Source organism: Schistocerca serialis, chromosome 9 (genome assembly GCF_023864345.2).
Source record: "Schistocerca serialis cubense isolate TAMUIC-IGC-003099 chromosome 9, iqSchSeri2.2, whole genome shotgun sequence".
Lineage (NCBI taxonomy): Eukaryota > Metazoa > Arthropoda > Insecta > Orthoptera > Acrididae > Schistocerca > Schistocerca serialis.
The window spans coordinates 391393921-391466009 of NC_064646.1; positions in this window are offsets into that span (position 1 = coordinate 391393921).

Consider the following 72089-nt stretch of genomic DNA (forward strand, 5'->3'; position numbering starts at 1 on the left):
AGACCAGTGGTCTTCAACGCTGTCAACTGCAGCGTCCGTGTCTATAACTAACAATCAAAACATTTGTGCGCATAAATGGAGGCTCTCTATATTTGACCTCCCTATTACACTCTGATGTAAGAGAAACTTGAAATTATTTACGCAGATTTCACAAATAATCACTAGTGCTTTTGTCCATATTTTCACTACTTGATGCTAGTCAGTAATACGTCATTGTATAGGTGAATGAACACATTTTAGTAGTAGTTTAATATGCCTCTTATTCTACGTAGCGAATAGTAGCTGAAGGCTGACATACCGTGAAACTATTTGTATATTCACTCGGTGGGAACAAGGCTGGTGTAGCCTGGAGTCCCGACACAACAGACGGATTACATATGCGCTAAATCGTTATGCACTGAAAAATGTGAAATATAATACGGAATAGAGACTAATATGTTGTGTCGACTGTGACGCGAAATTTATTCCAGTGGCCAGAGTTATTGATACAGCCCTAACGACATGGACACAGCAGTTTCCTGAGTTGAACTTCTCTAATGACTGGTCGATATTCACAACATCACTATAGCTTCGTTTTCATATCTAAGAGGGAAGTAGTAAAAAAACGGTTTTCGAAAGTAGATGAATTACTAGTTATGAATAACAAAATCAATAAGTCACATTTCGGTACCACACCATTCGGTGTTCAATGATCTTGTATTAGTATCCTGAATCACTATATTCGCTAGACACATTTGTCTGTAGACCTGACATGCAGCGCCTTATCACCCAACAATTCTTGTAATACAATATGAAAGTAAAGAGTCTTATCCAGATACTGAACCCCAAAAAATATACAAAAATTGATAAAACGAGGATTTCAGTAAAATGTCTACCTCGTGTTAACGCTCCACATCACAACGTGGTTCTAGTGGGTAGCAAACCAGTACCTGCATGACGTGTACTCTCACTGAATCGGAGGCACATGGCACCCACGTTACTTCATGGTGCACGCAACAATTGAAGACAGTTGACGATCGGTAAATTCATTTCCGGGGAAACGATCCCTGTCAGTTGGCTGAAGATAGCCGATGCCATGGAGCTCGACGAGAGTGCGTTGCGATTGCAAACGCTGGAAAAATACTTCCTCCTTTGGAGGAAGTACGCTAAGGTAAGTCAAATTTCCGTTTCACCTAGACTTACATGTGTAAAAGCTACTTATTTCCTGCACGTTGTGTTATCCGACTATGACATTTGACATTGTAACGAATGGCATGGCACAACATCGCTAGAGTAGGTGTCCAGCAGTGGACAGCATTTAGCACATCGAGATAATATGCGGCGAACGTTTTTCGCGTATCGCCCAACGATGTTACACTTTTACCAGAGACATTAAGCGATTCATCACCTTTATTTATTTTTTTATTTCCTTGGCATTAGTTGCATGTGAAGATTGTTGTACTGCATTTAAGGGAGATTTTGGCATTTAATCAGAATTTGAAATTAAGTCACATGAAGCGAAGTAAACACGCTGATGACACTTAAATGAGAGGTACGAATTTAGTATTATTTTTGGTACGTCGACCTTACCTTTTGTATAGATGGCTGTGAACGCTCATGAAGAACGTTAGTGTGTTACAATCTCTGCATTCGACTTGAACTGGCAACGCATGGGGGGAAGTCTTACGTGAGTAATTGTATCGTTGTGAGCCTAAATACGTGCAGACAAATACGAGTTAACATAGATGATACAAGTAGACACACAAAATTTCGCACCCAAATCGTATCACACTCTCTTTTTTTCCGTCTACCTGTTACATTTGTATCGACGTTCGAACCCTTATTTCTTGAGTCTGTGACTATTTTTGTTTCAATTAATATGTTTATTTTCTATTTTATACAGTTCCGGTACCAGTGTTCGATTAGATTATGATTCTTTCATTGACGTTCCAATGGCCTGTACACAGGTACGGCCGTTGCAGGTTGGTCAGTTCCAAATTCACTGTCTCCTAACTATGAATGTAATCAGCACGAAACTGTGAGTATCGACTTTAAAATTCATTCATCAGGATTTGCGTGAATAATGTTGTGCTGCACTGCGTGCATTCACATTTGAATTAGCGCTTCAAGAGAATATATCTAGACGTGTACACAATATTACGGTTTTACATACGTCACTAGTAGTTGCTTATAGATAACGTATTTTACTGTATCTCACATATTATTTTATTGTTTTGCAGCTAGGGGGTGGTCTGGAGGAGTGTACCAGTGTACCCCTGGTACACAGTTACTCCACCGATGAGCTGGCGTCAGATCTAAGCTTAATTCACAGCTCCGGTGGCGATACCTATCCAGTGGAAGAAGAGGAGAACCCCTGGGACGGCGACTGGCCAGGTTTGCCAGAATATTACTGTAAGTACCCACAGATTGTCAAGAGTACAAATTTGTTTCTAAACTGAATTCTGGTGGTGCAAAAATCTTCAAGACTTTATTACGTTATCTGAGATCTTGTGATCGTGAATTTTCTAGAATTTTTTTGTTTCATTCTAAACAGTAAGCTTAAATCTTGATGTATTATAGACATATCTTATTTGTGCCAGAGAGTGATTTCATTACGTAACTGAGGTATAATTGTGAAGGGGTATTACCTACACACTAGTTGGAGAATAGTGAAGGAGGGAGAATAGTGAGTTCTAGGAATGCACACGCAGAAGATGTTGTTTGCAATTGTGGCGTCCTCAACACTTTGTCTCTCTGTCTACATTCTCAGCATAGTACTACTGCTCCTTCATTTCTTGGATTATGTAATACCTACGTAGTGTGATGTGACTTAAATGCTTAGAAACAAATGGTAGCAGTTGGTACATGGTCATCAGGCCACTAATTTGCATAGTGACATCAGACAACTACGAATCTGTCCCATTCTTAGCGATGTACCAGTGAAAGAGCAAATTGGCACCTTTATAGTTATCACGCGATACTGTAACACTGTGAGACTACTGACATGAAAAAGGATGTGAGCACTCTCACAGCATTAATGCAGTTAGCTTTATCACACATATCTATAATTAAAAGAGAAATTAATTTGCCATATATCGGTGTAAATTTTGCTCTTGTGTTTGAGGAAGAAATAGTATTTGGGATGCGCACTGTGGAAAAACATAAGTAACAGTTACATATAAACAATAAGTCAGCGACATAGTGTTAAGAAAGGAGATTCGTTTAAGACATTGTGCACATGAGTCTCTGAAGTATCATTGTAGAGCATGGAGCGAGACAGACGAGAGTTCATCAGTTTAAAATGTGCTCATGTATGTGTTTTATGTTTAGTCAGGATAAAAGGCCATTAGATTTCGTAGAAACGTAGATGCCTAATACTCAAGATGTTAGATTGCTAGTTAAAAATTACAAATCATATGTGATTTATAAGTAGTTCAAATGCCAATTCTATAACTGTCACATTTATCTTCCACAGGTGGGGGATTCGAGCAGCCGCCACCACTGGATGGAGCAGGAGACACTGTGCCCAGAGAACGCCGGCTGCTGGACGTGGTGTCAGAGGAGGAGGAGGAAGAAGAAGATGGAGAGGGAGGTAAGGAGTCAGAGGAGGTAAGACGAGGTTCAGGTCTTGTGCGGTGGCAGGGACTGGAAAACCTGGCGATAAACGAATGCGACACAGAAGAAGAAATTGATGACGTAACATATGGTTCAGGTGTCGTTCACTGGCTGCTGAAATGTTTTTGTGTTCAACTCTGATAGAGGTGCTCCAGCACCTTTCGCATAGTTTAGTGCCAACCGAGGAATAATGCAATGCAAGCCTTGTTTGAAATTATCTGTGTACGCCATTGTCAGTTCAATGAAGCCTAAGTAGTTTTCCTGTCGGATAAAGCTAAAAAACAGCCAGAGGATGACACCTTAATCACATTATTAACAGGTGAAATGTGATTTAAAGCATTTGTTAAAAATTAACATCAGTAATAAGTCTTTACCCGCCCGGGTAGCCGAGAGCGCTAAAGCGTCAGCTTCCGGGACACGGGAAGGCGAGCCAGCCTCTGATTAAATTGCGGAATAACGACGAGAGCTGGTGAGCCGGCCAGCCTGGATGTGGTTTTTAGGCGGTTTTCCACATCCAAGTAGGTAAATACCGGGCTGGTGCCCACATCCCGCCTCATTCACATGCTACACAAACATTCTGAAAATGTCTTCGCATTTGGTCATGAGCTCTACACTAGACACAGACAGATGGAGTACACAGAGTCTGCTCAGGTTGAGTTATTACTTCAAGAAGAATATCCGGCAGACAAATTAATCTCGTTAACGCTGTCAAATCTGATATGACAATGTTGACCCCGTAGCTAACAGGGAATGGGCAACAGGAAAAATTCCTAGGATATTTCTTCTATCAAATATGCACCTTATAGTCAGTAATACCATGAGGAAGCTTATCCCACAGAGTATTTTTCGGTTGCCCATTCGAACACTTTGATGGATTTCGGTTAGTTAAGTGATAGGTTGCGGTTTATCATTAGTGCATTGATAAAAACCTAGCCATACTTAATAGTAAAAGAAATTTCACTACCATGCTATATAGATAGTCAGTCTGTCCAACTTACATGCAGCCCTTTAGTTTAAAGGACAAAAAAACAGATCGAACCCAAGTATCATGAACTTTTAGTGGTCCAGTAAGTACATTTTGTTGTTGTTGTCGTCTTTAGCCTGAAAACCGGTGTGATGCAGCTTTCCATATTGTTCTGTCCTGTGCAAGATACCTCATCTCCGAAAAACTACTGTAAGCTAGATCCATGTGAACAACCTTGATGTATTCAAATCCTGGTCCACCACTACAATTTTTACGCGCCACACATCTCTATATAATTAACTTGTTGATTTCTTCATGTCTTAAGATGTGTCTGCATGTTTCTTTACCAAAGTTTTGCAGTAGTACCACATTTAAAAATTTACTGTTCTCTTGTTGTTTGAACCACTTTTCGTGCCTTTCACTTTCATATAAAGCTAAACTCCAGACAAATAGATTCACAACTGATTTCATAACAGTTAAATCTACATTACATGTCAACAGATTTATCGGTTTGCGAACTGCTGTTGGTGCTACCCCAGTCTGCATATTACATGATCCCTAGTGCAACCATAATCAATTATTTAGCTTCCCAAATAGCAAAACACATCTGTTTGCTTCAGCGGCTTATTTGCTCTTCTTACTGCATCCGTCACACATGATTTAAATCAACTACTGCCCACCTCTCTTAATTAAAATATGTTTCTTGTCAAACCTGTTTCCAAGACATTCTCTCAAGTGGTCTCCTGTGTCCCTAACTGTCTCTGCCGGACTTATAATGCCATCTGAAAAACTATTTGTTCTCATTGAACCTAAATTCCTTTTCCACATTTCTCCCAGATTTCCTTTATTGGCTACTCAGCGTACGGAATGAAGAGCGTATGGGAATATTCTACAGAACTGCGTAATTTTGTATTCAGTCACTACTTCCCTTTCATGCCCTTCGACATTTTTCTTTCCCTAGTAATAATGCTCCTATATTCTTGCATTACTATTCACGATTTTCATGCTTCTTCATTTAGCATTTCCTACCAAACTTATTTTGTTACACATCTCTCCTTCCCTTTGCTTGTTTGTTTGGTCTAGTTTTATATTTTCTCGTTTGGTCAATTAGATTCAATATATTGTGCATTATGACACGGTTTTATACTGAGTTTGTCTTCCTGCCTATTTGATTAGTTTCTGAATTTATTACTTCGCCCCCTAGGACTACTCGCTTGTCTTTTATTGTGTTCTTTGCCGTCTTTCAGTCAATCGTTACGTGATGCTTTTCTCGAACTTCTTTGCAACCTCTATTTCTTGCAACTGATTCAGGTACCATCTTGTTAGTATCCTATATATCTGCAGATTCTTGTTCAGTGTTAAGCTGCTGTACGTAACCAATAAACTGTGCTCATGGTCTCCATCTAACCATAGAAATGTTTCAAGATTTAAAATCTGGTTTCGAAACGTATATGTTACTATTTCCCTGTGTCTCCTCGTCTATTCCTCATCCACAGATCACTTTCATGACTTCTAAACGTGAAACATTACATTGTTACACACAATACATATTTTTTCATTATAAAGAAAATTACAAACACTTTTAAATACGCTACAGTAACTTAACAAAATTCTATAATTCCTGCATTTACCTTACATTCAGTGGTATCTCTGTTATCCTAAAAATTGATCTGTCCCAGTCGTTGCTGAAGCCCTTTGTATTTCTCAAATTAAAGAATTTTATACACATATTTATATAAATATTTGTCATTTACATCATGCAACTCATCGATGTACAAAAATGTCTCAAAGAAATTATTAATAATGTGACTCACAGAAAATTTCGTAGTTTCTTAAGTCACACTATACATTTGGCTCCTTTTAGTCCATTATCTGTGTGAACATCACTTAACATATTATCTATGTTTGCCCTTGAGCGAGGAGACGGAAAGTGTATGTACCTGTTGAGAGAATATTAGCTGTTAAACTTTGAAATTTGTGTATCGAACAACGAAAATCGGATGCAAAACAGTGAAACACTTGCAAAACGATCCGCGAGAACGTTTGAAATGCTTCAGTGTCAGGAATTGGGATCACTTCAGGTCGCAAATGCACATACCATTGCTCATGGTGCACTCTTGTTTGTACGTTTCAACCCATTTCACAAATATAATATAACACAAGACGCATGAACAAAACCTACTTCTTATGTTTTAGCGTTATAAAATTCTTTCACAATATAAAGAACCAAATTTATTACTTTTCTTAAACATTACTAAAATAATAATGTCAAACAAAATCTTTTAGTGAAAAAGGAGACGTATAACCCGGGAAGTGACTGAAGTAAATTCAGCAATAGTAACAAACTTAACCTCATCATCCACACTAAGGCTTCGAAAGACTTATGAGAAATAATTAGCACTGAATAGATTGTCTTAGCAGAAATACGAATAAAATGATTCATAGGGACACAAATAACTATAAAGCAAACCACACATTTGTTTCTGAAGAGAGAAAAGTGCAGAAAAGGAAAATTAGTAATACCGCGATCGTGAAAGGATCGAGACTAAGGAAACGTAAAACATAAAGACAACTCAAAGGTTAGGCATAAAACGTGTTCTGACTAGCCCATGATTCCAGGAAGTCAGTGCAACCAGTGATCTATGTTCATGGGACACGTGATAAGTATGTCACCAATCTCTTCAATCGTTGTTTTCAGTAGATTAATCGTGGTACTTTCGCTGGATCTTCAATCAAATAGTTAACTATTTGGTATCACGAGGCAAATTCCAATGTCAGAAAACATCTGAGAGGGTCCAGGAATCAAATTCCTGGTCTTTTTTCATAGTAGATAACGTATCTAACCTTTCGACTACAGTGGTGGTTGGAGTAAGTAATTGTGAAGTAAATATGATCAAGGATTAATATATCACTTACACACCCACATTCCTGTTTCAAAGCAGTATAACTGTGCATAAATATGGTCAACAGAAAAATTCCGAAGGAAAGTCAGGAAGAAGATTAATAAATGCAATTTCATGTCCAAAGAACAAAACGCATGAACTTATATTATAAAGGTTCTCAGTGACTCAAAAGTAGGAGTCCCACCGAAAATCCATAAGCAGCATTATCCAAAATGATATACAGCAAGTCTATAAACACACTCATTGTCATAAATACACAATTACTGAATGAAATTCTGAAGCAATAATAGACTTCACGTAAGTGACACGCTGAAAGACCATAAATGACTCTGACACAAAAATTACAGACGTTGAAATTTCCGTAGGCTCTACGTTTACTTCTTTTAATGTAACTAGCGTATTTTAAAAATACATCAACTTATGATGTAATATAGAATATTTTGTAAAGTTATTGTGTAGCCCAGACCTGAGTGTTGGCCATTAGCCATAGAATCTAATACAAAAGATACGCTGTACCATAGTCACATTTTGTAGTTACTAGCTATGAGTGCAAAGGGCAGAGGTTGCAGTCATATAACCAGTCTTACCTTCAATGGGCCAGTACCTCATTGAGGGACTCAATAAACGTACTTGCAGTACTTAATCTAGCCTCAGGAACAGGACAGATTACTGTGATATGACATTGGTAAGAAATAGGAAAAAGAGCAAATGTCCTAATGAAACTTGGAAAGCTTCCCCCTGGTACATTAGGGGAAATCGAAAAGGCTAAACATTTGAAAGAAAGTAAAATAGAATTTTCACAAGTTACAGAACAAAGGAGAAAATTTCTGGAAGTAAATATGTAGAATACTATACTTTGATCTACAGCGGGGTAACACAAGAACAAAGAGTAAGTAAAAGTGTTGCCATCTACAATCCTAGAAAATATTGGAATAAAATACTTGAGTACGAATGAACGCATTGTGCTTGTGGAAATTATAGGTAAAACAGTAATACAAAGAATAACAGAAACTACTGCCTCAGAAGAAGAAAATATTGACGTCTCCAGGGCCGTTTACAAAAATTACAAGCAATATTTAACACCTTGAATAAAAACCAGATGTTCTTTATGGAAAATGTAAACGCTATAATTGGGAAAATACCAACTTCAATAACAGCAGGCACATTTGGAGAAACGTATGTAATGAAAACGGAAAAATATACAGCGATTGTGCAAACTTATTTAAAAATTTAGTAAAACATAGAAGGTTATCTGTCTCAAAAATATCAGAAGTTACCAATATTTGCAAGTGATGTAGATGCATAATCACCTTACTTTTAATGTGAGAGATTATCAGCTGGAAGAGAGTCCTACCACGTCCTGTAGTATATCATAATTCCTGGCAGACGTATCTCCGAGTCATTAAGAAAATAATTTTTTTAAGAAAATAAACATGCTCCATAAACAACAGCATATTACCTGAGGTATTTTGATGATAAATGGCTTCTACATGATGACAAATTCATTATATAGCACGAGGATTACAATATCTTAATTTACATTATATTAAAATCTACAACTTTCAACAATAATTTTAAGATACATAACGCCAACTTACGCCACACAAACCTGGAGCATTCAGGCCCCACTCCACGAAGTACACTCACTTAATTTGTAAGCAAACAGACGTATCATCGAATTTGGCACAATAATAAAATATTTCCACGGTAAATTGTTACACAGAAATCAGTCAGTTTGTACACGCAAATGCACGAAAATTAAGCACCACGTAACTATGCCTTATTTCACAAATATCTGCTCAACTACTTTTTTTAAAAAATACGTTTCCTTTCTCCAATGTGAATGAATTAGAATACCTACTAATCAACAAAATAAGTAAAATTCACTAAAATTGAACAGCAGTGTGGTATATAAAACACCATTCACCAGTTTACTGGCCCCTCAGGCTGCCTTCTTACAGAAAAAAACATCGAAAAATTTTCTACTAGTTGGCCACAGAAAACAGTATTTTAGCGATGGATTGGGCATTTCCTATCATTTCTGAGAAGACCCGTTGCCCTCATGCATGTTAATGTTGACAAGGCTTTCCAGGTTTTACCTGCAGCTCTCAAAGCCGGCGATCCCACCATGAGTGGATTTTTGCGGTAAGCCACATTCAGAAAGTCCGTGCGGTCTCTTATGGTTTTCCGGTGGCAGAAACTTTTAGTTGCTTTACGTGTGGTGGAAGAGTGAACAAATGGCAGTAATGGCTGCATCGTAAGTCATAAACAACTGCAAGATGAAAGTCGTGGTTTGTGAAAATTAATCTGTACACGGTACAAGGACAAGACAGTAATCACAAGAGTGTACGAAGAAAGGACTGAAACACAGTAGACGGTATTCCTTCAATCAGGTTGCCAAAGTGGATCGAAAAGTAAGGTACAAAATTATGAAACCATGTTTCATAAAAGAACTCTGAAAGAAGAGAAATATGAGGGGTGAATTGTGTAAGAGGCGATCAAGAAGTATCCTTTAGTAATCCGTAGAGTTTAGAATCGGTTTGCCAATTAGTCGTAGTCGATGCGAGCACTGAGGCAATCACCGCACCGACGCACCAGTATGAAGATACCTGTATGGTAAACACCCTGGACTGATGTGTGAAAAAGTCCGTAAAAGCCCGCTGCACATCCTCCTCCGGCAGAAATCATTGACCCTTGAAGGCCTTTATAAAGCGACCGAATGCGTGATAACTGCAGGGGGCTTGTGCTCGTATGTCTCCACTTGAAATGACGAAATTCTCCGTTAAGTCATTTGCAATATTCGGATTTGTGTTATTATGCAACAACTTCCTTTGCAGTTTTCTCCGAGTTTTGGCATTAATAGCGCACTTCAATTTCTCCAGTGTTGCTCATCGCGTTTCTCCAGTGATAAACACACAAGCTTCAGTGAAATCATCAAGCAATGGCCCCAAAATCAAAGTCCAGCAATTGGCTGACTCTTGAACTTCTTGGTAGGAGGGGCCGACGTGTGCAGTGTTGTACATTCTTCGAAGGAAGTCTACCAGTGTTGATCCAACGTCAGCCAAGGAAACAATAACGGAACATGAGCTCTGTTTCGAAGTGTTTAGTAATAACATCGAAATAACTCACGTCTTTGCATCTAGCGATTGCACTTCGGAAAGTCACGAATGCCACACACATCTCTTGCCTATATTTGAGTGCTTATATTCGAACATGATTGTCCCGCTACATTCCATATACTTTCAAATGGAAACTCTCTCAAACGGACTTTCTTCATCACCCCTTATATAAACCACCTCTTTGGGAGTGACAATAGAAAGTTTCTTGTACTATGCTAATTATTATATCACCCCGAACTGTGTTACATCTATTGGTTTACCGGCGTTTGGACCTTCCCAAGGCTCAATAACGTCATGTTCGAGGCATATCGATGTTTGAGTGTTCTGAGAGGAGTTCTCAAGATTCATAATCCTAGCTATATGGCAAGCTGTTGAGTTTCGGGAATGCATTGACCGATATTTCTTTGGAGAAATATATGAGGGCATAGCGTATAAATTGCCGAGGACTACCCTCAATTTCGTCCTTCTATCGTGCAAACTAACATCCTCTCTACGATATAAATGGGTTTAACACTCCAAACATCCACCATAAGAAAATAAAATCTTAAAAGCGCTGCATTGCACACTTTACTTTCGCCGAAATATGGTCGCAACTATATAAATACGTCGCCTGTGGTCTCTGGCCTTTCGAGTATCCAGCACGGTTCTGGGATCCCAGATAAACAACGAAAACCCTCCGATTTGACATACACTCGCTGGTTAGAGGTGTCTTGTGAGATCCGAACGACGTGGCCTGCATTTTAGTGGAAAACGACGGGACTGAGATAGGCTGGTCGGATCCGTCAACGATCTCCGAAAAACTTACCTGCCGTTTTGGCTGTTCACAGAAATAACCTCACGTGCGCATTAACTGTTGCACAGCATATGGACCAAACGTTGTATGTTGTTGTGGTCTTCAGTCCTTAGACTGGTTTGATGCAGCTCTCCATGCTACTCTATCCTGTGCAAGCTTCTTCATCTCCCAGTACCTACTGCAACCTACATCCTTCTGAATCTGCTTAGTGTATTTATCTCTTGGTCCCCCTCTATGATTTTTACTCTCCACGATGCCCTCCAGTACCAAATTGGTGATCCCTTGATGCCTCAGAACATGTCCTTACCAACCGATCGCTTCTTCTAGTCAAGTTGTGCCACAAACTCCTCTTCTCTCCAGTTCTATTCAATACATCCTCATTAGTTATGTGATCTACCCGTCTAATCTTCAGCATTCTTCTGTAGCACCACATTTCCAAAGCTTCTATTCTCTTCTTATCGACCAAACGTAACACATCACAAAGAAGACCAAAAAATTGGTAACATTAAACAATCGTCTGCTCGAGAGAATAGCAACTCACCTGCATAAAACCACAAACCTCTAATGAGTAGGCAGCTTCAGCTCCTCATTGTTATTTTCTTCTTCTGGTTCATTCTGTGGATGTGTCCGAAGAACATGCTCCTCCTTGTCCTAATGACGACAGAAATTTTCCCTACCTTGTTATACAGTTTCTGGTTTCTTGGTTTCTAAACTGACAATCTTCTGGTTTTCGAGGTCCTAATGTTCTGCTGAGAATCTTGCCTTCTATCATTTCATGTCTCTGCATCACTCAGTTTCTTGCTAAGTTGAGAGTTTCTGTTGTATATAGAGTTTCAGGGCATATCACTGTTTGATAATGTTTCTGTTTTCCATCCATCGAAATATTCTTCTAATTGTAGGTGTGATATATACTTTATGTGCTAAGTTCATTTTGTTTATTGATGCTCCCATTGATTCTTCTTCGGTCAGTCCAATGTCTATCCATTCTCCAAGATATCTGAATCCCTCCACCTTCTGAATTTTGCCTCCTTCTATTGTGATCCATCTAGGAGCTGTCATGATGTCTGTCATGTACTGTGTCTTCTCGACATAGACCTGTAGCCCCTTTAGCTGCATGTCTCTGCAGCTCAGTGGTTTGGTTAACTGCCTCTTCTAGTGATTCCGACAATGTCACAATATCATCCGCGAATGCTAGACAATCTACCTGTACTCCTTTATTCTTACACCCCTTTTGTATTCCACCCATTCCTTTCATTCCTTGTCGCCAATCTCTGATCGTCTTTTTGAGGATACAATTAATGAGCAAAGGGGAGAGTCCGTCTCACTGTCTCGCCCTGGTTTTAATCTTATAGGCCTCGGAAAGCTTTCCTTTGAACTTGACTACGGACGTTATGTCGTTTATGGTCTGTTTAAATAGTTCACTGGATTTTGTATCGAACGTCACCTCCCCTAAAATTTGGAACACAATGTGTCTGCCTACAATATCTTAGGCTTTCTTGAAATCTATGAATGTAACCACGAACTCTTTGTTCCACAGTTTTTGCTAACAGATTACCAGTTTTCGATTCCGGATCTGCTCTGCTCATGGTCCCTCGTTTCTTAAGCGTCCTCGGTACTCACAAATTTATGGATAACTGTTATTTCACTCTGTTTTGCAGTGCTTTTGAGAATATCTTATACTACACAGGTATTAATGGAATTCCCCTGTAATTCCCATGTTCCGTTTCATCGCCCTTCTTGTAGGATGTATTAGTGCTGATGTTCAGCCTTCTTGAAGCTGCTCTTCTTCCCAGATTTTTCGTATAATTAGTGTTAGTTCTGTGATCACATTCTCGTTCGTATACTTAAAGAGTTCAATGATGATCCCGTCTTCCACGGGTGCTTTGTTATTTTTTAAGGTTCTTATATGTATTCTTAACCCCTTCGGTATTTGGTGGTGCCAAGTCGGGGTTGGGATCTTTCTCATTGTAACTGAATGTCTCGGACGGAGCTTCACAATTCAGGAGGTTTTCAAAGTATTCCTCGAACATCTGATATTTTCCGTGTTTCCATACACTGACAAACGTCTTTATTCTTAAAGCTGATGTCTGAAGGATCTTATTTACTTAAGTTGGCCTTGAATGTTCTACAGCAATCACGCGTATTATTCTTCCGGGGACCTTCTTGCGTTAGAGTTACACGTTCTTGCAATAATTGCTCTTGAGACTTGTGACAGTTTTAGCAGTGATTTTCCTTATTTCTTGAAAGTTCTTTAGATTTACTTGTGTTTTATGAAAGCACCAATCAATCCAAGCTTTCCGCTGCTTTCCGATTGCTTCATCTAAAACTACCGACCACCATGCATATTTCTACCTCTTCTTAAGGCGAATTGTTTCCTTTGCGCTGTCAGTCAGTGCATCTTTCAACTGCTCTCAGTCCCCATTTACATTAATGGAAGACAGAAGACTGTATACGATGATCCAGCAGTGGATATCGGGAATGTTAGAAGATGGATTCATCGCTGTAACAAAGTTGAGGGTGACGAATCGCTGAGCGGCAGGCCTGTGCCTTTAAGGCTTCCACACAACATTCAGCGAGTCGACAATGTTCCTGGTTGTCGCCGCTTGAATTCATATGATTTGTTTCACATTACCTGCGTCAGTAAATTGTGATGATTATTCCAAATCTGGGATGCTCGAATATTAGCGCAACTTGAGTACCAAGAATGTTATCCCATCATGATAACGAGGCAAGGGAAAGAATTGCCTCTCAACCGATGCAGCTCTTCCGTTGGGACGGAGACGAGTTTCTTGAAAGAAATTGCCCAAAGACGAAACTTGGTTGGAATTTTTTTTAAACCAGAATCAAAGAGGCAGTAAATGGAATGTCATCACAGAAACTCACTGAAGGAAAAAAATATCAAAACTCCGCTATCGGCAGAGAAGTTATGATTACAGTATTCTGGAATGCAGAGTGTGCGTTTATGGTCGATTTTTGGAGCAGGGATTATCAATCAATACAGACCAAAACGTTACCATTTTCAGGCACCTTAAAGCACATCTTTTTATAATTCGCCAAACCAAAGTTATAGCTGATGTTCTTCATTTGCATGACGATGACACTTTCAGTTGTTTCGGCTCTAAAAGAATTTCGTCGTGGAATTCGCTTTGAACATGATGACGCTGTGAAAACATTTTTGCTTCAATGGCGTCAGAAGCAACACGAAGCGTTTAACTTTACTAAAATATATCCCTTTGTTAAAAGCCGGATCCAGACCAAGAAGATAGACGGCAGTTATATTGAAAGTACTTAAATCAATCGCCAATGTTGTTTTGTCAGACTAAGTAGTTGCGTTGTTAACAAATTAAAAAAGGAAGCATTACTTTTTACGAAACACGTATATTAACGGAAATGTAACTTCACAGTTATATATCTCGAATCAGAATGAAATACGTTAATACTCCGGTATTATCGTTCTTTTTTACAGTCCTATTTCCTGAATCACACAAGATGTTCGAAGGAGCAATCTTTACATTGCACATGAACATCTGTTGTACAGTTTATACGAATACATGGGTACATGACACTTGATAAATATTTGTATACCATATCCACGAAACACTCCTCCCTCTCCCCCACAGCCCACCCAACTATTCCTTTCATAAATGCATATGATTCAGACAGCATTTAAAAGTACTTGGTAGCAAACGAATTTGAGAGTACTACTTTGCCAGTGAGACGTTAGTGTGGATGTAAGCCAATGTTAATGAACACAGTTTTTCAGGTACTTGTTTTCTACCTTAAATATATCATGAAGTGAGATATTTGTCTAAAGTTTATTTGTTGAAAGTGGACTTCTATCACAGGTAGCATCTGGTACTCGTCTTGAGAGTGGACTTCCTATCACCTGTGGAAGTGAATACAAATTCTAACCTGTAGCATGCAAGAATGGTTACGACTTAACGAATTTCTTTTGTACCATGCATCAGTACAAAATAAGAAAGTGCAAAATTACCATTCTTGGCAGTAAGCTCAATATAATTAGAAATCACACCCCTCATTGGTTTTCATTTTAATAGCAACCTACACTCTTAAGACGAATTCCCGCTATTTAACAGTATTACATACCCATTGTAAGAACACATTGTTCAGATGAAATCAGGACGGACAATTTTACGTCCTTCTAATGGTAGTGATGTTGACACTTCATGGCAGATTGTAGCTGTGTGCCATAGTGGGACTCGAGCCTGAGACATTTGTTTTCATGTACAAGTACACTACCAACTAACGTACCAAAACACGGGGCACAGGCCACCTTCATAACCCTATATTTGTTTGTACATCATTTTCTGTTTTTCAACCTTCACAAAAGTTTTTTCTAGATACTGATCTTCAACATTGCTGTCGTGGTGTTGAGTTAAAGACTGTTTTGATGTAGCACTCCATGCTTCTCTGTCCACTGTAAGTCTCCTTATATGAGAATAATTTGGTTCACTACTGCAACTTACATCCAGATATATCTGCCTACTGTATTCATCGCTTGGTTTCCATCTACGACTTTTACCTCCCACACTTCCCTCCAGTAATAAACCAGAAACTATTTGTTGTCTCATAATGTGTCTTGCCAAAGGGTCCCTTCTTCTAATCACGTTGTGCCACTAATTTCATTTCTCTCGGATGATAATCAGTACCCCCTCCTTAGTAAATTGGCTACCCAAGTAATCACGGGCATTTTTCTATAGCAAAATATTTCAACAGCTTTTACTGTCTTTTTGTGTAAACTGTTTATCGTCCATGTTTGACTACTACACATCGCTAGACTCTATACAAACACTTCCAGAAAACACTTCTTAACACTGACATCGGTATTCGATGTTTACAATTTCCTCCTCTTTAGAAACGGTCTCCCTACCAACGCCAGACTATATTTCATGTCCTCTTGTAATCATAGGGGAGATCAATTATTTTGCTTCCCAAACAACAAAACTCATCTAATACTTTCAAATTGTCATCAGGAATCTCATTAACGCTATTTCCATGCCACTGCATGTTAAAAGCAACAAGTACATGCCTAGGATATGTCGAGATACACAAGTGTTGACTTTACAGAAAATGAGGTGTAGAAATAAAAGCGCTTATTACCTGCATAATGCAGTACGTAGCGTTAAGAACTGTACATGTGCACAGAAAGAACAACAAAGCAGAATACGTACACTCACATGATATCATCGAAACTAAAAGTTTTGAGATCACAGACTTATAATAGATCATTCCAAAAAATAAAACGTACATATCAGAAACAGAAACCAACATAGCTTGTCTAGATCTTTATAAAAAAATCCAGAACTTTTATAAATGAGAATCATAGTTGTTCTTACGAAAAACTACTTTCATGAAAATTAAAATCTCGCAATATTGCATACGGAGTACTCTGTAGTCTGCATACCTATTGTCTAAATATTGTCAACAGCAGATACACATCAGATGTAGTTAGCACAAAATCAAAAACCCTACCCGAGACAAAACCTAAAGGGCGGAAAATTTCTATATAAATGATGGTAAGAAACGAATTTTCAGGTGATACTCATAGAATACCTAGATTGCGTAATACCATACGCCAAAAATAAAACGAGAAGATATGACTTGGTGTCCATTAGACAACAGTTAACCGGTGGGAAAATAATAGATGAGAACAAGTGGGGAACCCCAACAGCCATTTCAACCATAAGGAATCCTCCGAAAATCTCACTTGACTATGTAATCACTATTAACTTGTGAATACAAGATTGCAACATGTGTAGTGAGTGATGAAACCTATCTAGATAAGAACTAACACATGGAAAGCTCCGTCACAAAAAGTACTGATTGAACGGGCCAGGCTAAAAACAGGGTTAGCGTACGAAAACCAACCAGATTACAAAGCAGAAGAATAATAGTTAAGGTAAATACTGGCCCAAAGAGGAGCATCATTTGTTCTGTCTATGACTGAAATGCCTGGCAGCTGTAGGTAACCGTGACAAATATAATAAAAAATAACACTAAAAATGTCTGTTGGTTCCTGCAAAAATCGCATAGCTGTATTGGAGATTTTTTAATTTCCAGATTCACAACGTTTTTCGAGCCCATCCATCATCTGGTGACTTTTCGACAATTAAAATTTGAAATTACAAGCTCATCTCATAATTCGAATGCAGGTATACACAACTACATGGTTCACAAACGTACAAAAATTATAAAAAGTAGAAGGCCTCACAGTAGGTGAAAATGTACATAGCATGTGCGATTTTATGTACTCAAGTAGCTGTTGTAAATAACGTACATTAAGAAATGCACATAGTATTTCAAGTGCAATAGCTTGTCACTGGCACAGACAGAAACAAAATGTTCCAAATCCAGAGCTGCAGTTAACGTGCGCTGTGGCCGATAGAGGACACCGCCTGTATCATAAGGAAATTCAACATAAGTTGTATATCCAGGTTACTAACAATGACAAACGTAAAGCAAAACTCATAAAAACGTGTTAGATATGACAGTAAATGTTACATTCGTGAAAATTACAGCATAAAAACATATACTCAAAATTGCGACAAATGTCGCCGTACATTTTTTGTTCTGAAGAGTGGCCGCAAAGTGTGCATGATTTTTACTTCCAATGGGAATTGAAAACATTATCTAACGTATGAAAACGCAATCTGTTGTTCCAGTGATATGCTCATTAACTGAACGGTCATGGAATCGTCTTTTGCGTATGAAAACCTCTAGTTCTTCCACGATATCCAAATAAACAACTTTAATCTCATAATGAAGACTCTGTAAATTTTTTCCCACAGCACGATGCTGATGGGTGGATTGACGTAAACGAGCTCCTACTGCACTACCACTCCTAGGATAATAGTATAACAGTGTTCCCTATACCGCGTCCTGAACTCCCCCCCCCCTCGCCCCCCCCCCCACACACACACACCCTGTCATTCCGATGTAAAACCTGTGACAGGGTTGACACGTAGTCTCATATGCAGCCCGTTGAAAAATTTAGTAACAGGCTACCCTGTACCGTGTCGTAGGAGCTTACCCAGTTTGTTAATGGCATTGAAACCACGTTATGCGCTTGGAACTCATTACTAATCTTCAGAGAGGTTGGGTGAACCATGTGTCATAGCAGCAGTTCTTTACTCTAGTCTCTTTGTGAGTCTATGACAATTGTTTTTCGCCATTCCCATAATATTACTTTCCCTAAATCCATTAGCAGTCCCTATTTGTACTGTGGTGGCTATCTGCATGTTGTTTGTCACTTGGTCTGTTGCAAATTATTCTAACCTGTGAGACACTGAACGAAAAACAGCTTTCTTCTGCAATCGAGGATAATTAGTATTTTCAGCAATAATGACATCTCTTGTAGTCGCCTTTCAAAAAATTTCGCGTTCTGAACACTGACCATTCCTGATTATCTGTAAATCGTAAAAGTTAAGACCACCCAGAACGTAAGACTCCATAATGAAATTAAATTTTCTGAGTAAAGAGATGAAAATATATTGTGCCGAATACATCGTCAACACAAAAGTTTGGTGTTTGGGGTTCCTTGTGTGTTCCACCGTACTACGTACTATTTTCCCCCCAATTAACTGGCGTTTAACCCGTTGTCGCTCACGTATATTGTTGTCATGGAATTACTCTCGTTTTAGATTTTTTTTTAACAATGAGATCATGCACCTTTTTTTATCTCTTTATGCCAGACAAAGATACGTTTATATAATAAATCATTTCATTATTACTACCAAAGCTATATAAAGCAGTATAAACATGGCATGGAACATGTAATTTGCTAAACTTAAAATTATTTCAGCAACAAATAATTACAAACCCTTTTGATTACAATTACAACACCTGTGTGAACAGCAGTTCGTTATATTTATAACAAGTGATGAATTGAGGTTAACCACATTTCGGATGCAGATATGGCTTCTTGTAACATACACTCCTGGCAAATAAGAACACTCGATGCTGTGTGTTCTTTAGAGATTGGGCTGGAAAAATGACAGCAGCGGCGCTGTGTGAATATGTTTTTCCTTTTAGGGCAATAGTGACATCTTGTTTTTCTCTTTTGATTCATTTTCATCTTGAGCTGTCAGTAATTTGCACATGTGTACAACACCCTTCATTATCTCCTTCAAGTGAAGTGATATCCTCGGAATCAACATGCGTTTAATCATGTGGGCTTTTGTAACCATCATACTTAATTCTGTGAATAATCTTCTCCGTGCAATTAAATCATTTGTGTTTACCTTTTATATTATTGGAGCATTTATTGCTCCAATGTTCAACAAGCCGAAAAACAGTGTAAGAGGCCAGCGGTTGCTTATTCTTGAAACATAATATTCTAATTTTAAACGGCCAACAACATGTCCACCTCCTTTTGTAAGATTGCAAAATGTGCTGACTTGAGGTTTGTTCGCTTCGCCACTATCTACGTCGATAGCATCGTCTCTGTTAATTGCGGATAACATTAGAACATTCTTTTCTGTTTCTTTTTTGGGACGTATGAGCATTTCAAGCCGTTGGTGCTTGGTTTTTCTCCAAATGCGAATACGTTGCTGTTTAGTTGCCTTCACTTTACATCCGGAAGTTCTGGTGGAATTTGTCTTATATTCTTCCGCAGAGTACCTACTACCGCGAGTTGATGATTGGCGTACATTTTGTTAGCCAATGATATAGATGTAAAATAATTGTCCATCATCAAGTTTCTGCCTGTTTTTTCAATCGGTCGAATCAATTTTAACACCACATTCTCTGCGTCATTGGGTACCTGATATGGCCCAGTTGGCTGTTTGCTTGTATATACTTCCACATTTAGCGCAAAAAACGTTCTGGCATCACAGACTGCATATACCTTGATGCCATAGTTTGCAGGCTTGTTTTCTATATACTCCCTGAATTTCCAACGTCCACGGAATGGTTCTAACATCTCGTCTATCGTTGTCAATGCACGGGCACTAAAGTTCTTCTTGGAAATATCCACAAATTCGTCAAATATTTCTCTAATAGGTGTCAGATTATCTGTTTGATTTCTCTGAGCTCTCATAGATGTGTCGTCAAAACGTACAGCTTGAAGAAGTTTGTGCAACCATCGTTTGCTCATCAATGCAGTAAAGAAATCCGGTGTAGTCCCATCAGTGGCCCATAGCTCATCAGTATTGAGTTTCTGTGCCTGCTTCACTACTGCGAGATATAATACACCAAAGTAAGCGTAAAACTCTTCAAAATCTGTCCGTGGAGAGTCTCGAGCACTCTGTGAATTAAATTCTGCCATTCTGTCAATGAAACTATCTTGAAATATAATTTAGGGTATTCCAAAACTGTTTTAATAGTTTTTGCAGCACTCTTCACACCTGGAAGCACTGTTACAATAATCAGGCGGACAGTTTTTGCTGGAGGAGTGTGTTGCTTCAATCATTCTGTTATTCCATCCTTACCAAGAAAGGTTTCACGATCTGTATATTGAGAAACAGTTGTAGCAGAAGTATCAGATTCGCTGTTGGACTGACCTGTTGCGCTATTGATCTCTTCATGCACACAGGGTGCGTCAGTGTATCATGACAGACCCTCTATGTAAATATCCTCGTCTAGTGGCTCATTAAGCCACATCAGTATCTATTTCTCTGACATGACTTCTTCCCTGAAAAGTTTTATGTACTTTCATATCCGACAGAGAATGTCATGTTCTCTGTGTAAACAATTGCTTCATCCAATTCTTAAAACCCAATAAGAATACTTACTTTTCTCTGAACACATTCAGGAGAAAACAAACGAACACAGCCGCATATTAGAAGTACAAGAAACAGAATATAAGTGAAAAAGGAGGAATTCCACGAAATGAGAAGTAATCGTTAGGTAAAGAATCAGGCGTTAGGAAAAATCTAACACGGTCCACCACTTCAAATAATGGCACAACTAGCCAGGTATAGTTGAAATTTGATTTTCGTGTCACAGATTAATTGAAGCACAGGATATTAAAGCAAACATTTCTAAATCGTCAGTTCATATCTTTGAAATGTGATGGAATATTTAAATAAAATCGTAAATGTTTGATTTTTCCTAAGAGCGCGAGTGATTGCGGGGTAAGGAACACCTAGTGATATCCTTTCATTTTTTTACTTCACATATAATATCATATCCTCTAGATATTTTATGAACATCCTCTGCAAATTCTTTGCTTACCGACCTTTACTGAGCAATTTGTCAGCCGTTGCGTATTGCCTCTTGTAGCACTTTTTGATATTGTGATAGCAAATCTGAAATATCACTAGTGTTACTTAAGCAATAGGTATGCACAGCATTGTGTACTCCATATATAATACCGCTTGATTTTATCTTCAATAGTAATAATTTTTCCATAGAACAAGAATTATACCCATCTGTAACTGTTGTGGATATTTTTTATATTACAGCTAAATAAACATTAATTCATTGTGGTTCTGATTTTATAAACTTTCAATTTTATGCTTTTGCAGTTTTTCACACATTCTATTTTAACGCTGTGAAGTCAAGATTAGTAGGTTTCGATGCTAACCAGCATGTGCACTTATTCTGCACTTATTCTGTGCTTTGTGCGCACAGATACTCTTCTTGTCGGCGCACGGCGAATTTTGTAGCTTTTCGAGCATTTTTGTCACTACGCTTCATTTTCTAGAATGTCAGCTGTTGTAAACCTAGACATATACCTCACGTACACTCGTTTCTTTTAACATGCAGTGGCCTGGAGATGACGTTATGGAACGTCGGAACTGGTTGTGCAAATAAAATAACAATTTCTAAAAACGTACCGTTGTTTCTTGATCCGTTTTACGTCAATATCTGACAAGGTTCCTCCCGTATTCATGATGGATCTTCACAGACAGTCCACTACTTTGAGCTTATCCTTTAAGCGCTTTATTATCTCTCACAGAACCACATTGTCATCGGCAGACTCCAACCATTTTATTTCTTCTCCCTGAACTGTAAGTCCTACACATAATTTTGCTGCGGTTTTGATTAATGCTTGCTCAATATGAAGACTGAATAGGCTCCAGGATAGGCTACAAACTTGTCTCAGTTCCTTATCCACCACTGATCCCGTTTCACGACCTTCGACACTTGCAACTGCCTCTCCTTAAACTATGTTCTAAGGTAAGTCACAGGGACAGATAGCCACATGTCTTAATACACATCTTCTCAATCCAAACTGATCTACTTCGAAGTCTGCTTCTACCAGTTTTGTCATTCTTCTGTGAGAGACTCGTGTGAGTATTTTCCAACCATGACTTACTAAAGTCATAGTATAGTCGTATTCGCACCAGCAGCATCTTTTCTCTTTGAAATGGCAATTATTAGAATTTTCTTGATGTCTTAGGGTACTCCGCCTGTCTCACTTACCTTGAGCACGAAATGGAGAAGTTTTGTCACAGTTAGCTCTCCCGTGGCGACAGCAGATCTGGCGGAATGACGTCTACTCCTGTTGCCTCGTTCCGACATAGATCTCTCAGTGCTCTGTCAAATTCCTCTCGCAATGTCTAATCTTACATCTCGTGTTCATCTACGTCATCATCCATTTCTATAATATTGTTACCAAGTTGATATCCCTTTCATAGACTATCCATGTATTTCCATCTTTCAACTTTCCCTTATTTCGTTAATGATGTTTCTCCATCTCAGGTCTCGATATTCAAACAGGTGCGGTATTTGTTATGCTCGTAGCAATATATGTTTCAAAATACTTACATTCGTCCTCTGGCCATCACAGGAGAGCCATTTTGCCCTTCCTATCTTCCTGATTATTTAGATGTTTGTATTCCCATTCGCCTAATTAATTTGCTCCATTTTTATATTTTTCTCTTCCATCAGTTGAATCCAATATTGCGCTATCTATCTGAACTTTCAGCTGCCTTCGTTATTTCATTTCTATAAGCTACCTATTCGTCTACTATTGTATTCTTTCCCCTGTTAGAGTAAATCGTTGCGTAATGCTCCATATGAATCTCTCAACAACCTCTGGTTCTTTCAACTTATCCAGATTCCTTGTTCTTTATGTCCATATGTCCTTATGTCCTTATGTCTTTATGTCCTTATGTCTTCATGTCGCACATTTTTGCAAATTTCTTCCGTTTTAACCTATAGCTCACTAGCACTAAATTGTGGAAAGTATATGCATCTGCCCCCGGATATGTCTTAAGTTTTAAAAGTGGTTTCCGATATCTCTGTGTTACTATTATGTAATCAGTCTGAAAGCTTCCGCTGTATCCAGTTCTTCCAATTATACATTCTTCTTTCATGACACTTAAGCAAAATTTTAGCGATGCAGAATTCTACAAGGCTATTAATCTTTCGTTCCTCCCCCTGCCTATATTCACCTACTATGTTTCTTCGTCTTCGTTCCCTGACATCGAATTCCCAATCTCCTTCCCAATTAAACTTCGTCTCTCTCAGCTATTTGAATAATTTCTTTTATGTCATCATACATTTCTACAATCTCTTCATCATCTGCAGAGCTAGTTGTCATATAAACTTGTAATTCTGCGATAAGCGCGGCATTCGTGTCTATCTGGGCTACAATAATGCGTTCACTATGCTGTCCATGGTAGGTTAAGGGCATTCCTATTTTATTACGCATTATTAAACCTACTCTACCATTACCCTAATTGATTTTGTATTTATAACCCAGCATTCACCTCACCAGAAGCGCTGCTTCCTTGCCATTAAATTTAACTAATCGTCACTGTATCTATATTCCACCTTTTTAAAGTTTCTAACCTACTTCATTAAGGGGTTTATTATTACACACTCCAATCTATAAAATGAGTATTTTCGTTCTCTTAATGACTACATCCTCCTGAATACTCTCATTTAACCACATGTTAGTTTTACTTGCACTGAGGAAAAATTACAGCTGTAGATTCCCATTGTTTTCATCTGTTTCACTGTTAAAGCTCAGCAGGTCCGTCTTCGTTGTAGTTACAAGTCCAGATCGGCGAATCACCCAGAATGATGCCCTTGCAGCCACTGGAAAGGCAGCAGCCACACTTCAGAAAAAATATGTTCATCTGCTCTCTCAACAGATACCCATCCACTGTCGTTGTACCTATGGTACGGCTATCTGTATCGATGAGACACGTAAGCCACCCTGTGGTAAGGAGGATCCCCCTTAAACCTCACTAATTTATCGTTATTGTTTCCTTCTCTTATTGTTTATTACGACTGGTTTCTTCACTAGTCCGTTTGGTAATGACATCTAGAAGAACTAACATTTTACTGTAATTAATATTCAGTTAATTATAATTAATTCACCTTTCTTCATTGTACAAACACATTCATAGTTGCCATGTTAATATCTTTTAAGTCAGTAACCAAACCTTCGTTTACCCAATTAAATCATTTACACTTCTAGTAAATGTACGTAACTTGATCGAAAACATGCAACGTTCTGAATTTCATAACTATTTATGGCTAACCCAAACATCAGTATCTTAGTAGAATTAACCTCGCATTCGAAACAATTACCCAGTAGTCAAGACTTTCAAATTTTATTCAATGAGACACTAACACCTTCACGATCATAAGAAAATTTATGTATTTTTCAAACATACCTTTGTAATTCTACCATTTTACAAAAAGCGTTGATACATCAGCTCAGACTTACTTCCCAGCTAAGTGGAACACGGGAATGATTTTTTCAATACCACTATAAGACTCATGTCATTGCAAGAATTAGTATAAGTAAAATTTATCAAGTGATGTGTCAGTTGAGCCTCACGCGAGATGGATGAAAAAAGAAGCCTGTTCAGTTTGAAGAGGTATGGACTGATTTAAGTATGTAATCTAAAATGCAATTATGTTTGTGGATAATTTGAGATAATATTAAAACCCAAAAACGAGATTGGAGTACTGCGCAGATAGTAAATGCAACATAAAAAATGAGATAAAAATACAGCATAGGCCTGCAACAAAGGATCACAATCTTGTTCTGTCTTCTGCTAGTTTTTCCTGTGTCTACCGTCCTATTCTTTGCTGTTGATCTTCTGCTTCAGATGATACTCTGCACCACATTTTGGGCCTGCCTCGTCTTCGTCGTCCATGCAGCATCCAATAAAATACTTCCTGCGCAATATGTTCATTTGGCATCCTAAGTGTATGTGGTAACCATCTCCACTTCCTGATTCATATTTGCAGAGTCAGTTGACTTGTGGCTGATTTATTCCCAGAGTGTTTCGTTAGAGATGACATTTGACCACCGTATCCACAGTATGTTTCTCAGACATCTGTTGTTGAATGTCTGCAGCTTTTGGATTAGCCGCTTTCTCACTTTCCACGTATCCCATCCATATAGAAGCATAGATTTTACCTTACTCTCAGGTATCCAATGTTTGGTTCTCAGTGTCGTTTCCTTCGATGAGCAGATCGAGTGGAGTGTTGTAAAGGCACCTTGGCTTTATTGGTGCGTCTGTTAATGTCCTCTGTTGGACCACCGTATGGTGTAACCATGCACCTCTGCACATAAGTAAAATATCAGTCAAAATAGGTTCACAATCATAACAAATGAACGCATTGTACTAGTAGGAATTAAAGGTGCAAGTGAAATTCAAAGAACTGTAGAAACTAGTTCTCCACAAGAAGGAAACAATCACTTCTGCAGGGCATTTCAAAAGTAATTACAAGTGATTTTTAAGAGCTTGAATAAAAACCAGATATCCTTTATGGGAGATCTAAATGGTAGAACTGGAAATATACCATCCTCCATAATAACAGGCAGATTTGGATAAACGTGTGTAGTAAAAGCGAAAAAATACTCATCAGTTGTGCCATATTTTTCAAAAATTTAGTAAAACATGATACCGTGTCTCTTTACGAAACATCAGAAGTCACCGACATTTGCAAGTGATATAGTCACGTAATCAGCTTACTTTTAATGCGAAAGATTGTCTGTAGGAAGAGGGTCTTTCAGTGTAGAGTAGTATATAAAGCTTCCTGGCATATGTATCATTCAGTCGTTTGGGAAAGTAATGTTTTAAGGAAGTAAATAGACTCCATAGAAGGCAGTATTCTACGTCAGGTATTTTGATGATAAATTGCTTGTACATGATACGACAAAAGAGGGTACTCGAGTGCTACTTACACAATAAAATATTTTCCATGATGGTATGATTCTCATTGTGTAGCATGGAGGACGACAATAGCATAAATTTCATTGCTATTACACTCTACAACATACAATAAAAATTAAAGACACATAACACCAATTCAGGCCACACAAACACGGAGCCATTAGGCCACAATCGACAACTCACACTCAATTTGGAAGAAAACTAACTTGCAACCCAATTTGGCACAACAATACAGTATAAAATTTTTCATAACATAATCAGCGATCCTTTAAAATTAAAATTTAATCATTAAAAACAGTCTTGATGGCAACATTTTATTTTTATTGAAGTGACAAGTTTCGATTCTGTTTAAGAACCCTCGACGCTGGAATAACTGCTCGCTTTTTGGTCTTGGAAGGTCTTTTTAAAGAGGCGGAAAGCGTGTTAATCGCATGGAGCGGGTGTTCGTATTTCTCCACGTGAGCTGACCAAATTCTGCTTTACGTCATTTGCGATACTCGGATCTGGGTTATTATTGTGCAACATCTCACATTGCTACTGTCCTCTTGGACCTTTCTCCTTAATAGTAAGCGTCAGTTCATTCAGTTTTGCGCATCACGTTCCTCCATTGATGAAGAAACCAGTTTCACTAAAATCATCAAGCAATGAGCCCAGTTATGAAAGACCAGTAAATGGCTGAGGCTTGAACTACCTGGAAATTTTGGACGATGTGTGCAATGTTCTCTGAAGTATATCCAGCAGTCTTCGTCCTTCGGCAGCCAAGGAAAGAATAACAGGACACTGGCTCTGTTTCGATGCGTTTCGTAATGACATCGAAATAACGCCCATATTTGCATTTACCGCACGTACGTCGGAAAGACACGAATGCAACGAAGTCTCTTGCCTATATGTTAGTGTTTATATACTCTCTTGGGTGTCCCGCTAAATTCCATATACCCTCAAATGCAAACGCTCTCAGACAGACTTTCTTGATCACCTCTTAAAAAACCAACCCATAGAGAGTTACAAAAAAACGTTTATTTCATTATGATCATTAATATATCACCCCTAACTTATTACAACTATTGGTTTACGATGTTTGGAGTTACTGGACTCAAGAACGTCGTGTTCTAAGCATATCGATGTTTCAGTGTTCTCAGACGACTTCTAACGATTTTGAATCAGTCCTATATCACAAGCAATCAACTGACCGACATTTCTACAGTACTAACCTCCACTTGACGATACAAACGAGTTCCAAAATATTAAAATTCAACCCAAGACTTTAATGCTTAAATGCGTTGCCTTGAATACCTTACTTTCTGTGAGACACTGTCCCAGCCACAGACATAAGTAACCTGTGAACTCCGGCCCACCGAGGGTGCTGCGCTCTGCTGGAGCAGCGGTTAAATCAAGATAATATAACGACTTAACACACCCAGGACGGTACCCGGCCACTGGACAGACCTGAGAGTTCTGAGCCGAACGACGGGGCCTCCACATTAGTGGAAAACGAAGGACCCGAGGTCGGCAGTTCTTATATATCAGAAATCTCCGCAAACTTGGCTACCTTTGTGGCTCTCCACAGAAATCGGCTTGAGTGTGGGCGAGCTAGTGCACAGCATATGTACCAAACTTAACACATCATAAAGAAGAGTTTACTGACATTACAGAAATTTAAACAGTCTCCCATTACGCTATGAAAGATTTTCACAATTATTCATCTCATTCTCCATCGTTCAATTTAAGAATTTCTAAAGTTTACATCTAACAATCTCACAACATCAACGTACATGTTACATCAGCTCGCTGGAAAGCATACTTGCAGGCTATGCACAGTATACTACGATTATGCTGCTAAGTAGTAAGGTAGCGCCTTAATGATGTATTAAGATATATGAGTATTTATGACTTTGTTTCCAGCTGGATAACTGATCTTAACAGAAATCATTAACGAGATATTCACGAAGGCACAAATTTAACATAACCGGAGTGGTACTGCATGTCAACAGCTATGTATTCTGAAGCCCAATAGTAGGCAATCACGCAGCCACAATCTATCCAAAAGGTATACAATGATTATTCCTTCAGTTTATAGCGAAAACCGGTGTAGCGATTCTATTTGTGGACACAGGACGTATAGCTACCCAAGTGCTTCATTAAACTAATGGAGTGGTATTGTGATGTTTTAGCGCATCAAAGAAAGACAGAAAACTGTCTACTGTGACCCAACAGTGGGTAACAGAAATAGTAAAACATTAATTCAATTCTGTAACAAGGGTGAAAGGCAAACACCGTCGGCTGACAAATCGCTGAGCGGCTCCCAACTTACGGCTTCCACACAACATTCAGCGAGTCGACATCATTCTTGGTGGCTGCCGGATGACTGCATATGATTTCTTTCTCATTATCTCTCCCAGGAAAGCGTGATGACGATAATTCAACAACTGTAGCACTTACATGCTTGTACAAATTGATCACCGAAAATGTTAAGTAACCAGAATTATGAAACAAGGAAAAGAATTGCCTCCCAACTCATGCAGCGCTTTCGTTCGGACGAAGAGGACTTTCTTGAAAAAATTGTTCGCAGAGTAAACTTGGTTCCATGTTTTTTAACAAGAATTGAACAGTCAGTAAATGGAATGCCATCACAGAAACTCACTGAAGGAGAAAAGGTTCAAAATTCTACTGCCTGCTGAGATGTTATAATTGCAGTATTCTTGGATGCAAAGCGTGTGATCATGGTTGATTTTTGGAGCATGAATGCATATTAAGTTCAGACTAAAACGTCATCATCCCCATGCACCTTAAAGCACATCTTCAGCGAGTTCGCACAATGAAAGCTGTGGTGAATGTTTTCCTTCCGCAAGACGATCAGGCAACAAATTCTTTGGGCCGCTAGAACCGGCTCATCGTGGGATTCTCTTTGAAGATGAGGACGCTGTGCACCAATAGCTTCACAAGCAGGACCAAGACTGTAGTTGTACTGGAATATATGCCTTTTTTAAAAGACGGCTCATTAAAAAAGGAAGGAGGCATTACTTTTAGAATACCCTCGTACAATACAATAAGCGTAATTTCGCAGATTCTTAGAGAAAGGCGAATCGATCCATAAAATTTGATTGGCAAAAAAGTGGTTTCAGTCCAGCAATTCATGCATTTGACGACTCACCTTCAGGATATGATTGCCAACCACCGCCTGACTCAGGCGTTCTATCCTTTTTCATGCTGTTTCTATCAGATGATCTGTTGAAATTTATAGCACTTGAAACGAACCGGTTTATCACTTTCACCATTTCAGATACATCGGAATCAGTTCGTAATTAACTATCCACCTGGAAAGATACAGGTTTTGAGGAAAAGTATAGCCTCATTGGTAATTGGCATCTCATGGATCGTGATAAAAAGTTGAGAATAAAGGAATAATAGTCCAGAGGTGTACCTCTGAGTACACCAATTTTTGGCAAACTTATGTCCCATGACCGTTTTTTGTTACTTTTGAGAATGATGCAATTTAGTGACAACTCGGCCAATAGTGGAAATAACAGTTTGTTTAACATTAGGAAAATAGTGATACAGCTCGTTTGGCGTTCTGCAGTGCGTGTGATCCACACAGAAAACTCTTTATGAAAGCCTATTATTTTTCAAAGGTCGCTTATCTTTTAACCAATACATTCCTTCGAAACGAAGTAGATTTGGAATCAAAACATTCGTGTTGTGCGACTGTAAAACTGATTACGTCTTGGATTTCATTGTATACACAGGCACTACAACAGAAATTGAAGTCCATAAGTTGGGAAAATCTGTTGAACTTGAGGCAACAATGATAAAGCCGTACCTTGAACTTAGACATACCCTGTATGTCGATAATTGGTATACGTGTCCAACTTTGTTCTTCTGGCTTCACAATCAGAGAAAAGCAGCATGCGGTACTGTATGTAGGAACATGCGCATATTTTCCGAAGCAACAAAGTAAACTGAAACGAGGAGAAGCTCTGTTTATGTCAACTGATGCAATGCTTGCGATCAAGTTTTGCGACAAGAGAGAAGTCTTCATGCCGACTACCTGCAATACTACAGAAAACAGGACGACTGGCGAAAAAGCAATAAAGCTGCAATGTGTTGTTGATTACAATGCGTATATGATATAAATAGACCACTCCGATATGCTATTAAGCTCCGTTGCATCTGTATGTAAATCTGTTAAATGGTACAAAAAGTTTTTTTTCATGTTGTGGAACTTTGTGTTTTGAATGCTCACACTCTTCACAGGTCGCTGACATGGAGCAAAATATCATTGGCAGATTTTCATTTATGTCTGGTACGAGAACTTGTGGACAAATTAACTACAGAAAGGAGAAGAGATAGGAAAGGAAAACGCTCTGATGACGAGAATTCTCTTCGCTTTACTGGGAGGCACTGTCCACATGTCATTCCAAGTGACCAGTCCACTAAACGCGTACTATGGTATAGATGTGCAATCTGCTCGAAACAGAATGTGCATCGAGAAACGAAATATGAATGCAAAACATTCAATGTGCTTTTGTGCACTGACCCATGTTTTGAAACATACCACACAAATAAGAAATTTTAACCTATTTGCTACAGCTGCAAGATGAAACAAAGCCCTTACTCCTGAAAAAAAAACTAGTTAAAAATTAAAAAAAAAATAGTTAGAACAATTTCAAAAGAAAAGATATTTCTAACTTCGCCATTGCCGGTCCAAAGCCCGGATGCGAAAGAAGGATGGGAAATATAATTGTCTAGAAAAAAAATCACCGAATTATCTGAACCTGAATAGCCTCTTCAGATGAATTACTCTGCTGACAAACAGCTTATGTACGAATATGTGAAACATCCCGTCTGTGCTGACAAACACAGAATGCATGCTCGAAATGCTCGTACAGAAAGTGCAAAAATAAGAACTTGGTACAAATTTATGGATTCTTCTATGACTCTGTGGTAGAAGTTAGACCTTAAACTTAGCGCTAATATCATTAATTAAATAAAAAATTCTAGCATTATTATTACAACAAAATTGTAGCGTGAGTTGCAGTGAAATATATTTATTCAAGCAGCGACTGGTTTCGGGTAAAGCCCATTTTCAAACAGCCATGTTAAACAAAGACTGTGACAACCACATTATATCTGTTAATAAAAGCATAGAAGAATCATATTTATCGATGTTTTATCAATTTATTAACAGCTCTAATGTGTTTGTCACATTCATTTTTGACATCGTTGCTTGAAAATGGGCTAAGCCCAAAACTATTCTCAGTATATATAAATATTTTTTACCGCAACCCAGGCTCCAATTTTCTAGTAATATTCAATAACGGATTGCTGTCCTATTTCTCCAGGGCACTGGATTTGTGAATAATTCTAGGCTCACACATGGATAGGGCGTCTTGGCACGTGTTGGTCAGTTGCATGCACTCTCCCATTTCTGAAGCACAAAAGGACATTAGGAATTAAGGATGAAATTTAATTAGGTAGCTTGGAAACTTGTGTATTTCCTTACCTAATTCTTAAACAAAATTTATAAATCATTGTTTATTTCTAATGTACAATAACAATTGCGTCCCGTACAAAAAGAACTCAGAAATGTAGAATTTTTGATTTTGAAGTTTCCTTGGTGATAATTTATTGTGTTAATGCTCTCAAAATATAGTGATTAGCTTCAAAAGTGTGTCTCGGCATCCAGACGCTTCCCTCAAAGTTTGTTTGTTTGCGAATTATTGCGCTAGTACGGAAGAACGCCAACGGTTGGTCGTTACGGATTCTAGAGAGTTTACTTCGTGAGTTGCGTACAAAAACCTGATAAATAAGTATCAGTATGCTAAATAAAACACAGGTGTGTAATGAGACCCTATGACGATTCTCAAGAAGTAATTGCAAAGGAATGAAGGCCTTTGATGGGGAGTTACACGTTAGCAGCGTAAGCAGTTTCAGTGTATATTGTGTTTGTCCAGCAATTCATCTCCAGATTCAAAGCTACGGAATAAGTATCCAGATATCGTGCGTTTAATTGTAACGTCGGCCATCACACTAACTGCGAGACTGTTACGACCGCCGTGGTTCCAGAAACACTCAGGCCAGGGAGAGCAGAGAGCGGTCCGCGGAAGTGGATGCCGGCGCACGTACACGGATTAAGCGGAACTAAGGGCAGCACTCAAAGGGTTAATTTGAATAGATAATTTTTCCTAAGAACTAAAGTGATTCTCATCTGTAAGTGTTTTGAATAATTTTTATAAAAAAAACCTTGATGAGCATTATTCCCTTATTCGCCTAATTCAGTAAATTTTGTACTTTACGTTTTTGCTAAGTTTGACGTGTTCTATTGTAGCACTATGATGTCAAAATATTACGTTTTGGTGCTAACCAGAATGTGTACTTATTCTGCTTTGTTGTGTATTGTGTGCACATATACTCTTCTCAACCCTGCACATAGCATTTTGTAGTTTTCCAAGATGTTTGTCAATAGGGTTCATTTACTAGAATGCCAACTGTTTTATTCCTTGACATATACTACAGGTACACTCCTTGTTCTTAAAAAACAATGGCCTAGAGATGGCGTTAATGGGATGCCAGAAATGGTCGTGTAAATAAAATAACGATTTCCAAAAATGCAAAGCTGTTTGTTGATTTGTTTTTCGTAAATAACACACCCGAAGCTGTACCGCATCTACGATGGATCATCATAGACAGTCCACCACCATCAGCTTCTCCTCTAAGCCCTTTATTGTCTCTCAAAGAATTTTATTTTCATCGCAAACTCCAATGATTTTATTTCTTCTCCCTAACCTATAACTCCTATTCAAAATTTTGCTGTGGCTTTGATTACTGCTTGCTCAATGTACAGACTGAATAGGCGACAGGACAGACTACAACCCTGTCTCAGCTCCTTATCAAGCACTGAACTCCTTTCGTACTCTTCGACACTTGAAACTGCCTACTGTTTTATGTAAAAGTTCTAAGTAGGCTTTCGCTCGCTATATTTTATCGCTGTTGCACTCGAAATTGCAGAGATTGTACTACAGCCAACAATGTCAAAAGATTTATGTAATTGTGCAGATGCCACTAAAGTAGGGTGAATTTTGTTAAACTATTTTCTATGGTAAGTCGCAGGTGCAGTATTGCCACATGTGTGAAAACATTTCTTATAAATACAAACTACACTAATCCAGAGCCGGCTTATATGAGTTTATTCATTCATCTGTAAGGAAATGGTGTTAGTATTTTGCAACCACCACTTATTATACTCATAGAATGGTGATATTCACACCTTTCAGCACCTGCTTTCTTTGAAATTTCAAATATTATATTCTTTCTTGAAGTCTAAGGGTACTTCGCGTGTCTCACATTTTCCACACCAATTGGAAGAGTTTTTTTATTGATGGCTATCCCAAGGCTATCAGCATTTCTGACAGAATGTCATCTTTTTCTGGGGCGTCCTTTCGACATAAGTGTCCAAGTTATCTGTCAGATTCCTTTCGGAGTATCAGATCTTCGATCCAGTTCATCTACGTCCTCATCCATTTCTGTAACATTGCTTTAATGTTCATCTCCCTTACACTGACTACCTGTGCACTCACATCTTCCAGCTTTCTATTTTTGCTTAGGACTCATTGGCCATCTGAGCTCTCGGTATTCACACAGCTATGTCTCTATTTTTCAGAGGCCTCTTTTAATTTTCCTGTAGACGATATCTATCATTCTCCTTGCAATATATGCTTCTAAATCACTAAATTTGTTTTCTGGCTGTCCTGCGTAGCCATTTTGCACTTCCTGTCATCCTGATTTATTTAGACATTTGTATTCCCTTTCGCCTACTTCATTTGCTCCACTTCGTATTTTCTTCTTTCATCAGTTGAATTCCGTATTGCCCTACCCATTTAATCCCATAGTGTCATCTGTCGTAGTTACCCATTCCTCTTCTATTTTGTTCCTCTCCTTTGTCATAGGCAATCATTGCCTAACGCCCGCTATGAATATCTCAACGACCTATGGTGCTTTCGACTCATCCAGGTCCCATCTCCTTCATTTCCCACATCTCTGCATTTCTTCAGTTTTAGCATTCAGTTCATAACCAATAAACTGTGGTCAAAGTTAACACGTGGCCCCAAAAATGTCTTATGTCTTAAAATCTGTTTGCTATATCTCTGTCTTACCATTCTATTTTCAATGTACAGTTTCCAGTGTCTAAAGATCTTTTCCAAGCACACATTCTTTTTCATGAGTCTCAAACCAAGTGTCAGCGATAATTAAACCATTCTCAGTGTAGAATTCTAGTAATCTATTCCTCTTTCATCCCTCCCCTAGCCCATATTCACCTACTATGTTTCTTCGTCGTCGTTTCCTACTAACGAGTTCCAGCCCGCCTTCACAGTTAAATTGCCGTATCTGAATAATTTCTCTCATGTAATCACACGTTTCTACGATCTCTTCATCATCTGCAGAACTAATTATCATATGAACTTGTACTATGGTAGCAGGTGCGGCTTTCGTGTCCATCTGTTCACTGTGCTGTTCAGGGTAGCTTAAGCGAATTCCTACTAAGTTATTCATTATTAAACGTACACCTCCATTACCATACCTCATTCGTATCTATAACACTGACTTCACATGACCAGAAGTGCTGCTCCTCCTGTTACCGAATTACACTAACCGCACCATGAAGAACTTCAACCTTCTTAAATTTTCTAACCTGCCTGATTAAGGAGTCTTATATTACACTCTTCATTCTACAGAATGACAGTAGTCGTTTACTTGATGACAACATCCTCCTGAGTCGTCTCCACCCTGAGGTCTGAGTGGGGAAGTATTTTACCTCTGAAATATTATAAGCAAGGGGATAACTTCATCTCTTAACCATACATTACATTTGCATGCTCTCAGAAGAAATTGCAGCTGTAGTTTCCCCTTGCATTCAGCTGTTTCACTGATAAAGCACAGCAGGTCTGCTTCGTTTTATTTACAAGACAATATCTCCCAATCACCAGAACATTGGCCCTGCAATCACTGGAAAGGCTGCTGCCTCTTTTCAGGTAAAATATGTTTATCTGATCTCTCAACAGATATATCTCCATTGTCGCTGTACCTGTGGTATGCCTGTCTGTAGTGATGAGACACCCTGTGAACTCAAGGTCCGTAGCATAAGGGGATCACCCATTGTGGAGGGTAAGGAGGCTCTCCCTTAAATCCCACAGAATTATCGTTAATGTTCCCATATCTTATTACGTATGCGGTATTGTTTCTCCACTATGGCTGTTGGTAAGATTTAGACAGCACCAAAATTTTATCATAATATAATCCTCAGTTAGTTATCACTAATTCACTGCTCTACCTACAGTTGGCACATAAATATCTCTCTTGTCAATAACCATCTCCTAATTTACTGAAATAAATCATATACACTTCCAGTATATATACGTCACATTATTAGAAATACACAACATTCTACATTTCGTGACTATTGATTACCAAACGAAACTGAATAGAAAACTGTCATCACCATGAACATTAAAAATTCACGTATTTTTCAAACATTTCTTTGTAGTCTTAACATCTTACAAAAATCTTTGATACATAAGCGTAAGTGGGACATCGCAATAATGTTAATCATTAGCTTAGTTCACTACGTCTCTCTAATACCTTGACTGCAGACAAAATTAGCTGGACAACATAAATAGTGAATTTTCAATATAATTTTTTCTCAAACCTCACAAGAACATATATCATTAATTGGTTCAAGATGTTTGGCTTTTTGTGTTTGACTCTAAATTAAGATTTTTTTTAGTGACCAACAGTGACTTTAATGTGTAACTGCCATTCTTCTCAAAAGGTGCTACTTATGGTATTACACCTTACATATACATTTTTCCTACGTAATTGCTGATGGTAGCACACTTTAAGAGAAGTGAACGAAAATTAATTATTGTCGTTTTATATTCAACAATTCTGTAATTAGACTTTATCACTTAACACTGCAACAATTTTTTCGATACCAGTGTGACACTTATATCTTTAAGATAATTAATAGAACTAAAATTAGTCAAGTTACTTGTTGGTTGAGCCTCAAGAAAAATGCATGTAATAGAAGCAAGATCATTTTTAAAAGAAACATTCTGATTTAAGTATGTAATGTAAAATGTACTCAGAATTTGTGACAAATGTGACGTAATATTATAACGCTAAAAACATAACTGGGTTACCGCTCAGAGTGTAAACACAACGGGAAAAGGTAGGACACATAGGTAAATGGAAAAAAGGGCAAATAATGTAGCGTGGAACAGTAAGGAGTGAAACGCTGCTACATGGCTCGGAGTTCTGTACTTGCTGGGATACAACGCGTCTATGGACCACTAAATACGCAACAAGATGACGAACTGTTTAAAACACACCATACAGTATTCATCAACGCGATGAGAATAGCAGATACTATTTAAGCTACGATAATTCACGATCATTTTCCATATATAGTCACAAAATGAACAGAAACGTCTGTATTACTTATTATTATTTATTGATAACACCTCCAACTCCTTACATGTGGCATAGAGCTGCAACAGAGAATACTGGTGTCTTCTGCTACAATTTTCACTTCATCCCATCCTTATTTGCTGTTGACCTTCAGCTTCAACTGGTCATCTCCACCTGATTTTGGGCTTGCCTCGTCTCTGTCGTCCATGCAGCATTCAATGAAGTGCTTCATTCGCAATACGTTCATCTGGACGCCTAAGTGTATATATTAACCAGCTCCACTTTCTGCTTCTTATTTGCAGCTCAGTTGACTTGTGGCTGGTTCGTTCCAAGACTTTTTCGTTAGGGATTACATTTGGCCAACATATACCTGGTATGTTCCACAGACATCTGTTGTTGAATGTCTCGCAGCTTATGGATTAGCTGCTTTGTCACTTTCTATGTTTCACAACCATACAGAGACATAGATTTTACATTACTTTCAAATATCCACAATTTGGTTCGCAATGTTTTTTCCTCTGATCCCCAGATGGAGAAGAGATTTATAGAAGCGCCATAGGTTTAGTTGATGTGGCTGTTAATGTGCTGTGTTGTAACACCGTATGGTGTAATCATGCATCTCTGTGTATCAGTAAAATATCAACCTACATAACATCATAACAATAGCTATATGCAGAACCATATCCAACATGAAACACGAGACTAACTTAATAATTACTATCAAATTTCACAAGGTAGCCTGTACCACACTAGAAACCAATGACAAAAACCTACTTCAGCCACATTTTTAGAAGACAAGTAACACATGGAAAAAATTGTTGATCAATAATCTATAAATTCACTCATTTTTACAAAATGGCAAAAGGATAATCTAAACTTCAAGCAGAGGATATCTACATGTACTGTTAAATTAGTATCATGAAATGGCCAAACACGGTATTCTGACTTCTCCACATTGGTTCTAGACTCATCTCGATGTGGCAATTCCTGTGGGACCACCGCTTGACCGAAGGTTATTAATTGCACTTTATATTCGGCAATATCAATACTCCTGAACTTCTGCAAATTTTATGTAAATATGTCGTCACGTATTGACTTCCACAACGTGCCTATATTTATGGATGATTCGTTTGATAAGTCTTGAGTGCTTACAAATTTGTTTGACGGCATGTTGTCATGGTCCACCATGAAACACACAAAATTTTGAGTGTTTAGACAATGATCACTACAATTTTACTATGACATTGTTTACTGTCCGCAATGCAAAAAAGAGAAGACTAGCATACTGGTGTCAGTGTAATTGGTGGTAGAATCACACATGGGAATTTCCTGTAATGTCGAGGGTCCAGTAACCCATTCAGAGATGTTGAGAAAATCGAACTAGCTAAACATTTGAAAGAAAAGGAAATAGATTTTACAGAATTACAGTAAAAAATAAGAAAACATCTGGAACTATAAAATGCAAAAGGACACATTGCTCTACTAGGAATTAAAGGTACAAGAGCAATCCAAAAAATAATAAGAGCTAACGTTCTGCATGAAACGAATATGGACTGCTCCATGGGCTTCTCCAAATGATTACAGGTGATATTAAACAGTCTGAATAAAAATTAGATTTTCTTTACTGGAGATCCAGATGCTAGAAGTGAAATATATAGCCTTCAATAATCGTAGGCACATTTGGAGAAACGTATATTATGAAAACGAAAAAATACTCAGCAATTTCGCTATCTTTCACAAAACTGGGTGAAACAAAAAAAAAAAAATAAAAAATAAAATAAAATAAATGAACTTACTCCGAAATATAGAAGTTATCGACATTATGCAAGTAATATTGTCGCATAATTGGCTCATGTCTAATGGCAAAGTCTACCCAAAGTAAGAGGGTCTCGCTGCTGCGTAGTGGCGGAAGAGAGGAGATTGAAGAGATGCTTACATAATAAAACTTGTTCCACATAGGTATGAAAATTATAATTTAGCACGAAAACAAAAAGGGCATAAATTGAATTGCTCCTGAAATCACCAACACAAATAATAGATAATTCTTTGTGCCAACTCACCACACACAAACAAGTAGCACTTAGCGCAACACTCAACAAAGGCGACTCACTTACTTTGACAGAAAACAGACATAGAAGCAAATATAGCATAATGAAGAAAATACTGCCATGGTGAATTTCTCCAAAAGAGGAAAAGGAGTCTTAGCAAAATAAGGCATCGTCCGACAGAAAACTTCCAACCTTGAAGGTCTTTTTTGAGAGACAGAAACCGTGGTAACCGCATGGAGTGGGTGTTTGTGTGTCACCCACTTGTGTTCACGTACATAATTATGAGTTACAACATTTGCGATATTGAGATGTGCGTTATTGTTAAGCGACAGCAGTCCTCTTCAATCCAATCACACAATTGGTCTGAAAGTCCATATGCTCTTACTTTGTTCATTAAACGACTGTGGGGAACTGTATCGAACGCCTTGCGGAAGTCAAGAAACACGGCATCTACCTGTGAACCCTTGTCCATGGCCCTCTGTGTCTCGTGGACGAATAGCGCGAGCTGGGTTTCACACGACCGTCTTTTTCGAAACTCATGCTGATTCCTACAGTGTAGATTTCTAGTCTCCAGAAAAGTCATCATACTCGAACATAATACGTGTTCCAAAATTCAACAACTGATCGACGTTAGAGATATAGGTCTATAGTTCTGCACATCTGTTCGACGTCCCTTCTTGAAAACGGGGATGACCTGTGCCTTTTCCAATTCTTTGGAACGGTACGCTCTTCTAGAGACCTACGGTACATCGCTCCAAGAAGTGGGCAAGTTCCTTCGCGTACTCTGTGTAAAATCGAACTGGTATCGCATCAGGTCCAGCGGCCTTTGCTCTTTTGAGGAACTTTAATTGTTTCTCTATCCCTCTGTCGTCTATTTCGATATCCACCATTTTGTCATCTGTACGACAATCTAGAGAAGGAACTACAGTGCAGTCTTCCTCTGTGAAACAGTTTTGGTAAAAGACATTTAGTATTTCGGCCTTTAGTCTGTCATCCTCTCTTTCAGTACCATTTTGGTCACAGAGTGTCTGGACATTTTGTTTTGATCCACCTACCGCTTTGACATAAGACCAAAATTTCTTAGGGTTTTCTGCCAAGTCAGTACATAAAACTTTACTTTCGAATTCATTGAACGCCTCTCGCATAGCTCTCCTCACACTACATTTCGCTTCGCGTAATTTTTGTTTGTCTGCAAGAATTTGGCTATGTTTATGTTTGCTGTGAAGTTCTCTTTGCTTCCGCAGCAGTTTTCTAACTCGGTTGTTGTACCACGGAGGCTCTTTTCCGTCTCTTACGATCTTACTTGGCACATACTCATCTAATGCATATTGTACGATGGTTTTGAACTTTGTACACTGATCGTCAACACTATCTGTACTTGAGACAAAACTTTTGTGTTGAGCCGTCAGGTACTCTGTAATCTGCATTTTGTCACTTTTTCTAAGCAGAAAACTCTTCCTACCTTTTTTAATATTTCTATTTACGGCTGAAATCATCGATGCAGTAACTGCTTTACGATCACTGATTCCCTTTTCTGTGTTAACAGTTTCAAATAGTTCGGGTCTGTTTGTCACCAGAAGGTCTAATATGTTATCGCCACGAGTCGGTTCTCTGTTTAACTGCTCAAGGTAGTTTTCAGATAAAGCACTTTAAAAAATTTCACTGGAATCTTTGTCCCTGCCACCCTTTATGAACGTTTGAGTCTCCCAGTCTATATCCGGCAAATTAAAATCTCCACCCAGAACTATAACGTGGTGGGGAAATCTACTCGAAATATTTTCCAAATTATTGTTCAGGTGCTGAGCCTCAACAGCTGCTGAGCCAGGGGGCCTATAGAGACATTCAATTACCATGTCTGAGCCTGCTTTAACCGTGACCTTCACCCAAATCATTTCACATTTCGGATCTCCGTCAATTTCCTTCGATACTATTGCACTTCTTATCGCTATAAACACGCCTCCCCCTTCACTGTCCAGCCTGTCTCTACGGTATACATTTCAATCTGAGTTTAGGACTTCATTACCGTTTATGTCTGGTTTCAGCCAACTTTCTGTCCCTAGTACTATATGGGCGTTGTGACCGTTTATTAATGAGAGCAGTTCTGGGACCTTTCTATAGACGCTCCTGCAGTTTACTATTAGCACATTAATATTCTTATTCCCTGTTGCATTTTGCCTACTCCTACCTAGCCGCGTCTCGGAGGCGTCTTGTCGGGCCTAGGGAGGGAATTCTCTAACCTAAAAAACCCACATGTGCACTCCACACGTACTCCGCTACTCTTGTAGCCGCTTCCGGTGTGTAGTGCACGCCTGACCTATTCAGAGGGACCCTACATTTCTCCACCCGATAGCAGAGGTCGAGAAATTTGCACCCCAGATCTCCGCAGAATCGTCTGAGCCTCTGGTTTAAGCCTTCCACTCGGCTCCAAACCAGAGGACCGCGATCAGCTCTGGGAACGATACTACAAATACTTAGGTCTGATTCCACCCCATGAGCAAGGCTTTGCGCCTTCACGAATTCCGCCAACCACCTGTACGAACTGAGGATGACCTCTGAACCCAGATGGCAGGAGTCATTGGTGCCGACATGAGCAACAATTTGCAGTCGGGTGCACCCAGTGCTCTCTATCGCCGCCGGCAGGGCCTCCTCCACATCTCGGATGAGACCCCCTGGCAAGCAGACAGAGTGAACACTGACCTTCTTCCCCGACCTTTTCGCTATATCATTAAGTGGCTCCATCACCCGCCTAACGTTTTAGCTCCCAATAACTAATAAATCTCTCCCCCCGTGTGCCTGCTCGGACCTTGCTGAAGGAGCGGTCACATGTCCACTCACAGGCAGAGCGGGCGATGCCACACGGGCAGCCTCCACATTGACCCTCCGCCTCGTGCGCCGCGAACGCCGCTGAACCCGTCACTCCCCTTGGGGAGAGGGTGGCCCAACCGCACCCGGTACCCGCGAAGATGTCTCGACAGCAGGGACAGTGGGTGAAGCATGTAACACCTGGGGTGCACCATGCGACGCACCAGACTCCCCACTGCCGCTACACTCCGAGGAATCAACACGTTGAGCTGTTCGCGAACAGTGGCCAGCTCCTCCTGTGTCCGTACACAGCAGTCACGCATCCTATCCATCCTAAGATATTAATTTACTGTAGAAAGTTAATCAACTTTTAACTAGTCTGCTAATTCACTAAACGCGGCTGATTGTTGACTAAACCGTGGTTGCTAGCCACTTCTTGTAGAAAACAACGAAAATAGCACTACCTGTCTCTGGACTGTATTGAAAACAAACACTAGCACTACTGGCACTGTGGCTGACTAAAGGGACTCTCTCTGACTGTATTCAAAACAAACACAAAATCTATGGAACACTATTGCTAGCACTCGACAATTAAAGCTTCCTAAAAGCAAAAACACACGGAAGAAGAAGTGACAAGTAATAAAAATACAGTTAATACTTAAATTAAGGTAGCTCGCTGCACAGCAGACGTGAAGCAGACGGCTACTGTTGGTTATTTTAGTGATATTAGGAAACCGTTCAAATCAGTTCCGTTTAAATTAGTACTTTACATGTGTTATGCTATTTTATAACGCTACTATCTCATTTTGGTCATCTCACATGATGCTCGATCTGTGAGATGTAGTAGAAGGTTTGTGCGTAAAGTTAAATGCTGTGCAGTTTCAACATAAGCAAATCACCGTTGGCCGAAATTACAGGTTTTAAAATGATCTGGCAGGACGTTATTATTCATATTTCATGTGTGCTTAACACGGTGATATTCAGAACCACAAAGTGTGATTACAAAAATGTTGTCGATTTTTATATAAGAAAAGTAGAATATTTATCTTTACGCAATGAGATATAAATTGTTAGAGTTTCATTTTGTATTATGACAGAAGGTCATTCCAGAATGATTGCTACCTACTTTTTTAAATACAATTTCAGAAGTGAACTAATTAATGTTGCCCCATTACACAATGCTTTTTTTCCAAACGACTGCTATAGTAACTTCTGCGTCAGCAGATGTCTACAGTGTTGTCGCTTCCAAAATTGTCATCATCGATGTCCGTATTAGGAAGCGTTCTGCAACAGAGTATTTGGATACAGAATTTGAAACGCCCTTTCGTGTTCATGAAAAACTGACAAATGTGTACGGTGATGCAACAGTGGATATCAACAATGTTAGAAGATGCACTCCTAGCTGGAGGTGAGGGCCGGGAGACTGGAGATGATTTGTTTCGGTCCACCTCACTGAGTAAAGGCAGCGTGATGACGATTACTCAACAACTGGGATACTCATATGTGTGTACATCTTGTTTACCAAGAAGTTTGACCAACAAGAATAAAGAGGCAAGAAAAAGAACTGCGTCCCAAGTGATTCAGCGCTTCCGTTAGGAGGGAGAGGAGTTTCTGGAAAAAAAAGTTCCTAAATGGAATTTGGATTCATTTTCTTAACCAGAATGAAAGAGGCAGTAAATGAAATGGCGTCACAGAAACCCATTCAAGCAGAGAAAGTACAAAACATGCTATCGGCAAGGACGTTATGAATGCAGTAATCTGGAATGCAGACCGTGTGATTATGGTTGACGGACAATAAATTGAGACCGAAACGTAACCACACTCAGCCACATTATAGCACATCTTCAGGGAGTTCGCCCAACGAAAGCTATTGAGGATGTTCCTTTTTCGGATGAGCATTAGTCTTCCATCTGTTTTGGCCGCTAAAAGAAGGTCATCATTGGATTCACTTTGACGATGACGACGCTGTGAAAACATCCTTACGCCTATGCTTGCTTCATAAGCGGGACCAAGAGTTTTAACATTCTGGGGAACGAAATAATGAAAATGGATAGAAATTATATCGAAATATGTTAAAATTAATCGTCAATGTTGTGCTTTTCAACCTGTGTATTCTCGTCCTTAACTTATTGAAAAAGAAACAAGGTAGACATTCCTTTTCGACTGGCCCTTGTATAACAGTAAAAATGTGACCAGAATGAAGTACGGTAATAGCGTGATGATTGTTGTCCTTTGATACGGTGCTATAGCTTTGCATCACACAAAAAGTTGGAATTATCAATGTTTGTAACGCAGATGAGCATCTATTGCTCAATCGATGTGAATGCAGTGATACCACACACACAGTACATGTCAGTTCCATTTAACATTCCTGCCCCTCTGCCCGCTCACCATTCCATGCATAGATATGATTCGTACTGCTTTTAAAAGTAACGGCTATCAAATGAATTACTGAGTACTATACTCATAGCTATGGATGCCGACCATTCTTAATATGCACAGGTGTTCATCTACATGTAGTGTACTGCAAAAATATGTCGAATGCGATACTCAACAAAACGTTATAAATATAGCTATCTGTGACTTTAATAATATATAGTATCTGGCATTTGTGTGGAGAGAGGACTTGCTATCGCATGTGTAACAGAATACAAATCCCGAGCTATCATATTTTAGGATCGCTGAGACTTAACCAAATACCTCCTGTACCATATATCTGTAAAAAATAGGAAAGCGCAACAATACCCATGATGACAGTAAGCTCTATAAAATTATAGTTCTGATGTCTAATTTCTTTTCATACACCAGTTAGGAACACAGCTGAGACAGAGGAAAGCTGTTGAAGTGTATTACTAAACGTATGTTTCATCTCACTCTCCAGATAAAACCAGGACAGTAAAATTTTACCTTTTGAATAAAGCTTATCGCGAAACTTCTTGTCATATTTCACCTGCGTGCCAAACCGGACACCAACTTGAGATCTTTGGTTTCATGAGAAAGTGCTCTACCAACAGACCTACTCGAGCACGAGGCACAATCCGTCGCCATGCTTTATTTTTGTCTGTATCTTATTTTTGTCATTCTCGACAGAAGTTCATTCTGGATACTGATTTCCCTTGGTGTTGTCGTGGTCTTCATTCCAGAGACTGGTTTGAAGCAGCTCTCGATGGTACTCTGTTCTTCGTAAGCCTATTTATCTGCGAAATATCCGAGTGACTACTGCAACTTACATCATTCCGTATATCTGTACGGTAATATACTCTTGATCTCCGTCTACGTATTTTACCTCTTACACTTCTCCCAAATTATGGATTGAAGTTCCCATGATGACCCAGGTTGTGTCCTATTAACTTACCACTTCCAATAGTCATGTTGTGCTACTAATTTCTTTTCTCCCTAACTCTAATCTGTACCTCCTCGTCAGTAACGTCAGCTACACATCTAATCATCAGAATTCTTCTGTAGCAACACGTTTCTAAAACTTTTATTCTCAACTTGGCGAGACTGTTTATCATACGTGTTTCACTTCTATAATGGCTTGAGTCCATAGAAATTTCTTCAGTAAAGGTTACTAACACTAAACTCAATATTCCATGCTTGCAAATTTCTCCTATTCAGAAACTCTTTCGGTACCACTGCTAACGTACATTTTATATCATCTTCTCCACTTCGGGCATTATCATATATTTCGTGGCGAAATAGCAAAACTCATCCATAACTTACACAGTGCTGTTTCCCATTATAATTAATTGTCCATTGACTGATTTACTTAGACTAAATTATTCTTGTTTTGATTTTGTTGTAAGACCATTTATATTCTTCTTTCTAGACACTAAGCATTCTTTCTGCCAAAGGAAAACCACCACACAGCAATATATTTTCAGAATTTGTTATTTTATTTACACTGTCAGTTTCGACATCTCATTAACGCCGCCTCCAGTCCAATACACGCTAGAAACAAGAAGTTTGTGTGTTGTATATATGAAGTTATACCATACCTGACATTACTCATACTGAAGTGTAATAGTAAAAGTTCTTAGAACCTAGAAAATGTAGTGTCCATTGTTATCAAGAGTACCTGGGCATACAAAACACAACTAGGAGCAACAAAGCAGACACACTGGATAGCATGAACTAACTATTTTGATATCACAGAGCTATAATACAACATGGCAAACACAGCAAAAAAGATAAAATAGAAATCGTACAAAATCAGAAGCAGACACGAATGAAGTGTGTCTAGACTTTTTACAAAAAATATCCATAACTGTTATAGATGACATTCACTATTATTCTTAGGAAATGTAACCTCATTCAAATTAAAACCTCGCAATGTGACGTATGTAATACACAATAGTGTGCATATCTATCACTTAAGATTAATACTAGCGATACATCTGATGTAATTATCACAATGTAAAATATAAGCAAACAGCATCAAAATAAAGTAACCTACAAATTATTAAGTAAGTATCGGTAAGCAGAGAACCTGCGAGCGGTACTCATAAAATACCTAGGAGGCATAATATTGCACGATAAAGAAAAAATACTTGAGTGGAACGGAAGAGGAACTCAAAACGTTATATAAACCAAGGAGAGTCTTCCGAAAATCTTAGTTGTCTCTGTGTGTTGCTATGATTATAAAATATCGATCTATTTATAGAATGCCAAAACCCGTCAAAATAGGAACTAACACAGAGAAAGCTATATCGGAGAAGGTATTGTGATAAAGGATCTGGTTAAATATAGATTGAACGTATGACAACTAAATAACTACAAAGCAAAAGGGCACCATTTAGGGAACTTACAGGTGCAAAAGGAAGCAATACTTGTGAGCAATAAAGAAGTTGCTAAATGAGCTCACATTATAAACCAGTCATGGTATGGAACGTTACTATATCAGTGCTTTCTAATTAATGAGGAAAACTAAGTCCACAAAACAACAAATATAATGACATGAGGTTACATTTGCAAGATGTCTCGAGGCATACAGTAAATCATGTGACCTAAAACAATACTACACTGCATGCTCAAAACTCACAATAAAAAACATTAAGTTCCCGTACATGGTACGAACTCTGTTATAAAATTACTCATATGGTGGATGGCGCAGTGAACGTCACATATGTTAACTCTATGTCTTTACATGCCATATCAACCAATTTTATGATTATTCAGGTTTTTTGAATTATGTCGACCTCAAGAAGATATTGGGGAAATGTATGATGATATAAAATAAATTATTCAGATAGTTAAGAGAGACGTAAATTTTATTGCGATGTAGAAGTGTAATTCGACATTGGGGAAAGTAAGAGGAAGAAAAATAGTAGGTGAATATAGACCCCAGGGGGGGGGGGTCGGGGAGGGGGGAAAGGAATGAAAGATGTAGCCATCTTGTAGAATTTCAGACACAGCATAATTTAATCATCTCAATATTTTGAACTATTGCGTTTATGGACATGTACTACTGTGGTAAGTGCAGGCTAAGCATCTGTCTTGGCTATCATAATCGGTTCACTGTGCTGTTCATGGTAGCTTAGCCATATTACTATTTCCTTATTCATTATTATATCGACTACTGATTTATAATTCTATATTCACATGCCAAAAGTCACGCTACTCCAGCCATTGAATATCGCTAATTACCACTATACAGAGTTTCAGTCTATCCATTTCCTTTATTAAGTTTTGTAACCTAACTGATTATGGAGTCTAACATTGCACATTCCAGCTTTGTTTCCATCGATGATGACATCCTCCTGATTAGTCCCTGCCCAGAGATCTTAATGGGGGATATTTTACCTTTGGTATGTTTTCAGTGAGACGATACCATCATCGTATAACCTTACAGTAGGGTTAGAGAGCCTAAGGAAAAGTTTAGCTGCAGTTTCCTCTTGAATTTAGCCATTCATGGTACCAACCAAACATGACCATGCTTACTGTAGTTAGAAGGCAAGATCAGCCAGTCATTCAGACTGTTATTCCTTCCACTACTGATATGGCTGCAAGTTCTCTTCAGGAACAACCCATTTATGTGATATCTGAACAGATTTCCATTCGCTGTGGGGGCACCTATGTGGCCAACGGTATTGCTGAACCCAAGGTCCACATTAATGTCGGCCATCTTCCTTGGTGAAGAGAAAGGAGAGTCTTCCTGACCCTTGCTAAATTGGCATCATTGTTTTCTTCTGTGATGTCCTTTCACAAATTGTTTCTTCAACACTGCAATTGGTAGTCAGGTCTAGATAGCCACTGAATTTTATCAAAATATAATATTCAGTTAATTGTCACCAATTCACTGTTACAAAAACTTAGTGGTTTTGTTACATTATAAGTTATAACTACACATGTCAATTCTTTTTCATAGTACAAACAAATTTATAATTGCCACATTAATATACTTTTTATCAGTAAATAAATCCTCATTTAGTCAAACAAATAGTTTGCACTTCTAATAAATATACGTCACATGATTCAACACACATAACATTCTACATTTCATGACTATTTATTGCTAATCCAAACATCAATATCACAGTAGAATTAATATCACAATTTAGAAAATTTTCCAACATTCCAAATTTTATAATTTTGTTGAATAAAACCCTGTCATCTCATGATCATTCAAAAAAGTTTATCTATGTTCCAAACACTACTTTATGATCCTAACATCTCACAAATATCCTTGATTCATCAACTGATACTTATATCTCATCTAACTGTCATTTAACAATGGTCAGCGTTACCTTAGTACACCAATATATATCTAATGACTTTACTGGAAACAAAATTATCTGCATATTACAAACACTGAATTATCCAGGGTTTCATAAGAACATATATCACTCACATGTCTTCAGAACTTCAGATACATGTGGTGACTCTGTACTAAGATTTTTCATCTTTTCTGGTGGTCAACAATTACTTTAAATTCTGACTCATATTACTCTCAAAATCTGCTACTTATTATATTGTACCTTAAATTTCTCTGTTCATTATGTAGTTGCTAAAACTGTACTGCCTTAGAAATGTGAATAAGAAGTAATTACTATTTTTTATACATATCATGACAGTTATTATACTTTTGAATTCAACATAGTTCGAATTTTGCAGTTTTGTCAGTAATAACATAACACTTATGTCAACCAAATAATTAACAGAAATGAAATTAATCAAGTTGATTCTCAGTTGAATCTCATGTAAGGTGACTGAGAAAAGAAGTTTGTTTAGTTCGAAGAGCTTCAAGCTGATTAGATGATGTAAAATGAAACGCTATAAAATTTCTAGCATATGTGAAATAATGTTAAGACGATGAAAAACTGTTTGGAGTACTGGTAAGATTGTAAACATAGTTAAAAAAAAGTAGGCCATATGGATTAAGACAAAAAGGGGCAAATAATTAGGCATGGAAAAGTGAAGAGATAAACAGTGGTAGATGGCTCAGAGCCCTTTACTTGCTGAAATACATGTGTATTTAAAACAGCCCATATCACATTCGTCAATTAATCCAGAATATAACATATAACTCCAAATAAGATAATTCGTCATCAGATTCCATTATATCTACAAAGTAACCAGAAACTTCAGTATGTAAGAAAATAATCAGTCTAAATGGATCATGGCCATACCTAAATTCACAAACATATCGAAGATCACACATGAAAGCAATTTAATAATTGCTATTAAATTCCACCATCAAACCTGTAAAATGCTGAAAACAAACGACACAGAAGCAACCTTAGCTACATTTTGAAAAGCCCAGTAACGTGTCGAAGAAAATCATGAAGAATAATTTATAAAATCACTCATTGTTACCAAATGGTACAAACATAACCTCAACATCATGCTATCAAGAAAAACAGAAAGAAACCATATGTACAGTTACTTAAATCAGTATCATGACATGACCAAACATGATGCTCTGATCACTCACTCCTCATTCCTTCTCGACTGATCTACCACTGCAGCAGTTTCTCCTTCTCCTTTTCCTTCTCCTTCTCCTTCTCCTGTCCATACCCCATTCAATGCCATGTAACTTTCTGAAATTTAAATAACCCAGGTTTTATGGAAATGTTAGGTAAATATTTCATGTGGTGCTGAGTTCTGCATGGCCACATTAATAGATAATGCACATGATAAGTTGTGTACGTGTAAAAATTTGTTTGACAAAAGACTGCCCCTGGTCCATCATGAAAGGTGAAAAATTTTTCGTTTTCAAACAAAGATATTTACAATTTCAGTATGGCATTATTTGCTACTCACAGTGCAAACTTTTTTGTAGGTACTAAAATATTAATTCGTAGTATATTATGTCCTTGCTTAACAAGAAATTTATAAAGAGTAAAATTTAAACCTCCCATGCATGACGTTTCCAATAGATCATACCCAGCTTGAATCAGACGTTTCATAAATCATTATCATTTTGGATATGGCCTGAGGCCTAAACGTTCTATTTTAAAGCAACTTTCTAATGGACGCTGATAGCATTATTTCTGTGATGAGAGAGTAATGGCTATATCGTACGTCGTTTTGCACGACCATCTTGCTAAACAGCATAGACTCGATTCATCATGGAGGCAATAAAATACACTCCTGGAAATTGAAATAAGGACACCGTGAATTCATTGTCCCAGGAAGGGGAAACTTTTTTGACACATTCCTGGGGTCAGATACATCACATGATCACACTGACAGAACCACAGGCACATAGACACAGGCAACAGAGCAAGCACAATATCGGCACTAGTACAGTGTATATCCACCTTTCGCAGCAATGCAGGCTGCTATTCTCCCATGGAGACGATCGTAGAGATGCTGGATGTAGTCCTGTGGAACGGCTTGCCATGCCATTTCCACCTGGCGCCTCAGTTGGACCAGCGTTCGTGCTGGACGTGCAGACCGCGTGAGACGACGCTTCATCCAGTCCCAAACATGCTCAATGGGGGACAGATCCGGAGATCTTGCTGGCCAGGGTAGTTGACTTACACCTTCTAGAGCACATTGGGTGGCACGGGATACATGCGGACGTGCATTGTCCTGTTGGAACAGCAAGTTCCCTTGCCGGTCTAGGAGTGGTAGAACGATGGGTTCGATGACGGTTTGGATGTACCGTGCACTATTCAGTGTCCCCTCGACGATCACCAGTGGTGTACGGCCAGTGTAGGAGATCGCTCCCCACACCATGATGCCGGGTGTTGGCCCTGTGTGCCTCGGTCGTATGCAGTCCTGATTGTGGCGCTCACCTGCACGGCGCCAAACACGCATACGACCATCATTGGCACCAAGGCAGAAGCGACTCTCATCGCTGAAGAGGACACGTCTCCATTCGTCCCTCCATTCACGCCTGTCGCGACACCACTGGAGGCGGGCTGCACGATGTTGGGGCGTGAGCGGAAGACGGCCTAACGGTGTGCGGGACCGTAGCCCAGCTTCATGGAGACGGTTGCGAATGGTCCTCGCCGATACCCCAGGAGCAACAGTGTCCCTAATTTGCTGGGAAGTGGCGGTGCGGTCCCCTACGGCACTGCGTAGGATCCTACGGTCTTGGCGTGCATCCGTGCGTCGCTGCGGTCCGGTCCCAGGTCGACGGGCACGTGCACCTTCCGCCGACCACTGGCGACAACATCGATGTACTGTGAAGACCTCACGCCCCACGTGTTGAGCAATTCGGCGGTACGTACACCTGGCCTCCCGCATGCCCACTATACGCCCTCGCTCAAAGTCCGTCAACTGCACATACGGTTAACGTCCACGCTGTCGCGGCATGCTACCAGTGTTAAAGACTGCGATGGAGCTCCGTATGCCACGGCAAACTGGCTGACACTGACGGCGGCGGTGCACAAATGCTGCGCAGCTAGCGCCATTCGACGGCCAACACCGCGGTTCCTGGTGTGTCCGCTGTGCCGTGCGTGTGATCATTGCTTGTACAGCCCTCTCGCAGTGTCCGGAGCAAGTATGGTGGGTCTGACACACCGGTGTCAATGTGTTCTTTTTTCCATTTCCAGGAGTGTAATTATGGGAACCTTAAACACACGACCTATATCCAGTCTTTGAGCTGAGGGAAGAGAAATTCCGTTACTGTCAGACTGATGATTACTGAAATATGACACTTATTACCATTAGTATGTATAAACAGGACAATATTGTGCACTATTTAGTGTTTTCCCTGGTCAGAACGGTTACCATTTTAGTTAGAGAGAAACTTACACTATTTGGCAAAAGTTCTATGAAACTGTAAATTCACTGTTGCAAATTGGTTGCAATCAACCTTCTCTTTTGTTTGAATACTTTATGTGCTCTACAGACGATTGAGACAAACAATGAGTTCAAAACCGCGAGTGACGCACTTTGAATGCTGGAACATACAGATAAGGAATACGAGTGTGTTGGGTACTAGGCCAAGTGTTACTCCAGGGAAATTAGGAAGCTGGCATGGCAGGAGAGGACGTTTTCATTGAAATTAATGTTCTACACCATACTGTTCCTTGGGTGTTATCATATTTTGGTTAAGGACTGTTATAGAACGATGGAAGAATGAGTGACTAGCGGTAAAAAATTCACAATTGAACCGGAAATTTAAAGAAAATAAGAAAATTGAGCTGAATTTCTTCCATTGTAGCAAAATTGCAGACACTGTTGCTTCGTAATGGTTGTGGCTGGTAGACTAACATCAATTTAAACACATCTGTGTATGTGTAAAAATAACCTGAGTTATTAGCTATCTGTTTCATCATGCAGTGGAAACTTAAAATGTGAGAGCCTGTATGAAAGGGAACAATTTGCAGTGGTGACAAAAGCACTTTCAGGCATGCCGAAGAAAACAGTGACTTATATTCAGCTGGGACGGTGGTAGGGCTACAAGCTCAGTCACACAGCGATCTCAAAAGGTCACGTGCTCGTCTTTTGCTGCAGCGCTTCATCTGACGCTGCACTGCTTCTGTTGTCATTTCTACTTGCATTAAGGTAAATACTAAACCAGGTGAAGTAACCAAAACATGATCATTACCTGAGATGGGGATACAGGGTTCCTGAGAAGGGAATTAGCTGGTTGGCCTATGATAAGGGAGTCTGCATCTCCACATATTAATGCAGGTTCTATTTCATAAGTTCGTTCGTTTTGCTCTCGCCCACCATTTTATACGCCGTCAAACCCTTCACCTGCTATGCCTCCCAGGGTATTCAATGGCCTTACAGCCCCCACGACACAAAATTCGACAGACGGACTCACCATTGGATATGCCAGTGGGTATTTGTACCTGGCGTTGGATGGAATAACGTGAACGTGTCTTTTGCAAGCGACAGAATGCAAGAGGGAACGTTTCTGACATCTTATGCTATTTACGAATCGTAAGGAGAAAACTGCCTCACAGTGCCGGCAGAAGAATTGTACTGTATAGAGGGACGAAGCATTTATGGGTCGAGCATGTCAGAAGTGGTCTAGTAGAATTAGAGCTGGAATTTGGCCCTAACAGATTAACCTTAGATATTGTCGCCCAGTGTTTCAAGATGTGGAACGGCTCAATAATATGATAATCAACAATCCACAGATGCCAATGCGGGTGTCGTCATTGGAGACCCATGTCGCTATTGCAGCTGTAGCCGGGAAATTGGGGAAGCTGGGTTCGTAACTATTCGCGATGCATAGCTTCCTTATGAACTGAGAGAAGCGAACTTGATTCAAAGCGTTTTAGTGCATAACATTCCTTCGCTACTTTTGTGGTTATGTGACATATGTGACACTGGATGATCAGACTGGCAACAGTATGGCAAAACAATTGCATGATGGTACTGCAATTTCCAGGGATCTGCCAATCACGGCGCTGGGTATGTGTATTACTGTCGGTCATAATTGCCAATAACCAACAAATGCCTCAAGAGGCCCCAGATGTACTCAGTCTACTCAGAGGGAGTCAATACTCTCTTTCGTAGCTGTCACGATAAATATATCCGTGGCGCTGATATTAATTGTGTGCTCCACGATATGAGCAGGACCCACATTTTTCATCTTGCGAATAGTTTTGGATACTTATGTAAAACCTGCTTTCCGTTGTGATTTGGGAGGAAGTGAAATGTGACCACCCTGGATGCACGTATGTTATCTGCTTCGCCTCTATGTCCCGTACCATCTTGCGCCAGGGTCGTCAGATGCCGTACGATGGCTCCTTAGCTTTTCACACCATAGCACCTTCATATGTAGTGTCGCCCTCCAGACACAACAGGAATGATGCAGCCATTCGATGTAGGAGGTAAATGTGGCACACATCAGGGATGGAGAATTATATCAGCTTATCCCCACCACATGGGTAGACTGTGAATAACATATTCCCCGATTTGATGTTGGCATGATGGATGCAATGTGTAACACTGGCTTTTAGGTGGGTGCTAATACAATATGGAAAGGATATCACTGAACATCAACGGCATACTTTGGACTTTTATTACAGGCTGTTTCATGAATCACATCCAAAGTGCAGCCACCAGACCGAAAGATGAAGCAACCGAACTGAAGCAAAAACATTGTCTCTCGCACTGGGAATATTGGAAGTAGTCGTTGTATGGAAGCAACGTCAAATCAGAGCGAGAGACGAAATGACATCTCTGCACTACATCGTGTTCAATAGCTATTGACCCCAACGACAGCTATTCACATACCTCATTTTGCCGGATGGTCGACTCTTAGCGACCCAGACAGCCATGGTGGATGCCGCTGAAACCATTAGCAACGAAATTTGGAGGAAGAGAATGTAGAGGATCACAATTATAACAGGATTTGGCATCAAATGTCGTTCAAACAAGACGAAAGGCAGGACGGCATTCAGGAAGTGAAACACAACGGTCTACATAACTTGTCGTACAGGCCACACGGTATGCGGTTTGAAATCTATCGGACTTTCCACAAGCGAACGATGTCACACCGGATCTTCAAGTACCAAGGTCTTATGCGCCTGACGTTTTGCGTGTCAACTGCCTTTTGTGATAGACTATTCTTTTTGATACGCAAGACTTCAAGAAGATAGACTTTTGGGGACTACCATCCGATTACAATGTTAAATTCGGGCTATGAGACCTTCGCCCAGCATCTGGCAATGTACTCAATGCGGTTCTTGCCACAAATCATCTCAGTGTAGCAAACGACAAGAGAAAGGGAGACCAACATGCAAGCAGCTAATGATGAATGTATGGTTCCCACAGCCATCCCCATATTCTGTCGCCTTCGAGCTGCAATGATCTCAACTGATGTCGAACACGCTTTTGACGGAATGGACCACAAGTTTCTCACATCATTTCTGGCACGAATGGTCGAATGTGCTTCACACCTGACAACCTTGACACACTTTCACGCCTCCTGCGTGATACATCGTCTCATATACTGTTACGTGAATGTACTACGGGCTTTTCGCCAGTCTGTCATTCGTTTCCTGAAGAATGATTTTGTAACCGATCATGCGAGAATCCATTATATGAGGGCTACAATGCAGGCACTCATGTATTAAATCCACTAGCAACGCCTTCCACAGTCTAGGGGATGCTAATGTTCTTTTATGCTGGACGACCACGTGATGTGGTGAGCTTGAGGCTTCCATAGATCAAATAATATTGATTGGCGGCGAGGAGAAACATAATTATAGCCAACACTGTGACTTTGCATATCGGATGGGGCCAGCAGGAGGGATGCATGGAGCCCCTTCCACAGGTGGATGTAATCCAATATTTGGATATTACTTTTACGTGGGTTCTGTGTCACACACGTACCATGAACTATAGATACGCAGGAGATGCGCACAGAAGTTTGCCAGAAATTACTTTGATGTATGGACCTTCTGCAAAGTCATGATTTCCTAAATCTTCACATGGCAACCAAGTTGATACACGTGACTCAGGTTCTACCGCTACCGACAACGATAGCGTTCAGACAGCGCTTGCCTATTACCTTACTGCTGTTTTCCTACTTAAAATCCGGTATAAGACCTTCGGACTTATTCCATGTGAGGGCAGACTGGAACTTGCTAATGTATGAGCGATGGCTGCAGCCTTATATTTGTGCAGAATGGTCAGATTTTCGACCAATTACCATAATTCACTTACTGGATATCTTTTAGAGGAACGAATGACCACATCCACCTGCCACCTGTTTAGATCATACACATCACTTCATTCTTTTGCACATCTCGGAATTCATACTCAGATACAGATATGTGCGCTCTGATTTTACCACCACTGAAGCTCCTAAGCTGAGAGACATTCGTTTCTCATGGATGAACTTCATCCGTCGTAAATTGATTGAGTGTAAAAACCTGGCCAAACTGTTGGGTGAGGTCTGCACTGCAGCGCCACGGCCCTACCTCCCTACTCAGATACAAGCAATGTGGTACCAAGTTGCCAACTGAAAATACGCAACGAGATACTGATTGAACACTATTCTGCTGACAGTCTCCCTTGTCGCCACCGTGTCACCTCCCGCCCACTGCTGAATACCATTTATCGTGTGGATAAGGGTTTGACACATTTATGCTGGTGCATAAGATCCTCGTCTGCTACCTTCACGCTGCACTTTGCTCGACTGTCCACGAGCTCCTCCTATGACCAGAGGATACTTCCTTCCTGGCAATGAAGAATCAGCTCTCACCTGCTTTAAATACTACTTATTCCTAGATGATGTCAGGTGGTTTTTAACTATTAGGAATATCTCCAAGCCAATCTGAGCACCCTTGAACACACTCCAAGATATCTGCCTCTCTTCAGTAATTATTTGCGTAGTTTGTCCATAAACCTCCCTCACAGTTTGAGAATACTGTGGCAGGGATGGAGATTCCTGCGGTGGACCTTGATATGAGGAGATGTGATTATCAACATGCTACCAATCAACAGTGCAGATGAGAAGAGTGCATGCGATGGTGTACAAGATTTGCTTACAACACTGTTTTGATTCCATTCGACTGTGGTGTCAATGTGAAAGCAATACAAATAAGCAATTCCCATTTCGTATTTATTCTTGGATGTTTTGAGATTACCCATATGCAATAAGATGGTCACAGATTTTGACGTCGAAGAACAAAAAGTCCTTGTGGGGACGGTTGAAAGTGAAGAAGTGGGAGGCATCGTGTCTGGGGCTTGGATTTAGACCACTATCCACCCTTTCTCAGCAGTCTGAAGCTAGTTTCTCTGATTTCTTAAGGCAAAGCAAAAAGTAGTTGGTGACCACTCGCGTGAAGTTAGATATGTGACTTCAAGTCCCGGTCTGGCAAAAATCTCGTTTGTTTCTAGTAAATACCGTAGATGTGTTGGTACGGCATTGCAAATTTGTGAATACAGTTTATGATTCGTCAGCAGTGTCTGTTACTTCACACATGCATATATATCTGAAGGAATATTCATTCAACATTACAGACACTATCAGTGCAGACACTCGACTAATGAACTCCCTTTAGAAATCTGATATATACTCATATACCTTAGCACTCCTCGACCAGTTCACTAAATTATTTTCTCTTAATTCTGTAGGAAATACATGAGAGTGTCCCGAACAGTGGACGAAAGGAACAAACATTAAGCCCCCACAGTTTTGTAGCTCTCTGAAACCAAATCACCAGTGAGCGATATAGAATACATGGAGAAAAGCATCGACACTCTTGTTCACCGAATTCAGGCCATTATCAAGCGTAGAGGAGATATGAGATGGTGTTAGCGAGACGTCTCCTAGGAGGGAATAATTTTTTCTCTAGTATTCTTATAATTGATGTGTCACTATAAACGAAACTTTGTGTAGCCTTTCATTCACGCTTGTATTCCGACTGATAGCAAAACGTCGATTTGACTAGTTATCCTAAGTATATATGTGCATGAAATACATACTCTCTTGTTGCCATACAGTCTGATGTAGATATTAAAGATTAGCAAATGAAATTTTATGTGATGGTTAGTAGTATTACAATACACTCACAATTTAAGTTTTCTGAACTTGTAAGAGAATTGATAAATTGCTATAAACTATACATTTTTATACCTGTTATAACTAATGATTCCTTTCATCTCTATCTTTTAAACCAATCACTACCAAAACTAACCATGCTATGTTAGTGCACATAATAATAATAATACATAACTAATTTTGAATGTCTTTTATAAAAGAAGATTTCACAACATTTGATAAACGTTTGCTAGTAATCCACATAGGAATTATAGGATTCAAGAAAAAATATTTAAGCTAAGAAATATTTTAAAATTAAGGCCTTTGTGTTTGTTTGTTGTACTTCGAGAAATGAGTGGGCCAAATAATAAGGGATATCGATAAAAAAATTACATAAGTGTCACAAAATGTAATTTCCAGCAAAATTAATTCAAGGGATAGACTTATATTTTCCTCATTCGTCCCTTCTCAAAACATTGCAGAACTGTACTCACGATCTTCTGTGTCTTCAAGACTTGTTTTCTATCTTCTTTCCCTGTGACATATATCCTTTGGTAGGCCCTGATACGACATCTCAGCTCTAGACCCATGATGCGTTCATTGATATGATTCTGCTATTGGTCATTAGAATGAAGCACCAATGAGAAATAATCATGTATTTCTAGATACACTATCCTCCATACAACACTCTCCTCTGCTTCATTTAACGTATTTTATTATTCAATGGTAACTGTTTGTTGTAGTATTTCATAATGTCTGCGAAAGGGCGTCACTTGTACTGTTGAGGCACAAAAGAGGCATTGGGTTCGCTGTAAGATGAAATACTGTAATTCTTTCTTTATAATTAATAATAGTAATCCATTTATTGAACAGACTTTCGATCACAAAATTCTCTCATCGACAGAGGTACAAAAAGTAATCGCTTGCTTACTTTCTTGCGAAAATTCTCTACATACTGAAAGAAGACTTTCGTTGAAACAGGTCTGATGATAGCTGGTGAGACTGACTTAAGTAAGAGGCGTACATTTCATTCGTTTTCAGAAACAGCAGCTCTAATTATCTATCAGGGCTTTCTTAATCATGTTAGCAACTGGTTATCAGATACAGCCAGCGAAAACATTTCTTCATTTTATATTGCTTATTTAATATATTATCACAAAAACTACTATTCTTGTCACACTGTAAGTTGTAAGTATGCTTATCCGTAATGTTTGTTTAGAGTATTAATGCTTTTATAGTTGTCACTTTAATACATATCTCAATAACTCAGATTATTAATTACTCCATTTCTCTGTAAATACATGCCACATGATACAACACTTGCAATACACTACACTTAATAAGTATTTATCCATTCCAATAACATTAACATCATACCAGAATTAAATCAACGTTTCAAGTGATTATCGTCAGTTTCACAATACTTTAAAATCTTGCATGGAACAGCACTGTCATCATTATCACTTCACAATAAATCTAGATTACTTCAAGTAACACTACATTTCAGATAACCACAACACCTAATATGTGACCACTGTAACATAGTGTATTTATATACTCTAAATAAAATTATCTCTCACAAAGTATTTTATGTTCTGGGCATCCACAGCTCTTCAAAGGCCATTGCCTGTGCCTTATAAATTGTTCACTTCCACTGTAACTCTATCCTGAGAATCAAAAGAACATTTGTCACTCAAATGTTTCGAGGTTTATAGTTTTTAATCCTATTCTAGTGATTAAGAATTACTTTACACTATGAATGTCACTGTTCCTAAAAGGTGTTACATAGGGAACTCTAGCATACATATATCTCTACATCTTGCATAATAGTTCACACTAGCCTAATTTAAAAGCTGCACATCATTTAATTGCTGTATATATACATATGACAGTGTCGCATCTACATCATCCAAATATTTAGCAGAATTCACTTAGTGTGAGGTATATGTTAAATTCGCCTCAAGCAAGATGGATGTGAAAGGAATTCATTCTGTCCAGTTCAAAAGCTGCAGACATATTTCATTATGTAAGCTCGAATGTAATAAGATTATGAGTAGATTTGAGATAATATTAAAACGCTGAAAACCTAATTAGGAAGAAAAACTACAGGACACAACCAATGTGAGGAAACTGTGCAACATGACTGAGAGCCTTTTACTCTCAGGGACACAATATGTTTATGTAGCACTAAATTCTTTAAAAGGGAATGAGTGGTGTAAAACTCTGTATATAACATTCATCAGTTTGTTTTGAACATTATATAGAAAGTAAACTGTTCTAACTAATCCTTATTTTAAATATATACTGAGAAAGTTAATAAATACCTTTATATATCAGTAAAGAATCAGCACTCTATAGAGAGCGGAAAAAATTATAAGTATTTAAAATTTCTAAAGCCTGTCTAATATTACAAATAAGACTAACTTAATAGCCTGAACTTTACCATGCTGGAAACCAATGATACATTCTGATAACATAATGCTACAGATTAACAATACAAGTGCCATATACGAGAGAAAATCCTGAAAAATAATCCCTGCTTTCACTCATTACTACTCCATACCTCAGGAAAAAATTAAAATTCACATTACCAATAAACACTGAGAAATACCACATGTATATTTATATAAATTAGTATCATGAAATGACCAGACATCATGGTTTTTCTTCCCTATACTTCTTCTCGACTGGTCCAGATATGAGATCTACTCCTATCTCTCCTCCTGTCTGTTCATACTCAGTTGCACTTTCAATCCTGAAATCATAGTAGTCTTAAGAATTTACACTCTCCCACCATAACACAAAAATTTTGTAGTGCCTAACTTTCAGGCATTTTCAAGCAAATATTGGTGCTCAGTTCCACCACTTCACCAGATTTACATAGAATGCTATTGACAAGATCTGTATGTGTACAATTATTTTTTGGAACATATTGTCTTTGCTTCACCATAAAACATACAAAATTATATGTCTTTAAACAATGACCTCAACAAATACTTATAGCTTATTTGCTACACATATTTCAGATATGTGCTTTTAGAAACTAAACGAGACTGCATTTTGTAATATGGTAAATGTCATTATTTTGTGTGTATTATTTCTTTATTTCACAAGAAATAAAGATAGAGTGTGATCATTCTGTCTAAAGAACATCGCCCCACTTCATCATGGGGGAATTAGGTTCATGATGGGTATCTATAAGGCATAAGCTTTATCCAGCTCCTCTGTGGAGGTAGGGAAATTAGCCATAACTGTCAGACTGTACATACTAAATCTAACACTTGCATATATGTATGTGGTAAGCAGACCTATGCTGTCCTCTTTTCAGAATTTATGCCTGTAAGAATTATTTACTTTCAACATCCAGACAAATTTACAATTTCTGACAGAAGGTCTGGGCAATTGTAAATTCAGTCGATTACATTAGGCATACAGGAAAAAAAAATTAGGTGTCAGCTCTGATGATGTCTTAAGATCACTAAAAGTCACTCATCAAACCATTGAACATGAAAGAGATTTGTTGTGTAAATGTAGGCCCTGTTATTACATTTATATGTGACATGTGGTTGTCATTGTATTGCATAATTTTATGTTGCTGTTGGAAATATTTGTGTTACTAGCTGTCGATACCCACAGACACTGAGATGTTGAACTGTCAATGGCTCTATGAAAGCTAAGTATCTTGTGAGGTGGGTAGCATACTTTGAAGCATGCACATGAGTATAGTGTATTAAACTGGGATGGCGGAAGTTTTTCTTCTGTTTGCCTTAAGGCGAATGTTAGAAAATAGAGCACTATACGTAAGTACCAACCTAGTCTAGTAAAAAAAAAATTGGTACGCGTACATCTCACATTTTGATCAAAGTAAGCTGTGTTTAACACAGGTATCGGCTACTTTCCTATGTTAAAAATACACTTCGATTTGTTGTTATTTGGAGTGATTATGAGATTCAAATCGTATTTACGCTCAATATTCTTAAAATATCACTTATTTTAGTCTAATTAAAGGTTAAAAATCATTAAACATAATGATATGGTCACGTAATCGAAAACGCTCTCTTACTGGCTGACGCCCTGGTGACGTCAAAGGTTAGGAGTAAGACGGAGCTGTATGAGTGATACAAATTTGTTTGGCTTTTATATGCTTTTTCTAAAGATAATTTAGCTATTTAGTAATGGAAAAGGCATTTACAACTTTTATGAAGAAATAGGAAGAAATTTTTTGAATGCTGATAGTGGAAACCTTACCAGAATTTATGCGTTTATGCTCTACTCACTTAGTGTGCCGATATGTGGAAGGAAGGATGTTATGAAATACAACCCAAAACAGAATAATTATTGGCGTAACTTAGTGCTGATTTCCCATATGCAAGGTACTGAGCAGAGGGACGACGACAAGCGAATCCTTTAAAGGTTATAGTTCTCGAAGGTTTTTCGGGAAATATGAAAATGGTTCAGCTAGTATTCATTCTAGCAGTTGTTCCGATGGTGGGCCGTATTGCGTATAGCTTCACATTAATCTTAGTCTGAGAAATGGAGAAGTGAGGGTAAATGCATCTACTTTGGTAACAAACAATCACCTTTCTTGAAAGCATTGCTAGTATTGAACATATTACCTTACTCCTGCATTACAACGAGTTGCAGGATGATGAGGTTTTGTATGAGGTGAGATGAGATCCGTTTGAGATATATAAAGATATTACAACATGCAGGTAACACAAAAGTAAGTGCTGTGGTGCCTTTGAGCGTAAACTAACGTCAGTGTCTGAAGCAGAGTTAACTACATCTTATGTAAAATGATGCATTCTCAAATTCTTAAAGAATAAAGAGCCGACATGGACAGTATGAAGATAAAAAAGGAAACTTTGTTTATATCAAACATGACGTCTGTGTACAGCTATAGCTAATGTGAGTGCACCTGAAAACTAATGGAAACAAAATAACACTGTGTTTCTTATCGGTGCGGTGAAATTTTGTAATTGCAATTTGGTTTTCGTATGACAGTACCGTCGATTTGTCTTGTAAATTAGTTAAAATCTTGTTGCAAGCTAGATTCGAACCAGTGACTAATAGACATCATCATTATTTATTTGAGAGTTAACCGATCTACCAACGAAGCTACCAGTGATGCGCAAATAAGTGTCTATAGCCCTGATGTTTACTAAGAGGTTAGTTTCATCGACTGACGTTATCCTTCTTTGTGACTGTGGAACAGCGTATCTCGGTGATAAATTAATGTTGACATCAGAGTGCAAGACATTTCGAATTAATTAATGGAACTTGGGGATCGACGTGGTGGCATTTTGACAGTGCAGTGCAACCTACTTTTACGCACCTTCTCACTCTCTGAAACACACAAAGAAATGTTTTCAAGAGGTTTATGGATGTGTTTGTACAGTATGTACTAGATACCATTTGTATTCTATTTCCCGAGACATAAATTCGAAAAGAAGACATCACTGTGACACAGTTTTGACAGCAGGAGCTGCGAGATATTCAGTGGCGTCACAAGTATCACCTAACTCGAATGGAGCGTTCTTGTGTGCTTTCAAATCATTCGAACTTCATTTCCGTCATATGAAAGAATACAAAAATTCAAGAAGGAAAAAAGCATGTTACGACATAATTAACCACTTTAGACGGTTTTCAGGAAACAGTCAAACACCCTGCCTAAGCAGACTTTTTGGGAGTAACTAATTCAGAGTAACTGTGCTACGAACATATTCTCTAATAACTCGGAAACCCATGGCTGACTAAACAGACAAATGCAAGTTAAATAGTCGCATATGCAGACACCTGTTAATAATCTTTTGATTTGCTTTCCCCATAACATGTTCTATGTTTTCTTTCCGACTTACACTGTCCGTAATTGTAATTCCTATTTATGAATTTAATTTACGGCTTTTAGATTACACTGTTTCAGCGTGTAACCGACGTTAAACCGAATCCTTGAGGAACTCATGTAGATGACCTCCCCCTTTTCATCGTTTGGGGTCAATTCCATACCCTTCAGACATATTTTCTAAAAAGATTTGCAACTTTTGTTGCTCTCCTTATGGGTTTACTAGTTCATAAAAGACAGCATCATCTGCAAACAACGTAATATCGCTGCTCAGATTGTCTCCTAAATCCTTTATGTAGATGAGGAACGGCACAGGGCCTATAAAACTATACTGGGGAATGCCAGAAATCGATTCTGTTTTACTCGATATTTGTCCGTCAGTTACCATGAACTGGGACCTTTTTGAAAGGAAATCACTAATCCAGTTACATAACTGAGACGATAGTCTATAAGCACGCGATTTCACTAAAAGCCGCTTGTGTGGTATAATGTCAAGAACCTTTTGGAAATCTAGAAAAAAGGAACCAATTCAAAGTCCAAGGTCAATAGCACTCAACATTTCGTGGTTGTGAAGAGCCAGTTGTATTTCAGTAGAACCATGTGTTCTGAATCCTAATAAGCTATGTGTCAATAGACCCCTCTCTTCGACACAACACACAATTTTCGAACCCAATATATGTTCCAGAGTCCTGATGCATGGTTAGATACGGAACTATTGAATACTCTAAATGGAACCTAACTAAATGCAGTCTGGACGAGAAGTACTGCTTGCTTCACTACTCCCACAATATATACTTGTAAGTTACTCATGTTGGCAGCTACGCTTGCATAGAATTCTGAAATATTTACTTCGTCTTCTTTGTTGAAGGAAATTCCCAAGGCTCTATTTAGTAATTGTGGTTTTGGCAGTACTGTAGTTGATATTATTTCCACTGCTAACGTGCAGAGAAGGCATTGACTGTGACTTGCAGCTAGCATACTTTACGTACGACCATGATCTGTTTAGATTTTCTGTGGATTTCGATAAAAGTTCAGTTGCGGTAACTTTCATAAGCATCTCGCATCCACATCCACTTCAAATTTAGAGTTTCTGTGAACAACGCCTTTCTTGGCGATTTTGCATTTGTTTAAAATTGGCATGTTTCTCCCTTCGTTTCTGCAACAGTGTTATGATCCATTTTGTGGACAATGAGTTATCAGCTCCGTCGTCCTTAATTTATTTGTTGTAAGTCTCTCAATTGCTATGAATACTATTTCTTTGAATTCAAGCCACAACTCTCCCAACATTTTTAGTTTGGGCGGAATGCAGATTGTCTGTCAAGAAGCGTCAAGTGAATTTTTATCTGCTTTTTTGAATAGGTATACTTTCCCAATATTTCTGTACGGTTTCTGGGTTACAGTATTCAATCTCGTTACGAGAACGCTTTGTTCAACAACCCAAAGTTTAAATGCTCGTTGTTAGCTAAGGATTAATTGCTGCTGAGGGGTCAGGTGTCTTTTAACAAACGTTGGGTATTCACGTTGGATCATGAACTAGCTGATAGAAATAATTTCTAGAGGATGCGTTTAGCACAATTTCGGATCACGTTTCTGCGTACCACTTGGTTTAAACACGTTTTTTTGCCAATATATCGAGGGTGACTTAAACATATCGCCAACAATAATGGTTGAAAGATGATAGTCAATAGTCAAATAACTTCATCGAAAGCGAACGTATGACTGGAAACTACAAGGGACACACACTTTTTATCCCCAGAATACCACAGATTTCTATAGAACTGCCACTCCAGTTCAAAACGCCGTAATTTACAATCAAATTAATCAACTTCCAGAATGAGATTTTCACTCTGCAGCGGAGGGTGCGCTGATATGAAACTTCCTGGCAGATTAAAACTCTGTGCCCGACCGAGACTCGAACTCGGGACCTTTGCCTTTCGCGGGCAAGTGCTCTACCAACTGAGCTACCGAAGCACGACTCACGTCCGGTACTCACAGCTTTACTTCTGCCAGTACCTCGTCTCCTACCTTCCAAACTTTACAGAAGCTCTCCTGCGAACCTTGCAGAACTAGCACTCCTGAAAGAAAGGATATTGCGGAGACATGGCTTAGCCACAGCCTGGGGGATGTTTCCAGAATGAGATTTTCACTCTGCAGCGGAGTGTGCGCTGATATGAAACTTCCTGGCAGATTAAAACTGTGTGCCCGACCGATACTCGAACTCGGGACCTTTGCCTTTCGCGGGCAAGTGCTCTACCAAGAAGTAAAGCTGTGAGTACCGGACGTGAGTCGTGCTTCGGTAGCTCAGTTGGTAGAGCACTTGCCAGCGAAAGGCAAAGGTCCCGAGTTCGAGTCTCGGTCGGGCACACAGTTTTAATCTGCCAGGAAGTTTCATATCAGCGCACACTCCTCTGCAGAGTGAAAATCTCATTCTGGAAACATCCCCCAGGCTGTGGCTAAGCCATGTCTCCGCAATATCCTTTCTTTCAGGAGTGCTAGTTCTGCAAGGTTCGCAGGAGAGCTTCTGTAAAGTTTCGAAGGTAGGAGACGAGGTACTGGCAGAAGTAAAGCTGTGAGTACCGGACGTGAGTCGTGCTTCGGTAGCTCAGTTGGTAGAGCACTTGCCCGCGAAAGGCAAAGGTCCCGAGTTCGAGTCTCGGTCGGGCACACAGTTTTAATCTGCCAGGAAGTTTCAAATTAATCAACTGTTTTACAATTAACGAGGGCAAGAACTGTATGTTATGCGTGTTGTAACAGCTTGTGTTACTGCCTGTTGGTCTCAGCAAGCTGTGGGAAACAAAGTTGTGAACTTGAACATGAATCTGAACTACGTGCTGTGATTGTTAACGTACTTGGCACTCCCAAGAACACACAGTGTTAAATTCAGCTGGGATCGCGGAAGTGGCTATGAGTACAGTGACTTAGCATTCTGCAAAACCCATTTCCTCACCTGTCATTTCACGAATTCTTTGACGCTGCATTGTTTCTGGTGCAATTTCCACTGTTTTAAAGCAAATGCTTGACCGTTGAAGACTTTCAGTAAGAACGCAACTAGTCTGGTAAAGACAGGCTATAGTTGGCGCGGCGCTATGTCCTTGAGTTAAATGAGTAAACGGAAGTCACACATCCCGATCAAAACCAGATTTCAAGCAAAGTTTATGGGAGTCACTAATGAGGAGCTATCGTGTACTCAACAAATTTCCGGGAACTAGAGAAACTTGTAGAAAATTCCGCAGGAAACACCTACTAAAATGTTCTTAATGTAACATGATACAGATTCACATCATGAGCATTATATATGCACTCAGTACTCGGGCTTTGTCCCGTTATACACACTCGTTCGTGACCGGACCACGATCTGTGAATAACAATATTTCAGCAGGGCAACAAGTGTCTAGAGTATATACTGCGAATATCGTCGGTCCGATGAGCAGCTGGCAAACAGACTGGGGTGCTTCACTCTGAAGTTTTGTTACTTCTGAAAGTCCGCACAGTGTTAAGTTTCGGACCTCAAAATAAGGATAGTGCCAACTGCAGGTAAGATGAGTGGTCTAAGACTTGGAAAAGAAGCATCGTCTTTCCTCCACAGCAATATCCCTTCTGCCTTCATCCTAAAAATAAGAGACACAGCCGCTTTAGCAGCATTGAGATTTCTATAGCAAGAAAACAATTGATTTGAATTTTTACATGGATGTAATAATTACCACAATACTTGGCAGATAATCTAATGATCTCAGTCTGATCTCAGCTGCATTAACATCCTGTCATTCTGTTCCTAATATGTCAAGAATCTATGTTGCGCTTCATTTTCGCTCTAAACTTTTATTCAGGTGTAATTACGTTTAAGACTTTTAGTGTTTCCAAACAAAACTAATGACATGATAATAAAATCACAACTCTCTAACTATATCCTGCAGATCAATGTGAAGTGTAAGGCTGTGGGTATACCCTTCTGTGCCAGTCAGACCTCTTCCCTTTCCAGCTGGCCAGAGTGGCCGAGCGGTTCTAGGCGCTAGAGTCTGGAACTGCGCTACCACTACGGTCGCAGGTTCGAATCCTGCCTCTGGCATGGATGTGTGTGATTTCCTTAGGTTAGTTAGGTTTAAGTACTTCTAAGTTCTAGGGGACTGAAGACCTGAAAATTTAAGTCCCATAGTGCTCAGAGCCATTTCAACCATTTTTTCTTCCCTTTCCATTAACACGTGGCGCGCAAGTAGGAATTCTAAATGTCTGTTTGTGCACTATGACCAATCCAGCCGTGTTTTCGAAATCCGTATTGGAGGGATACATAGTGGCTTCCAGTAATTTCTTAGAGCCAGAACAGATACCACATATCTACGTATATACGAGCGAAGACGACTCAAGGTACTTGTCAGTGCGAATATGCCATATCTTCCGAACTCCTGTGGAGTTAATGGAAGAGGGCGCTACTTGAGGGTGAGAAGTTGAGAATTTGAGTCAGACAGGAAATGTGTCCGGATGGCAGACACGGTAAAGCCAACCATTCTACTGGAGGGGAGTACCTGGGTTCGAGTCAACCACAAATTTCGTCGTCCACCATTGATTTATTTCAATGCCTGTGGGCGGCTGAAGACCTTATCTCTCTTAATAATCTAGTTCTTGTAAGTAGCGAGTCAGTAGTTAAAAAAAGTCTCTCTAACCTACAATGATGTGAACACATTTTTAGTTATTCAGTGTTTCTTCCTCTCTTAACAGCGCGTCTAAATTAAACCGTTAATGACTGAGATAATGTAGTGGCATCTACATCATAGATAACTCGCTTGAATTTCGAAACAATCAGTCTTCACGTATACAGACGACTTACTGCGTAGGACAATCACAGCCCATGGACATTGATAATAACAATGATAACAGTCAACGCTTAAAATACAATCACATTATCATTACAAATTATATCAAATTAAAAGCCAATGATGATGAGGTATTTTGAAAAGCTCCATAGCCTTATGAGAGTGGTTTACTAACTACTAATGGGGATTACTTGCTTCTGTTTCTCGTTGAATACCAACACAATAGTTCTTTACTTCCACCAGTTCACAAATTTTACACAGAGATCTGTATTCTTGACAGATACACTTGAAGATGCTTCTGTGTTGTCGTGAAACGGCGAGTTGCCAAATAATGCACCTTCGTACAGTTCTGCGTCTTTTGGAAACACCTCTTCATTTCTTAAAGTTTTAATTGTTATTTTCTTTATGACAATTTGAATGGTTATCGAGCTTTGAGTGTTGTTATTCTAATTGTTTACTCATGCGTTAGTTTACATAAATTATTCTCACATATCAAAATGAACTTCCTACTGTTTTCAGGGCAGGAAACACAACAGTTTTTCAGATGTTCTCTGGTTATCTTTGCCTCATTTGCTGTGGCTTTGCTCATACCTGTAGGTAGGATATGAAGCTACAATTCTCTTCTTATGCGTCTCTACCGTGCAAAACTTCACTGATGAACAAAGGAATAAAGTGAGGATTGATGGCAAGAGAAATGGAAGTCGAGTGCCACATCAGTTCCCAAGGCTAAAGAAAGGAAACTTAATCTATGCTGCCTGCATCCCACCAAATAAAGTGAATGCAGTAATTCCTCAGGAGAGACTGCTGCAGAAAGCCAGCAGCAGTCTGAAGAAGATATTGAGTCTGAAAATGTGCTAAATAGTTTTCCATGTTATGGCCAGCAATACCTCTACTCTGCGGACACTGGCTCAAAATATTAATCAATGATGTGAAGTACAGTTGTGTTATGTGACACATACAACAAATTATTTTTTATGCTTGATGATTTGGTACATTTTATTGTGTGAGAGAGTGTATCAACATATACAGCAACATATATAATGATCTGGACTCAGTTTACGAACGCCTAATTTGTATTTAGTTTTACATGTTTTATGTTTCTTTGTTATGCTAATATTAATATTTTTCAGATCATCTACGGGGTTGTTTTATTTGTCACCTATGTGTGTAGTACTATAGTTACAAATTTTACTTCTACAGGGTGTTACAAAAAGGTACAGCCAAACTTTCAGGAAACATTCCTCACAAACAAAGAAAGAAAATATATGTGGACATGTGTCCGGAAACGCTTACTTTCCATGTTAGAGCTCATTTTATTACTTCTCTTCAAATCACATCTTTCCAAGACACAGCAACAGAACGTACCAGCGTGACTTCAAACACTTTGTTACAGGAAATGTTCAAAATGTCCTCCGTTAGCGACGATACATGCATCCACCCTCCGTCGCATGGAATCCCTGATGCGCCGATGCAGCCCTGGAGAATGGCGTATTGTATCACAGCCGTCCACAATACGAGCACGGAGAGTCTCTACATTTGGTACCGGGGTTGCGTAGACAATAGCTTTCAAATGCCCCATAAATGAAAGTCAAGAGGGTTGAGGTCAGGAGAGCGTGGAGGCCATGGAATTGGCCCGCCTCTACCAATCCATCGGTCACCGAATCTGTTGTTGAGAAGCGTACGAACACTTCGACTAAAATGTGCAGGAGCTCCATCGTGCATGAACCACATGTTGTATCGTACTTGTAAAGGCACATGTTGTAGCAGCACAGGTAGAGTATCCCGTATGAAATTATGATAACGTGCTCCATTGAGCGTAGGTGGATGAACATGGGGCCCAATCAAGACATCACCAACAATGCCTGCCCAAACGTTCACAGAAAATCTGTGTTGATGACGTGATTGCACAATTGCGTGCTGATTCTCGTCAGCCCACACATGTTGATTGTGAAAATTTACAATTTGATCACGTTGGAATGACGAAACTAAAATGAGCTGTAACATGGAAATTAAGCGTTCTGGACACATGTACACATAACATCTTTTCTTTATTTGTGTGTGAGAAATGTTTCCTGGAAGTTTGGCCGTACCTTCTTGTAACACCCTGTATATTTCTGGCGACACAGCAGTAACTAAAGAGTTGCTGTCGTTTGGGAACAGCTTCTTTCCACTTGTGTAGTACATTCTGTGGGGCAGTAAATGTAAACACGGAATGGTATTGTGCCTAGTGGATTGAATCTTTGTCTTCTAGTACTTTCGATGTAGGAGATGCTTCTTAGTTCATCTGAATGTTTCAGTAATTAGAAATATCTCATTGCTTTTCATTCAGTTTTTTAGATAGGAGAAATTTAATTTTTTGCTGTCTTCATCATTCTATTCCCGTCATGTTCTCTCTACATAACTGCGTGGTTTAGAGTGTCAAAGGTTTTAGTTGGGTCTAGGAAAATGTCAGGTGGGTTGTGTTCGTACAACATTTGTTTTGCAGAAATCCTGGGGCAGGCAAATTTCAGCATTGCTAAAACATTTGTTTACGAAATATGGGCAGATTTTCTGATTTCGTTTTTCAGCAGTTTTAAGTTCCGCATTATGAGCCTCCTACTGGAGGTTATTCCATACAATTAATTCACACCTGTGTATAAGGAAAATGAATTTCGACTATTACATCCAGTTAATGTGTAATTGTATATTATTTAGGAGCTTATATTTTTGACTTACGTCGTTTAACGTAAAATAGAGATACAGTATTCTATTTGACTTACATACTTTTATTGCCTGCATTCATTCTGAATGTTCTTAACAGGTCTGAGACAGTTCGAATGTTAAGAGGGTTATCTGTTGCCTAATCATCGCACATTCAGATAATCCAATGCAGTGTTCCATGAAATACTTCCTCAGACAAGCGCTGTGTACAGTTGGACATTTGGACATTAATGTCTGATTATATTCTGTTCTTCTTCTACTTTCTATCTCCGACTAAAAACATTTTAGTTGGGTGTAAAGTGTTATTTCTGTGTAACACGACATTACATAGCCATAAATCAATAAGGACAAAGAATGATGCTCATTCGGCATCTTTCCTGCTTTCTCAAATTTCCAGTCAACAAGAGGTGAGTGACATGGAACTGGACGTATTGAAATAAATTAAAAACACCTTATAAGAGGTACTTTATTAGCAGATGTTTTTCGCATTTGTAGTTGGATGCCTCTGCGGTATTGCCTGTAAATGAATGTCCACTTGTTGAGAAATGGTATAAAACAACCACTGTTAACAGGCGAAATGTGATTCCAAGCATTCAATAAAAATTAAAGTTAGTAGCAAATCTTTGCCAACCCAGATATCGAAGGCGCTAAAACCCCAGCTACTGCAGCACGGAGAATTGAACCGGATCCAGATTAACGACTACAGCTGGTTAATTGGCCATCCTGGATGTTGATTTCGGGAGGTTTCCCATTTCCATCTATGTGAATTCTGGGCTAGAAAACTTTCCCTATTCATTTTCATGCTGCGCAAGCACTTTGAAAGAGTAATGTTTATAGAATACAATGACTATGCTAGACACAGCTTGATGAAGTGCACAGATGTCTTCCCAGGATGAGTAATGAGGTCAGTAATTACATCCTGCCTCCAAATGTCATACAAATGTCAACTCTGTTGCTAATTAAAAATAAGCAACATGAAAAGATTAATACGCTGTTTATTCAGTCAAATTTGCACATATTCATTATCATAATGTTTCA